The sequence below is a fragment of the Sciurus carolinensis genome, unplaced genomic scaffold (assembly GCF_902686445.1).
Source record: "Sciurus carolinensis unplaced genomic scaffold, mSciCar1.2, whole genome shotgun sequence".
NCBI lineage: Eukaryota > Metazoa > Chordata > Mammalia > Rodentia > Sciuridae > Sciurus > Sciurus carolinensis.
Genome location: NW_025920143.1, coordinates 999083 through 1071171, shown reverse-complemented (window position 1 = coordinate 1071171; position 72089 = coordinate 999083). Strand labels below are relative to the sequence as shown.

Here is a 72089-nt window from a genome sequence, read left to right as displayed (position 1 = left end):
ATCTGGTTGTTCTAGCATCTTTTGTTGAAGAGACAATTATTTTCCCATTCAGTGTTCTATTAAAAATGAATTGGCCATAAATGTACAGGTTTATTTCTGAACCTTTAACTGTATTACATTTTCTAGTCTTTATTTTTCCTTACATCATTACCACACTGATGTGATTACTGTGGTTTTTGCAGTAGGTTGTGAAATCCAGAACTATGAGTCCTCTAAGATTGTTATTCTTTCTAAACATTGTTAGGTCAATTATGGGACTCTGGCAATTCTTTGTTAGTCAGCATTCCATTGCTGTAAGAAAACATCTAAGGCAACCACCTTACAAGGAGGAAAGGTTCATTTTGACTCAAGTTTTGGAGGTTTCAGTCTGTAGCTGTTTGCTCAGCTGCTTTTGGACCTGTGAGGAGGTGGACCATCATGGCAGGGAGCAGTGCAGTAGAGCAAAGTAATTCATCCACAGTGGACAGGAAGCAGGGGGAAAAGATAAAGAGGAAGGGCCATGGTCCCAACGTTCCTGTCAGGAGCACATGCCCAGTGACCTAATTTCCTTTCCCTTTGCCCCATCTCTTAAAGGTTCCACCACCTCCCAGTAGTGCCACCAGCTGGGACTAAGCTTACAACACACAGGAGACATTTCTGATCCAGACTAGGGCAAATAGATAGGGGTTTATGTAAGGGTTTTCTCATGAATTTAAAGATTTCTTTTTACCTTCTACAAAAAGACTTGGAATTTTGTTAATGATTGTGTCAACTCTGTTGCTTTGGGTAGTATTTTCATCTTAACCATGTTGAGTTTTCCAATCTACAAACACAGAAAATCTTTCCATTGTATTTAGTGCCTCTTTAATTTCTTTAGTCCCAGGTGGCAGTGAGTTGCTTATTTGCTTTATGACATTTAAGAGAATGTCTTCTGAGTGTCATCTTCTGTCCTGAGACAGTTTCCTGTTAGACACCCTGAGGGCAAGCACCTTGGTCATGTTGCTGGAGTATCCCTAGACAAGTTGGAACACACACATATGCACAGACACACACACACACACACACACACACACACACACACACACACACACACAATTCTTTGAGAAGAAAATCTACTGTGCAAGCCCCAGAGCCAAGGGCCAGGGTCCCACCCTTGGAATACTACTGACCTATTCAAGGCCATAACAAAGCAGAGGAAGTTAATGAAGCAGGCAAGTGAAAAGTCACCATACTCTCTGACCACTTTGATGCTTCCAAAAAATCAGTGTTTGGTTACTCTGAACTTCTGAGTGTCCTCCAGAGTTCTGAAGAAGTTGATTCAAATTTTGCTCAATCTGTTGATGCTTCCCTGGAGAGATGGGTCCTGGGAACACATTCTTTTCAGGAAGGTTCCTCCCTACAACTTAATAGCTATTCTATGCTGAAGGACCCCTCCCCACCTCAGTTATTGTGTGGTGCTGACACAAACTCAGGGCCACAAAGCCTGCCTGCTTGTGGACCTGTAGACTTAGGATCTCTCTGTCATTGTCCTTTTTTCATTATTAACTGTCACCTTACAGGAAGGGTTTCCATGAGAAGCTCTCATGTTCTCCCCTGGGGGACCAGTTGCTCTGGTTTGCTGGAGACTGAAGGGTTTCCTAGGGTACAGGGATTGTATTGCTAAAGCAGACTCTGGTTGACCAGGATGGTGGGCACCTTATCTCCCACACCTCAACACACACACACACACACACACACACACACACACACACACAGACATGTTGCTTTTGATCTGAGCAGCTCATGAAGCTAATTGGGTTTGGGAAATGCATAATTCAATTAGGCTCTGAATGAAACTTGAGTGGAGACTTTCTGCACATGACTTCCCGACCATTCTGTGGACTGCATGAAAGGAGTTTAGCCAACTTCAGGATCAGTCGTGTTTCAGACAGTTGTGTGGGTGGGCCAAGGGGCTCTTTAACAGGATGCTAATGAGAAGGTTTTAATACTGCAAATAAACATTTACTTTGGTCTTCCATGGAGACAAAACAACTAGATTAATTCTGTGTGAATTCTTCTACCAGAGTCAGGTTTTGTTTTCTTTCCCAGAAGGAAATCATGTTTGTTCCTTCCAAATATCACTCTGTACTAACTGACTCTCCAACACTCAACCATAACCAGTTCTGACTCTGGAACAATGGTTCTCAATGGGAGGCAGGCAGAGGACATCTGGCCTTTTGGGCACTCACAGCTGGGGAAGGGTGCCATTTGCCCCAAGTGGGCATGGGTCAGGCCTGCTGCTTGACATCCTGCCACACATGGGACAGTCCCTTGGCAGAGATTTCCCCAGACCCCATGCTAACTTTGCCCAGAGCAAGCAACCTGCTTTAGAAAAGCCCATTATGATATGTCAATTTGGCCAGACAGAAAAATTATAAATATCTACAGCAACATTTTATCCTATTTTAAGCTAGTTCAATATGCAACTATTGATCTACTCAAATATTCTGTGGCCTCCAATAAAAAAAAAAAAACATATTTTTGGGCTTTGGAAACTCAAACCCCAGATGCAGTAGAACCTGAATCACTTGCTCATCTACCATCTCTTGTCAGAATCTCCTGGTGTGACTAAGGAGTAGCAGGCACACACTGTATTTTTTTTTATTAATTTTTGCTGAAATTATTGAAATAGTCCTTTTATTTAATGAGCCATTTTGTGTCCAAAAACCTTTTGAATCACATTTATAGCTTTAAAAAGCTCATTCCTTTCTGGACTTGGTGATGCAAGTCTGTAATCCCAGCATCTGGGGAGGCTGAGGGAGGAAGATCACATGTTCAAGGTCAGTCTCAGCAACTTAGCAAGACCCTGTCTCAAAATAAGAACACAAAGGGCTGGGAATGTGGCTTTTTGGTTAAAGATCCCTGGAATCAATTCCCTGTGACCTCTTCCCCAACTGAAATGAAAACAAAATAAGATAAAATAAAAAAGGAACAGAGAGTCACTTACTGTGTGACCTATGATAGGAACCTGACTTCTCTGAGTCTTAGTTTCATGTCAACATGGGCCATAAGGCCCACCTTCCCATTTTAGTTACTCTTTTGGCCTCTTGTGTTTATTGCATCTTTTAAAATACTTAATGCAGGGTGTTCACATCCACCATGATGACAGGTGCCCTCGGCCCTCAATGCTGGGACACTCCACACTTCAGCTCTTCTGTTTCTGAAACCACAATCCGTTTCACCTCTGTCCTGCTCAGTTGAGATACCCACATCTCCCATTTTCTTTAACGAAAATAAAGTAGTGTTTAGATTTATGGCATCTTGGACAGAAGAGAAAGAGTGACAAGAGTTCACATTCACTGAACCCGTGGTCTGCTCCGCCGGCAGCTATGGAGCAGGGTCACAAACCTCACACCTGTTTCCGGGGCTGTTTTCCTCCCTAGACTGAGCCTCTAGCTGTTTCTCTGACTCAGGGTCTGGGCAGAGGAGGACAGAATGGGAATCTGCACTTGACCTTCCCACATGCAGCTTGCTCTCTCATCAGCTGCTCCTCTCTGCCTCTCATAAACATGAACAGGAGAGGCTGCAGGTGGCCCTCTGCTCATTTCCAGGAGCAAAAACTTATGTCAGGAACTAGGAGGTGACTCCATCCTCAGGTCACTTCAAGGAAGAGTGATGGATTCCAGGACTCGGCATGGAAGAGGAAGCCATCCTGGGCAGGGAACACATGGACATTAATCTGCCATGGACTACTGGCTCTGAAGCTTGAGGGTGCCTTCTCCTCCCCAAGTTTTAAGGGGCCCAGGGGAACTGCCAGGAGAAACACTTCAACTCATAGAAAGTTGAAAAGGAAGTATTTTCCCAGGGAGACTCCAGCAGATGGTCTGTGACATTCATTCATTCAATAGGCAGTTATTCAAAGTCCCCTGAATGTCTGGTTGGTTCAGGACACTTGGTTAAGTCCTGGGTATGGGGGGGCCGGGGATAGGTAGACAGTCCATATGACTGGTTCTGCTGCTCAATAGCTGGGCAACCAGCCATGTGACATGTGGGTTCACCTCTTAGAGCTGCAGCTTTCTAGTCTATAAAATGAGGACAGTGAGAGAAAGCTACTCATGGGCTGGTCCTGTGGCACTTACAGGAAATCAGGTTAGATGCTTAGCATACCATTGGCAGATAATAAGTACTCAGTAGGTGGAAGCCAAAAGCATTTATTCATTCAACAAACATTCATGGAGCCCCTGAAGAATATGGGCATTGTTTTTAGCACTACACACTAATGCCAATTCCTTTTATTGGGTACCAGGATTGAACTCAGGGGCACTCGACCACTGACCACATCCTCAACCCTATTTTGTATTTTATTTAGAGATAAGGTCTCCCTGAGTTCCTTAGTGCCTCACTTTTGCTGAGACTGACTTTAAACGGTCCATCCTCCTGCCTCAGCAACCCGGCTCCTAATGTCCATTCTTATTCAGGTCTTGGTGACTGACCTGAAGGTCTCACCTCTTTGAACTTCACTGAGGTGGCTGAGAGCTGAGTTGGATCTCAGCATGGGAGGCATATTGAACCTCCTAGCTGGGAAGGCAGGTCCACCCTCGGCTTTCCTTGGGGTCATTTTTGACTGGGTTACAAGAAGTGGCAGTGGGGGGGATGAGACACACCTGAGGAGGGCATCCTTCTGTGCCACCTGACTCCCGCCCCTGCACGAGGTCGCACCTCATAAAGCATTTTCTCATCTTGACCTTGCACTAAAGCCTTCTGATGGGGGAGACGAAGACATTGAGGTTGTGGATGAGGATGTCGGTGGTGGTTCATGTGATGACCTCAGGAATAGAGGTCCACAAAGGGAATGCCCTTCAGTGCCAACCTCCAGACATGTCTCTTAACCCTGCAAACTAGGCCTGATTGTTTCATGTCAGAAACAAGAGTTTGAGGCTGAGAAAGAGCATATGACTGAGCCATGACCATGACACAAGCAAGACGCATACTGCAAACCTGAGCCTCCAGCTACAAGCTGCTCACTTTGCCACTGAGATTTGAAGACTGAGCACCCAGCACTTCCAAGCCTTCTTCCCAGAGTTTCCCCAAAGTTAGCTCATCTGCCCCCACCCTCTCTGGTGGGTGCTCCCATCAGTTCTAATTGACAGTTGCAGAAGGAGGCACAAGACATGGGCCTTGCCTATGGTCAGAGAGTTGGTCGGTGGTGGATGTTATTTTATTTAAAAGTTATTATTATGTTTTTATGTATATGAAAGTCTGATGTGTACCAATGTGAGCTGCGATGTATTTTTGTCACATTGACACAACCTCACAGAACAACTCTGCACTATTAACCCAGAGCCCCAGATATCCACACTGTCTTGAAACTCTTGAACGCCACTTACCACATCCAGATGGATCTTCCACACAAGTCCTTTCTAATAATAGTGATTGCCAACTCAAAGGACATCTACTGTATCCTAACCACCTCACATATGTTAATCCATATTAGGTCTGTAAGTTCATTACTATGTCTAGTTTCATTCCAATTTCCCAGATGTGAAACCTGAAGCATAGAGAAGTTAAGTGATTATTTGAGATCACAAAGCTGCCAAGTCACAGTACTGTGAACTAAATGTGGATGGTTTGACTTGGAGTCCTTCATGTGATTCATTTCCTAAAACACAAACCTAATCCCCATAAAGTGCTGTTTTCAATCCCACTTTATAGATGAGAAAACTGAGACTCAATAAAGTCAAATAATTTACCCAAATACCTTTACCAGTAAGCCACTAACAAAAATTCACTAAGACCACAACATCTGTGCTTCTCCATTTTGGTGACAGAAGTCTGAACATCTTTGTTTTGGATTGGAATTATTGATATCCCTTTCTGGGAATCCCAAGTTGATGAGGAGTGGGGGTCTAGTCTTCCTGGGTTTTTGTCACCTGTATTTCCTGGGACTGCACCCCACACTCTGGTGGAGACTCGTTGTAAAGACTAGGTTTCTTTTAGTTGTAAAATGTTAGGTCTGCAAACTAACTTGTTGATGTGCAAAAGTTAGTTTGTTTTCTTAATAAAAACTTGTGAAACCTAAGAATGTGGAACAAAAAGTAACTGTTATGTTAACCACCCTATTGTGTAACCACCCATTGAGTAGAAATCTCAGAGAATTTTCAGACCTGGGGTTCAGAGATTTTTGGTGTTAGCCTCTCTGGATTGCTGCAGCTTAAATAAACCTGCTTCCTGCAAATTCCTCAGGTGTACAGCCTCATGTGTCCTACATCAATGCCTGCTTGGAATGCTAGAATGTCCCCATTCTTGAAGGGCACACAGAGATAGTGCTCTGTCACAGTATGAATTCTAAAAAGAGTCATTAATCACAAAAAACTGAAGGGAGATTACACTCTAGTGACCTCAAAATCAAATTAGTGTTACTTGATAAAACTTATATTGTATACATATGTTGAATTCCTTTGACATGCTCCATAAAAATGTATAAGTGATACATCTGAATACATTCTTTTAAATCTAGTACAAAATATGTTTTTTGAGAAATCTGAACGCCATCTTTGCATTTTGTGTTGTTTGTAATATGCTGTAATAATATTAAATATAATTATATTTATTACATCTGAAAAAGACATCAGAATATTTTACTGTAATATTGTTAGTAAAGGGGATATTTTGGTGGTTAGAACTTAAGCTTTCCTGTTTTTAAAGGTGTCATGTTGAATTTTTTGCATCATAAATCAACTCTATCAGAGCTTCAGTCCAGTCAAGATACAATTAGAAGCCTTGACCCAGGGTGGAGGGACCTGCATTCCAGACCCTTATTTGCTAGTTTAGGGCAAACTTGACTGCTGTCTGTGCTTCAATTTCTCATTTGTGATGATTTTTACTCAATCTTTCCATGGGGCTATTGAAGATCAGTGAGGAACTTCATCAAGTTTACCAAAGTCTGGCTGGTCTCCAGTGTGAGGAGGGGCATCCTGCCAGAGTTGTCTCTGTAACTGACACCCGACCACTACCTTTTTTACTGTGTAGTCCCTGTGGAAGGCAGAGGGAATCCTGTTCATCTGCCATCCAGCCTGTCAGCTCCAAGGCAAAGGGACCCTCCTCTTCCCTGCACCTGACAAAATAAAGAGGGTCATTGTCAGTTCTTTCAGAGGGTGGGATATGGTAGGTAGCAGTGAGTAGTGAGCAGTGAAATGCAAACCAATAACAGGGCAAGGTCATGGGTTTCCTTTAAGTTACTTTTAATGCAAGTGGGTAATCAGATAGTGTAGAAAAACAACAGATGTACAAATAAACAGAACAAAGGGAGCCACTTATGAACTGTTTCAAGAAAGATTAATGAGACTATTACAAATTCTTGACAGTGTCATTGTAAAGCCAGAATTTATGGCCATGCATATCTTAATATATTTCAGAAGAAAACTTTTCTTAGTAGCACAGGCATACAAAGGTAAATTATGTCTGGTCAGTGACCCCAATACTCTCAGTAACATAGGATTGACTTGTAAATGAATTTTCCCCTTATAACAATGGCCACTATAACAGTTCTGGAAAAGACTAACTAGGTCAAAAACTCTACCACCCGCCATGGAGGAGTTGAACATATGATTGGCAAAGAGTGGTGAAGGTGGACCCCAGTTCTCAAGGTAACCACAAAACACCAATAAATTTGGAGACAGCATGGTTTCATTTGTCATTCTGTCCTGGGAGATGATCCACTCTCATGAGAGTGCTATTCATTTGACACTTACTTTACTTTTACTTAAAATAAAGTTCTCTTGCATGGCTTTTGATGTCTGATTTAAATTTTCTCTCTTTGGAGCACAAGAACTGAGGTTTGGAGCTTCAAATTTCCACTCTCCTATGACATCTAACCTGGTCCCTCCACTCAGCTCAACAGCCATCTATAGGACTAGTATTTTAACTTCACCTTGTTCCTCTCCCAACTTTGGTTGAGATGATGTCTAACAGCCTCTGATATCTTGCCTTTTACTTTGGGCTTCTCTGTGTACACTTCTCTGCAAAAACTCTTGTGTATGTCACACCTGTGCTCTGTTTGATGTCAGCTATGTCATCATTGTTCATCTTTTCTTCCAGTCAGTAACTGCAGTGACAACATTCATTTTTCCTGCTAACATGGAGATGTACACTCTCTCTTGCTTTTTGTAGCATTGTTTTGAGCAAGGTCACCAGAGAGGAAATGTGACTTCACTGTTCTGTTGCCTTATGGTGTCCTCCTGACTCTATTCAATAATGAGTATAATACAACCTTCATTTAGAGGTCATGCCCAGAATCTGGAGGGTAATGAGTTCACCATCTTTACCTCCTTACAAATCACCTCATGGGACACTTGTTAGTTTAAGACATTTCACAGCTGGTATCTTTACACCAAAATTGTAGTTTTTGTCCTTAATGTTTACTGACTCTGCATGAACACTCTGTCCCCTCATAGTTCTTATTCCAAGGGATAGTCAAGCAATATCATGATCTTTGCTCTTTACTGTCATTTATTCCTGTTGTTATTTTTGGGCTGGCTATTTTTCCAACAGAGTGACACAAAGACCACTTGCCCCCTCCATTCTCCAATATCAGTACCATTCTACTCTTCAAATTCTCTGCAAAAGGATGAAGGATCACTTACAAAAGTTATATCAGTTGGCTTTCATAAGGTGATTGAAGATAATTCTTCAATAAGATTACAGACTTGAGCAACAGTGAGTTCAGCAAATAAGGCATGAGTTGATGAACTTGAACACACATGCTGCAGCAAGTTCTAGAAAACCACAGAGGGATGCCTCTTGGTTCTGTGTTTACAATGGAATGTGTGAGAAGGATGGCTTTATACATTCATCTCTCTTGCATGTCAGAACTTCTGAAGGACTCCTGGGGTATTGACAGGTTCTGTCATTTATATATATATATATATATATATATATATATATATATTTACTTATTTTTGTATTTATTTAATGTGTGTGTGTGTGTGTGTGTGTGTGTGTGTGTGTGTTGTACCATGGTTAGAACCCAGGGGCACTTAACCACTGAGCCACATGCCCAACCCTTTTATTGTTTTACTTTGAGGCAGTTCTTTGTAAGTTGCTTATGGCCTCAAAATGTTGCCGAGGTTGGCCTTGAATTTGCAATCCTCCTGCCTCACCCTCCCTTGTTGCTGAGATTACAGGAGCGTGCCACCAAAACCAGTTGGCTTTATTTTACAGACAGGAAATCAACCATTGGTATAAGCCACCATTTCCTTGGGGCACATAGTGCAAAACTGGGACCATTTTTGCCTGGAAACCCTTAAGAAGAGATTAGTTTTCTTTTATAATGTTGATTGGCCTCAATATAAATTAGGGGATAAAGAGAAATGGCCCACTAATGCAAGTCTAAACTACAATACTTTGTCCCTATGAGATTCATGTGGCAGAAAGTAAGGAAAATGGCCAGATATCCCCTACCTACAGGCTTACTTTTTATTAAGGGATCAAAAATATTTATGCCAAGTGCAGCATTGATGCAATGCTCTCTAGCAATTTATCAGCTATAGAATGGAGTTGAAATGAGTTGTGAGCTATGTCCTGTTTCAAAGTCAGTTAATTAACTAATTTGTGATTTAAAAAATGAGTATTTTTCCATGTATCTTATACTGACTTTAGAATTTCTTCTGCATGTCAATACACATATCCTCTAAGGTATTTAAGTCATTTAAGCCAAAGCTTATGAAACATGTATGCTGTATTCAACATGGAATTCTTCAGATCAGGCTTAGCACTCTTAATGAAATTTGATGCATTTATCAAAGAAACTAATTATTGTTCTTTTCACAGAGAAAAAATACTGAGGTACTTATTAGTACATGGTAAATCTAGAATTTCAACCACAGTAGCTACTATATTCTCTAACCAGTTATAATGCAATATATGTAAATTCATAATCTTAAAGGATTTTACAAAATAATGAAAGTGACCTGTTGTGGCGAGCCGCCTCGCCACCATGATAAGATGGCGATGGTTTCCTGAAGTGCTTTCTAGGTAAACAAGCCCATATTTGGTTGAGCCAACTGTTGCAAGTGGGAACACCTATGAACATAAGCCAAGTGGCAGGAGTAGATTGGCTATTGCAAGAGTATAAAAGTGTGTGAATTCGGCTCAAAAGAAGGAAGAAGAAAAACCATGGTTTTATAACAATAAGGTCCTTATTAAATTGCTGAAGGAAGATTCCTGTGTCGTGCTTTCTTGCGGGCGAGGGACACGATAACCTGTCACAAAATCAACAGAGAAAATTGAGTAAATAGGTTCAAGAAACATGAAGGTAATCCTTCAACCACCTGACTGGATTATATACCTAACTGGTAGTGAAATGCTAAATGGAATGAATTGATTGAAGATGAATAGGATTTATCAGGGAAAACTTCACAGAAGAGTGAGATATAACCAATGCTTTCAAGAAGGGAAGCCAAAAATACACAGAGAGGTAGTGCAGGTCAAGAATTATATATGGACAGAAGATGGTAGTGAGGGAGTTGTTCTGATGAAAACTGGGTGTCTCAAAATAAATTTTTAAAGAGAATATAATTAATCTGTACTGAAGATATTTAGTCCTTGACCTTGAATGCATTCTAAGTACATTCAATTTTGTTGCAAAATCATCATTTCCCAACAAGAACTTCAAGAATACAAAGTAAATGAAATCAAAAGTCAAGTTACAAGGATTATGGATGAAATTTTAATCTATACAAGTTCTTGAAAAAATCATAAATATGTAAAATAAATGGCAACATTTATTTTCTGTTTTCTTTAAAGGGAAATACTTTTGTGAGAAATACAATTTATTAGAAGTAAACATTTAAATAAAACCACACAATTTAAAATACAACTCACTCAAGCATCATATGAGGTGGCAATAGGAGCAAACCAAATGCCTATTTGTCAAAGAGAAATGTTCAGTGGTTAAACATAGCTGAAAGAAATTCCATAAATGTAGGCTGCAGCAATAAGAGCAGGTGCCACTACAGAATCAGATGCAGGGGGCACATGCAGGGTGCCAGGGCAAGAATATGGGTGTAAGGGGCAGGTACAGGGGGCAGGAGTATGGGTGAAGTGGGAAGGTGTAGGGGCAGTTGAAGGGGCAGGGAACCTGGGTTCAGGTAGCAGGTGCAGGCATCAGGTGCTCTGTGAACTCTCTGGGGCAGAGAGAATAGAAGAGAGGGCTTGGGACCTGCCCACTTGCTAGTGTGCTGAGTCCTGGTAGAAGGAATTTAATGATGGCTTCTGGAGGACTTAGAACCCTGGGTTTCAATGTGGTTGGAGAAGCAACTGCAGACTGAACAGAGTGGAGTTGCACACTTGGGAAACATGCATGCTCTACTCTTGAGGAATGTCCTAGAATCTTTCACACAGGAGCTGGGGTGTCCAGAGGCCCCGCTGCCTTACCAGGCTCTGGTGGGGCCCGGGCATCTTCTCCCACTAGTCCTGAGTTTCCCTAGCACTAAGTGACTAGGGAAGCCCATGGCTTTCCACTCCCTCTGCAGTGGAGTTGCAGGCTCTGGGGCCTTGCGGCTAGAAGTGGATGTCTGGTGTATTTTTGTCCTTCTGAAGTGAGAAGGTGTCAATCAGAAAACCAGAGAAGGGCAGGCGGACTGAAGTGCAGTTCCTGCCTTAATGGCCGGTCACTATGGTTATTTTTAATGAAGAAATTTCTTGAATCTTGTCTTGAAGAGAGGCAGACAGGGGTTTTTGTCATCCCAGAGGATGGTGATTGAAGCCGTCTTAGCCAAGTGTCCTTCAGGTTCTGAGTTTTTCCTCTGAAGGCTGTGGTCACACTTCTGAGGACCTCTGGAGGTATACCTTTGAGTTTCTGGTCCTGGTGGTCCTGTGGGAATGGAGGGTGCTTGGGAGGGCCTGGGTGACCATGTCCTTCCTGTTCTTTCTGAGGGAACAGGGTGCAGATGGGCAGTACTTTCTTCAACAAGGCCTGTGAGCCCAGGTCTCAGTCCAAGGCTGAGGGGTCTGCTCACCCTGCACAGAGGCGTTGTAAACCCCAGCTCTTGATGGACAGAGCTTCTGGCTGACCCTGGGGATGAAGATGGATACATTGCAGGACCCAGGCTTGCCAAGGCAGACCTGCTGAGGCCCTGAATATGTGACCATGTTGCTCTTCCCAGGATATTTCTGTGTGTGCTTGGTCCTCCCCTCACTTGGACCTTCAGGTTGCTGATAACAAATGAGACAGGGAGTTTCTGAACTGACCTGTGTTCTGGCCAGGCTCCAGGTGTCACATGTGGTTTGTCTCATGGCTGGGTCACTGCTTGCCCCTCCTGTGCCCCTCAGAGCATGTGCTTCCTTATATGCTTCCTTCTGGGTAGACAGAGACCTCTTTTGGGGCCTATTTTGGTGCCCTGTTGTTCTTTGTCACTGAAGTCAAAAAAACTCATTTAGTCTTCTGGGACAAAGTGGATAAGTCTAGGGGAAGTGGGGTGCAGAGGTTTCTAGATGGTGCCGAGAGCCACATGTTAGGTATGCCAGAAGCAGAATAACCTGAGTGTCATGGTCAGGTGTGGGGCAGATCCAGATGAGGCCTCTGAGGTCTGTCTATGGTTCAGTGCTTGTTAGAATGGCTCTGCCCTCCTGTGCTCAGGGTTTCTCTGGTAAGACTGACAGATGCCAGGGCTCTATTGTGGGAATGGTCTGAGCACCACAGGGTGCTGAGCAGCATCCCTGACCCTCCTTCCCAGTGGTGACACTCAAGGCCCAACATGCCCTGGAGATTCCCAGGTGAGCCCTGACCTGTCACTGCCATGGTCAGCATGTGATCACACTCCTCATACTATCATCTGAACTCCCTCATCTGTCCATTTACTTATAATTTTTTAAATAGTTTTGGACTATTAAGCATCATCACTTTTATTGCCTCCTAAACTGAAGTATTCTAACCCAGAGGTAAGGAAGACAGAGCAGTTGGGTCACTTCTAAGGTGAGGGCTGTTTCTCTAGGATCTGTGGCTAATAAGAAGAGATGATTTATGGAACATTTTCTTCCCTGAATGTGGCCACTGTTGGGCGCACTAAGGCCCAGGGCATCCCTGCTGTTTACACATGCACACATACTCATGCCATGTATGGCTAAATGTCATTTTCTACCCACATTCAGAGAGAACAGATGGTAATATTCTTTTTATTTACAGTTTTTAAATTAGTGCATTAGAGTTACGCATAGAGGTGGAATTCCCTGTGGTATTTTCATATATGCACATGGCATAATGTGGTCAATTTCACTCCACAGTTTATCCCTTTTCCTGTCTTTCCTCCCTCCCACTTAAGCCCTTCCTCTCCTCCACTGAAATCCTTTCTATTTTCATGGGATCCCCCTACACACTTTATTCTGCTCTAGCTTCTTGCATGTGAGAGAAAACATTTGATCCTTGACTTTCTGAGTCTGGATTATTTCACTCAGCATGATATTCTCCATTTTCATCCATTTACCAGCAAATGCCATAATTTTATTCTTTTTTTTTTTAGTTGAGTAAAATCCCATTGTATACAGATTCTATTTTCTTTAGCCATTCATCTGTTGATGGGCAACTTGGCTGGTTCTTTAACATGGCTTTTGTAAACTTCCCTGTGGCTGTGCCCCTACAGTATACTCATTTTATTTGAATGAGCCTCCTCCAGCAATTTCCCTAGGGAGGTGCACATCAGTGTTATGTACTTGGGTTCCGCTATTCATGCTGGCCAGCAGTGTTCTGGCTTTTTGGTGTAACTTTTACAGACTAATAGGTATATGCTACTCATTTTCATGCCCAGGTCATAGTCCACTTTTATCAACCCGTCATAGCCATTGCAAGAAACACACCTGTTCAAGTACAAAGGATGAACTAAGAGACAAGGAACACTTGCTTTTTTTTTTTTAACAAGGGCTTGCAAGACAGGGTGACTGGGGAGCAGGCACATGGGAGGGAGAAGCTATCACCAGCATCCTATCCCAGAGTGCAAGGCCCCTCCCCATTGGCTCCTTGCTGATTGAAGACTGTAGGGTGCAGTTTTCCTGAGGTGACCTGGGTTTTACTGTCTCCCACTGGGCTGTCTAAAGAAATGGACCTTTAGTTATCCCTGTCTCCCTTTGTCTTGTTATGGTGGAGAGTTTCCTTTGGGCATTGTGCAATTAACCTCTGCTGCTCAGGTGGACCTTCATTTTCCCACCTGTCAAGGGTCTGTGGATCCACATTCTCTGTCACCTGCTTGTAACTTTCCATCCTGCCCCCTTGGCTGCCCTCCTTACACCCCAGTCATGTTACATGTAAAGCTAAGAATGGACCACTGGTCTTTCTATCCCTTACAAGTCAGCTCTGGCTTCTTGGTTTATTATTTCCAGACCAATAGCTGTAGACTCTGTACCCATTTTCATGCCTGCATTGTAGTCCTCAACTATTAGTCTTCTGTGACTGTGAAACTGGTTTTTCATGTTCTTGCTACTACACACAACATGTTAATGAACCTCCTGTGTTCTTGCTCATCTCTCTTTAGCATAATATTTTTCTTTTTGACACTGGGGACTGAACCCATGGATTTTCTACCATGGAGTCACATCCCTAGTCCTTTTCCTTATTTTTCATTCTGAGACAGGGTCTCCCTAATTTGCCCAGGATGATCTTGAACATGCAATCCTCCTGCCTTAGTCTCTCCAGTCACTGGGCATGCACCACCATGCTCAGTCCTATCTAGCATAATTTCTTAGGAAAAGAACTGTCTCATTAAATGCCTCCACTTTTTCTCATCTTTAACTTTGTTCTAGATGTTTATACCAGATTTCTGATTTGTATTTACTAGCAGAGGGTCACCAGAGATCTGCAGATTTATAGACTGAGTTGGAGCTGGCTTTGGGTTATTCAGAGCCAGCCTTCCCAGCCCCCATTTTCAGAGGAAGCACACTATTGCAGCACAGCACATATGCAGGAAGCACACAGTAGGCTGCAGTGTGACAACATTCACCAAGAGGACACAACCGGGGTCACCCCAGATCCATCAGCAGAGCTTGGCCAGCATCCATTTGCCTGTGTGGATCCTGCCTGTGGGTGAGCTTTGGCTGTTACAAGAGCAGTTCAGATGTTCCTGTGTCTCTTCTGGTGAACTTGTGTGTGCCTTTCTGTTTGATATCCACCCAGCAACGGAGTGGCTAGATCCTGGGTGTGCATATGTTTCTCAGTGACATATGATGATAAATTTTCCAAGATGGTACCCTCTTGGAGTACAAGCATCCCAGTTGCCAGGTTTTAAATTGCCTTCCTTTTCCAGAGTGGTCACTCTGGCAGCTACCATCACCTCTTTCTGGTGGACATTTTCTTTTTCTATGACATGGTGACCTTTCTTTGTGTGTATTGTACATGCTAATGCTCCTTAAAAAAATCATCTGTCCCACCCTGTTTTTCTAATGGACTGTCTGCTGGCTTTTTCTTATTGATTTTCAGGAGTTCTTTGTGCATTTTGGATATGAGTCATTTGTTAATTACATGTATTACAAATTTCTTCTGTGACCGGATCTTGCCTGGGACTATGGTATCTACTAATGAGCAGCAGTTTTAAATTTTATTTCAGCCCAATCTGTCAAGCTCTTCTCTTCTGTGTAGTGTCTTTTTATGTCCTGGTCAGGGAATCTCACCTATCCCAAGATCATAAGGAGCCTCTTATATCACCTGAAACGATCATTGTTCTCTTTCCTGCTCAGATCTATAGCCTGTCGTGTTGTGTCCTGGATGCTGTGGACGAGGGGTCAGGCTCTGTCTTCTCCCATATGTATACCAACTTGCCCAGTTCCCACAAGTCAAGACACCTTCCCTTTCCCTGCAGCACCACTGCCTTCATAAATCAAGTGCCCTCTTGGCCTGGTTGTTTCTGGCTGTGCTCTGCCACAGATGCAATTTGCACACTGCAAGACTGCTGCTCTGAAAGATGTGGCAGTCAGTGTTGCCCCTCGTGGGGCTTCTTAGCACCATTTCCTGCAGTCTCTGGGCCAAGCAATGCACCTGGTGGTGGTTTCTGTCTCAACTCCATCTACAACTGAGGGTGGATGGCTTCTTCTGGATTAATTAGCTATCTGTGTTTTTCTTTCATGTTATATACATCCCTTGATTTTCCCCATGGAGTGTTTGTTATTGACTCAAGCCCTCCCTGCACATTAGAGATGTCAACTTATTGCTGGATGCAATCCACTCCCTCATTTTTTATCTTGACTACTATTACCTTGTATGATTGAAAATTTTTATATTGTTACATGTATTGATGTTTCTCTAGAAAAAGTGCACTGGCTTCTTACAGCAGCAGTAACCAATCTAACACACTCAGTGCTCAAAACAGCATGTGTTTATTATCTTAGAGGCCAGATGCACAGAATCAGTCTTACTGGTCTAACATCCAGGTGACACATGGATGCATTCCCTTTGGAGGCTCAGAAGAGAATCTGTTTCCTTGCCTTCTGTCTTCTGAAGATATTTATCCTCTGCTCCTCTCCTCTAATGTCTTCAAATCAGTCCATCAAAAATCCACATACTGGGCTGGGGTTGAGGCTTAGAGGTGGAGCACTTGCCTAGCATGTGTGAGGCACTGGCTTTGATTCTCAGCATCACATATGAAATATGAATAAAATAATAAAGGTCTATCAACAACTAAAAATATTTTTTAAAAATCCACATACCCATTGATCTACCCATCTGTCTGTCCACCCACCCATCCTTCCACCCACACATCCATCCACCCACCCAACCATCCATCTACACTTTTACCCATCCACCCATCTACCCATCTCCATTCATCCCCATCCATCTACCTATCCACCCAACCACCATCCATCCATCCACCCAACCATCTGTACACCTGTCCACCCATCAGCATCTGTCTGTCTCTCCCGCCTCTCAGACCTCTGCTTTACTAACTTCCTCTGGTTCTTACCCTCCTGCCTTCTGTCTCAGGAAACTTAGTTTAATTGCACTGAAAGAGCCACCCATGTGTGTAAAGTAGCAATCATAGGTTCTGGGGAACAGGTGTGGACATCTTTGGCATAGGGCAGTCTACACATAATGTAAACAAGAAAAATAAAAAAGTCAAGTGTGTCTGCACCATCCTGTTCTGAAGCTACATGTGCAAGTCAGATGCACACTCCCAGTGCTTTGTCCCTCCCCTGGGGGACGACAAGGCCCAGTGAGGCCTTTCCTCCACTGCACATCAGGGCTGGGTGGGACAGGAACAGGAAAGAGGACAAGATGCTCTTGCTCAATGATTCATCCTCACCCTAGAACTGTACTGGTATGGGCAGGTTCTCCTGAAACACCTGTGTGAAGATCAAGGTGTGAGAACATAAATGGGGTGCTCAGGATGCAGCAGGTACCCAGCTGGCTGGGTGGCTCAGCCTGTCCCCAAGTTCAAAGGATGCTGGTTGTTGAAGGTTCATCTTTCACCACACTGACCCTGCTGACTCTGAAGTGTCAATGCAACCTGCCTCATCCCCAGGCCTCTGCCTAGCTGAGCACAGCCTTACCCCTCATCTGCTGTCCCAGAGTCTCCTTACTAGCCTCCAGCTCCTGCAGCTGCTGCACTCCCATCCTCTTTCCCACAGCAGATTGAGTGTCCTTTTAAAGAGGCAATCTGGTAATCTTCCCATGACCCCTCCCCAACTCCTTCACACTCACATGAACCCTGACCCTCCCTGTGGGCTGCAAGTCAGCATGGTTGACTCTTGTCCACTCCCTTTCTTTCTCACTGCCTGGCAACAGGGCCTTTGGGCCTGCCAGTCCCTCTGCCAGGATTTTCACACTCCCTCTGCCAGGATTTTCACACTCCCTCCTCATGTCTTCCATGTCGCATGAACCAGGAGGTGCTTCCAGTGCCAAGTATGCTCCTGTGCTCTTCATGTGGTCATTGGGGTGCACTTGTCTTTCACATCTCCAGCTGCATGTGTGGTGTGCAGTGCCCAGTGTGTGGTGTACAGTAGGGATTTTGACTGACAAGGAGACTGAGCTTGTGAAGCAGAATACCCTGCTCAGCTTCCCTGCTACAGAGCCAAGCCTGCAGGAGTGGACTGCAGCCTGCCAGAAGCCAGGGCTTTGGGCTAAGATGTAGGCCATGTGACTTCCCTGTGCTCTCTGTACAATAAATCCAGGCTGCCATCTGTATCTGCAAACTCATTCTGTAGGTTTTTGCTCTGGAAGGAAAGTATACCAAGGTGGGATTTGTCTCTTCTGTGTGGAGCTGAGGGTGTAGGGATCATGCCTGGCTCCAAGCAGCTTGTTTAGTTGCTTGCTTACTGGGAAAGAGAAGGGCTGCAGCAAGCAATTGCTTGAGTGGTGCAAGGTTCACATTGCTATTTAAATTGTGTGATGGTATTTTGTGAGGAAACCACCTTATAACAATGCTAATAAAAATCAGGGAAAAAGGAGAAAATTTACCCATTTTCCTTGTTTTATACCTTATGCACACACCAACATATGTATATTGGGCATTACAATGCAGGTGAAGTTTGTATTCTCCAGGTAATTAATTTTAATAGGTTTGCCAAAGGCAAGATGCTTTATTGGAGGTTTATTCACATGTAAAGCAACAGAGTCGAGTCAGTGCAGGTTGAACTCTGCTATCCTCCTTTAGCCACCTGCCTGGAAATAAGCCAAGGGTCTGGGATTCATGGAGACATGCCTGTGAGGCTGCAGCCTTGTGTTGTGGCCTCCCACTGATGACAGACTCCGGGATGCACAGGGTCTCCAGCATTCACCATCTACCATGGCACCACAGCTGCAGCTCTGGCTAACTCTATCCATGGTGCTTTAACCTTTTCTGCTGTGGTTTTAGTCTGAATATTAGAACCTATGTGGACAAGTCACTGAGCCCTTGTTGGCTCAAATGACCTGCAGTCTGAACACCATGTGAATTAGACCTCACAGCAACAGGCCACTGTTCTTTCTGCTCCCCAACTGGCACTGGATATGGGGCCGGCACTGAAACCTGGAGCAGATGTGGAATGCCCAAGGGTCAGACCCTGGAGTTGCCCAGTGGGCATGGACCCATGAACACTGCTCTGCCCTGTGATTTTCACACTCCTGGCTGGAGCAGAGGTAACTAGAGGGGCCACTTTCTTGTGACAAGAGCACAGTTAGGGGATAAAGGTGGCACATGGGTCTCAGAGTCATAAGAAAATGAGGTGACTGGGAGCCCACCTGCTGATGGGGCAGCCCTAGGGTCATGGTCATCTAGTCCTGATGATCTTTCCAGGGAAGTTGCCCCTATGTGTTATCTCCTGATATTTAAATATTTCAACATATACACAAAACCGTACAGTAGGGCTCAGGTCAACTCTGGTGAAGGGGGTGATCACCAGACTCATGTGGGGTATGAGCACATACTGTCCCTCCAAAAGAGGAGACCCAATAGCTTCTCAGATTCTGGGAAAGTTCAGAATATGCATGAATACAAGACACTCAGAAATGAGGTGGCCAGGGTCTCTTGCCCTGTGCACTCATGTCAGAACCTATCCCCCCATCGAGTCCTTGAGAAGGGGCAACAGGAGCTGAGGGCATCCAAGTGGTTTCAAGGGTGCCTACTGTTCTTGGTCTGGGAAAATGAGAGGCCAGACCAGTACTTATGGCAGGTGGGAACAGCCCTGTGGGAGCTCTTTCCAGAAGCTCCATCCCTGCCTCCAAATTTCCAGAATGCTCATGGGAAGCAGGGATTGCTTTGGCCTGCCCAGGGCAACAAAAGTAGGAGGAACTTAGCTCATGCCCAAAGCAGGATTTGAATAAAAATAGGTTCCTAGTCTTGGTTGATATGGGTCATTATCTGGCCACCTATAAAAATCCATCTGAGTTCATGTTAGCACATCACAGGTGGAAAAAGAAAATAGAAGAAACACAAGTGAGTCTTTTCCAAGCAAAGGCTGCATATGGACAGCTCAGAACATAAAAATTTACTATTGTTATGTCTTCTGATTTATGGTTCCCTTAAGCAGTATGAAATGTCCTTCTTTATCCCTTCGGACTAACTTTGACTTGAAGCCCACTTTATCTGATATAAGGATGGAAACCCCCACTTTTTTACTGAGTCCATGTGCATGGTAGGTTTTTTTCCCATCCTTTCACCTTTACTCTGTGGATGTCTTTTTCTATGAGATGAGTCTCTTGTAGGTAGCATATTGTTGGGTCTTTCTTTTTAATCCATTCTGCCAGTCTATGTCTTTTGATTGATGATTTTAGGCCATTAACATTCAGCGTTATTATTGAGATATGATTCATATTCCATCATTTTGGCTTATTTTTGGTTTTTAATTTGGCTTGGTTTCTCCTTTGAGTGGTTTTTCTCTAAGGTAGTTCCTCCCTTTGCTGACCTACATTGTTGTTTTTCATTTCCTCCTCATGGAATATTTTGTTGACAACATTCTGTAGCTTAGGCTTTCTATTTGTAAATTCTTTTAACTTTTGTTTATCATGGAAGGATTTTAATTCCTCTTCAAATATTAAGGTAAGTTTTGCTGGGTATAGGATTTTTGGTTGGCTACCATGTTCTTTCAGAGCTTGAAATACATTGTTCCAGGCCCTTCTAGCTTTTAGAGTCTCGGTTGAGAATTCGGCTGCTATCCGTATTGGTCTCCCCCTATATGTAATCGGATGCTTTTCTCTTGCGGCATACAAAAACCTATCTTTATTTTGAATGTTAGGCATATTCATTATAATGTGCCTTGGTGTGGATCTGTTGTGATTTTGTGCATTTGGTGTTCTGTAAACCTCTTGTATTGGATTTTCCATTTCATTCTTCAGGTTTGGGAAATTTTCTGATATTATTTCATTGAATACCTTGTTCATTCCTTTGGTTTGTTTCTCTGTGCCTTCCTCAATCCCAATAATTCTTAAATTTGTTCTTTTCATGATTTCCCATAGTTCTTGGAGTTTCTGTTCATGATTTCTTACCATCTTCTCTGTTTGGGCAAGTTTATTTTCAAGATTCAATATTTTGTCTTCATTGTCTGAGGTTCTGTCTTCCAAGTGGTCTAGTCTTTTGGTGATGATTTTCATTGAGTTTTTTATTTGGTTTATTGTTTCCTTCATTTCAAGGATTTCCATTTTTTTTTGAGAATATCTATCTCTTTGTTGAAATGATCTTATGTTTCCTGCACTTGCTCTTTCAGTTATTGTTATTATCATTCATTGCCTGCATTTGCTCTCTTATCTCATCCTTTGCTTCACGAATCATCTTAATCATGTATAATCTGAAGTCCTTTTCTGACATTTCTTCTAACATACTGTCATTGGATTCTATTAATATGGAATCTAGATTTGTTTGGATTATTTTCTTCCCTTGTTTTTTCATGTTGTTCATGTATCTTCCCCTCTAGCAGTACAGATCTGGGGTATTGCAGATTTCCGCATATAGGCTTATAATGGCCCTATAGGTTCCCCATACCTTTTCTTTAAGGGGAGATCAATATTATCAGTACCCAATTCAGACACTATGCAATCCTATACCAAATAGCCCCTATGGGGACAATAACAAAATTGTCATAATAAACAGAATGAGTTCAAATATTATCTTCAGTAAAACAAACAGATTTGCAATAAGGTCTGCAGTTTCAAATGGAGGACAAAGAGGATGTAGTATGTGGCTGCTAATGGGTTAAGAAAAGAATATACAGAAGCTCTAGATAATAGAAAGTGTGAGAGTGTAATCAAAAGAAATTGGATGTTAGCATGCAAAAAAGGGAGAAAGAGACTCTGAGGGAACAGAGGTTAAAAGGAAAAGAGAGCAAGAGAAGTAAAAAAATAAAAACAAATTTTTTCAATAAGAAGAAAAAGGAAAATCTACAGTATAACAGTCATATACTAATGAAACCTCCCAGAGTTCAGTAGCCTGATGCATGAGAGGTACCTGAAAATGAGCTTCAAGCCTTCAGCAAACATCTCAGGATGGGTTTTGCCCCACCTAAAGATTGGAGCTCCGGTTTCCAGGATTATCCAAGATGACCGCTCTAGCTTTGAAAGGTGTTGGCAAATGGGGAGCTGCAGCTCAGGGTGTGGCTGTGGTCCACAGGAGGTCCTGGAGGGAGTATGTGGTTTGTCAGGCAGGGGTCCTGGAGGTTAGGTGTGTTTGGTGTGGTTGTAGGATCCTGGAGGTTGGTTGTAATCAGTCAGTCTGGGGTCCTGGTGATAGGGCGCAGTCAGTTGGTCTGGGGGTCTTGGCAGCAGGGAGCAATCAGTCAATGTGAGGGCCCCAGAGGCAGGGAGTGATCAGTCAGGCTGAGGGATCCTGGAGATGGGGCTCAGTCAGTCTGGCCAGGGGTCCCACGGGGCCTGGCTCTTGTCTCAATATGGTGGCTGCCACGTGTAATCAAACCTGCAGGTACTGTAACAGTGAACTTTCAGGCAACAGCAGGCAGCTGGTGCTCCACTTGTGGTTGGTGATCAGTTTGCTGACTGTTGTCGGATGACCGGCAGGTGAACCTCGTGCGTTGGTGATGGACAGGTGTAAGGCAGGTGATGGACAGGTGAGAGGCAGGCAAATGGCGGATGATAGGTGCCTGACAGTGAGCAATCTGCACTCAAAAAAGGCATCAATATGCTGGCAGACTGCAGGTGATCACAGCAGATAAATTGGGTAAACAGCAGGAGATCGATAAGCAGCAAAAACTGCCTTACCAAGAAACAGATATCCTCTGCTTGAAACCAGAGATATGGAGCAACAAAATGCAGCCTCCCTCTAGTCTGCCATCTTGGATCTCACCAAGAGTAATTCTTGATTTTTTTTCCTTTCTCTGCCTTTATCTCTGTTTTCCATCACATCTTCTGATGCCTACACTACATCTTTCTGAGTATTAGTTACTCCATATTTACATGTCTTAAGAGACAATGGTCTCTCTGACCATGATGCAGTATATTCTGTATATAAATCAATAAAGCAAACAAGGATGTAGAAGAAGATTACACTGTGGAGTCCAGTTTGAAATAAACTCACTTATACAACAAATCTAAGTCACATTGACAAAAGAAAGTTGCATACTGTGAAGACACCACATGAAATTTAATAGCCATCCAAGCAGATGAACAAATCTTACCAAAGCAACACAAGCAATGCAGAAAAACAAGATAATGTGTCATCTTCTAAAATATATGGTTCCATACTATCATTCCAAAAATACCAATGTGGATAAAATGCCGAAGAATTCAAAGGATGATTAAAAAACTCAGTGAAATCTGAGAGAATACAAATAATTCAGAGAATTAAGGAAAAAGATACAGGATATAAATGAGAAACCAAATAGAAAACTTTGGGGAAAAAAAAAAACAAACACAAATCTAAGAAATGAAATACTCAATAATGTTTTCAGATAAAAACTCAGCTGAATACCAAAGTACTAGACTAGATCAAAAGGAAGAGAGAATATCTGAATTCAAAGATGATTTTGCCAACATATTATATTCAGACTGAAATAAATAAAAGAAACATCCAAGACACCCTTAAAATATCAAACATTCATATAATTGGCATACCAGAAGGTGAAAAGCTACATTGAATGCATAGAAAACATAAGTTGAAATAAGAGTCACAAATTTCTCAAATATTTGGAAAGACATGGACATCCATGTTTGAAGGATATTTAGAGCCCCAATATAGAAATAATCAGAGATTAACATCTTAATGACATGTTATAGGTAAACTGCCAAAAACACAGAAGAAAAGAATATTAAATTTGCAAAAGAAGGTGAGTTCTTCCACAATAAATGAAAACCCATTAGACAACAGATTTTACAGCCAAATCTCTAAAGGCCATAAGGGCATGAAATAATGTGCTTCAAGTTCTGAAAAAAAAAATAACTCAAAGAACATTAATGTAAGAGCAAGATTATAATTCAGAATTGAAGAATAATCAAAAACATGTCAGAATAAGCATAAGAAGAGGGAATTCATTATCACTAGGACAGCATTATTAGATGATATTTAAGAGAACTCTATACTCAGAAGAGAAATAAAGACAACTGCAATCATGAGAACATGTGAAAGAATAAATCACAGTCAAGGGGTAGACATGCTAAAGAGATAAAGGAAGGAATCAGATATTTATGGAGTAGACCATCAAACTTATGAGAGGAATAAAAGATGAATAAATGAACACAGAATATTCAAAACAACCAGAAGAAAACTCACTGAAATGGCAGGAACACATATATTTTAATAATTCTGAAATTAAGTAGCCTTAATTCTCTGATTAAATAACAGACTGACTAAATAAGACTTAACAATAATCTACATATAAAAAACTTATCCAAAATGCAAAGACAGACTGAAAGTGAAAGGATGGAAAAAGTATTAAAAGCAAATGGAAGTCTAAAACAAGGATAGCAATAATTATATTCAACAAAATAGACTTTTAAACAAGATCTGTGAAACAATTTCACTATATATTGATCAAGTGAACAATACATCAAGAAGCTATAACAAGCTGCGCATGGTGGTGGCACGCCTGTAATCTCAGTGGCTCAGGAGCTGAGACAGGAGGTTTGCAAGTTCAAAGCTAGCCTCAGCATGGTGCGGTGCTAAGCAACTCAGTGAGACCCTGTCTCTAAATAAAATACAAAATAGGACTGGGTATATGGCTCAGTGGTAAAGTGCCCCTAGTTTAATCCCCAGTACCAAAAAAAAAAAAAGAAGCTATAACAACTACACATGTAAATGTCCTGAAATTTGGAGGCCCCAATTTCATAAAACAAATAGTATCATACATAAAGGGTGATAAAGGCCTTGATATAAGAATTATGAATTACTTTAATACCACACTCTCACCAACAGAAAATCCAGACAAAAATCAATGAATAAATAGATAAATTATATTATACTATACTATATATATTATATTATATTATACATCAAGTGGATTTCTCAAATGTCCACAGAATATTCCATCTACCATATGCAGAATACACAATCTTTTCATCAACATGTGGATCTTTTCCCAAAATCTACCACATATTCCACAAGTACTTCTTTACAATGTTTTTTGAATTGAAAAATGGAATAAAACTAGAAATCAGTAGCAAGAAAAATGCAGACATTATACAAACACATGGAAATTTGGCAGCACACTATTGAATGAACATTGTCTTTGAAAAAAATCACAGGAGAAATTTAATGTTCCTTGAATTAAATGAAAATGGAAACAAAACACACTTCAATCTGTGAGACATACCAAAAGTAGCCTAAAAGAAAAATTTACAGAATGATTACATTAAAAAAGTAGAGTGATTTTACATAAATAACCTCATGATGCATCTAAACTTCTTACTAAAAGAACAACAAACCAAACACCCAAATTAATGGAAATAAATAGAAAGGCTCAGAGTATAAATGAATAGTGACTAAATGAACAATACAAGTGATTTGTAAAACTGAGAGTTGGTCCTTTGAAAATATGAACAAAATACCTTAGCTAAATAGCCAAAAGAAAAGGTGAAAACTCAAATTAAAGATGGAAAAGATGACATTATAAAAGACATGAATAAAATGTGAAAGGTCACTAAGAAATATTTTGAAAGACTATATGCCAATAAATTTTAAAATCTTAAAAAAATAGGCAAACCTTGGAGACATAAAACCACTAAAATTGAAATAAGAGGACTGAAAATCTAATATATCAGTAACAAGTTATAATATTGAAATAAGAATAGAAAGACTGAGCAAGAAAATCCAAGTTCAGTTAGATTCACTGCTGAATTGGAACAGATTTTTTGGGGAAAAAAGGCACTAATTCTCAAACTACTGTATAAAATTGAAAGGAAAGGATGACTTTCCAACTCATTTTATGAAGACAGTATATTATGTGGTACTAAAATATGACAAGGTCACAACAAAAAAGACTACAGGCCAGTATCCTTCATGAAAATGAATTAACTGAGGATGAGAAAAAACTTTACAATGAAAATTACAAAACACTGAAGAAATGACTAAAGAAAACACTTCAAGGTGGAAAGACCTCAAATGTTCATTGATTGGTATAATTAACATTTTTAAAATGGTTATAGTACCCAAAGTAATCTACAGATTCAGTTTACTCATTGAAATGCCAACACTATCTACAAATGTTTATAACAGTTTTATTTGTAATAGCAAAACTCAGAAAATCAGGTGTTTTTGAAAGATAAATTATAAGGCAAATAGTGATACCTTCATTTTATGAATAATAAAAAGATACACTCCATTAATACATACAGATTCATCAGAATTATTTTTTATAAGTTAAAACTCAAAAGTTTATATACTGTATAATTCCAATTATGTAACATTTTGAGATGAAACATTTTGGAAATAGACAACAGCTTATTGATAATTGGAGTTTCAGTGCAAAGAAAGCTGGGAGGGAGGTGATGGAGGTTATAAAATGACAGCAAAAGAGAAACTCTTGTGATGAAACCACTCAGTATGGTATCTGTGTTAGTAGCACAGCAAAGACTCGTGGGAAACAATGAGCTAAATGTACACCACAGACATGTTCACAAATGTGTGCTGTTAAAATTGAGGAAACTAAGACAAGTATATTGTGTCAGTCAGTATCTTAGTTGTGACATTATCCCATAATTCTGTGTAATGTACACTTTTTTAAGAATTTACCATTTATTTATTTATTTATTTTTAATTTGGTGCCGAGGCTCCAACCCAGTTTTTCACCTGTTCTACGTAAGCACTCTACCACTTAGCTACAATCCTCTGCTGCCAGGGGCTACTGCCACAAGCTGCACCTGGACCTCATCAAGGAGATGTGGCAGTTCTTCCTGATGGTGGACTAGGCCTGCTACTCCATTCCCACCTACCACTATTGCCAAATTGGCTTCATGCTATGCAGCAAAAACCAGAGCACCAATTTCCAGGAGCTCCAGCAGGGGCTGATACAGACACAGGTGGAGCACATGAAGCTGAAGTACAACAACATGGATGTGCACCTTGCAGCCTTTGTGCTGCCTGAATTCACCCACAAGGCCCTGAACAAAGTATACTGAGCCCAGGTGACACTGCAAAGCTGCCCAGGATCTCGGACTAGACTGGGAAGTCTCCAGGGTGCCCAGGACTCACCAGGCCTGGACCTGATCCCCTGTCAGCTCACATCCACCAACCAAGTGTTCCAGGTCCCAGAATGCTGCCCGGCCTGCCCTACTGGGTGGACTCTGTGTGTCTTTCTTTCTGGCATTGAGCCTCGAGCCTATACCAGCTCTGTACAGCACCATCTCTCTGTCCTCTCTTGCCCAGCAGCAAACATGTATTCATAAAAACAATAAAACATTTTGAGGTGAGTGAAGGTTGGGTTTTTTTTCCTCCTTTCAACATAATGTAAATATAAAAATGTATTCCACTCTCTTCATTCTTTTTGGTAAAAAGTTCCTTACAATCCCTAACCCTTTTTCTATATATGTAATCATATTTTTCTCTTACTTGTTTCAAACTTTTCTCCTTTCAGTGGTTTTATGAAGTTTTAATACATATACCTACAAATAGTTTTCTTGGTTGTCAGATTTATACTATATATTCTACTTGATGTTCTCTGAGCTTCCTGAACCTGATGTCTGTCAGTGATGTTGCAAAATTCCAAGCTGTTATTACCTGAAATATTCCTTTCACTGCCTTCCTTCTCTATCTCCCCTGCCTCTCTTCATCTTCCACCTCCTCTTATTTTCCACTGGAACATGTGCTCTTCTGTCATAATTCTCCCATAGTTCAGGAAGTCTCTGTTCATTTTTTCCCATCCTTATTTTCCTTTCCATTTCACTTTGAAAAATTTCTACTGGCATACTGTCAAGCTCATTTTTCCCCCATGTGTGTTCAGGCTACTGAGGATTTTCTTTGAGACATTCCTCATTTATGTTTCTTGTATTTAATTTCTGCACTCTCCTTTGGATAATCTCTTAGAGGTTACCTTCCTCAACTTACAGTATGACACTTATATTGTATGCTATTTCTTTAGAGGTCACAACAGCAATCATCATTGTTTCCAATTTCCCATCCAAAATTTCCCAAACCCATTCACTTGTGACTCTCAGTCTCACATTTTTTCTCTTTAACCTGTATTTTTCTGACCATAAAACTTTTATTAAAATAACTTTACAGTAAATGTTGAAATTGGAATGTTTTATTGCCCAAATTTTTCTTCAAAATAAAGAACAGCTGGAATAACTGCTGATAAACACCTACGTATGACTATTTCTTCACTAATAGACATAAAAATATGACAACTGTGAAAAAGACAGGATATATGTATGAGAATGTGTTTTACATGAGATGATACAATAGTAAATGTGAATGAACTTAGAAAAGTAAATATTAAATCCCTAGAATTAAATTCCTAATATTACTGGAACAATTCAAAGAAGCATATTTATAAACTTGAGAGGAAAATTAAAGGTAATTCTAATGAAAATTTTAAGTTTTGATAAGAAAAAAAGAGAAACAAAATGCAAGACTATTTAGTAGTATATGCTTAATAAGATGGTAGACCAAATATAAATATGTCAGCAATTTTATTAAAATTAAATGAATTCATGGCAAATATAATGGCAGAAGCTGAGAAGATGAGCTTAAAAAATTATTAAGTATATGCTGTCTACAGGTGAAATGTTTTAAATATAAAGAGAAAATGAATTCTAAGTAAGTTAATGGAAAAATGTGCAGGAATTCAGTAAATGTAAGCACACCCGAATGTTTGACAAAATAGATCAAGACAATAGGTATTTGCAAAGTTATGGAGGAAAATATCATCATAATAATGTGTTAATTCATGAGGGCACAATAGTAGTCATACCCACTTTACAGATTTAAATATAGTTTCCAAATGAAGTGAAAAAATTTTACAGAATTAAAGCAAAAATTAGAATATTCCATAATTATAGTTGGAAATATTAATATTCAAAAGACTGTACCAATAAACTAAAAGATATGAAGAAAATTGCCAACCAACTTAAATTATTTTTGCAAAACACCATATCTAACAATAGCAGAGATTTTTCCTTTTTTTTTTTAGTTTTTCAAATGTTTGTCACACTTACTGAAATGACCATATACTGGCTATGAAGTAATAAACTTAAAACCATTGAGATTATATCAGTTATATACTCTGGTCACAATAGAATTATTATATTCAATAGCAATAATAAAATGATATAGCACACCACAAAATATAAAAAAAATTAACACCTTCTGAGTAACTGATTGGTCAAAGAAGAAATGACAGGGCTATTATCAAACAGCTTCAAGTGAATGACGCCCAATATGCAGACCTAAGCCCATACTGGGTCTGGAAAGCCCAAGTTTAGCCTGTGCAGAGGCTAGTAACAAACCTCAGCAAACATTCACCTCTCATTGCTCTGTGACCCTCAGGGAATAGGTGAGATAGATCAGTCAAAGTGGATATTTAAACTTTTTTCGTACACACCAAGTTTAAACCTAGTATCACAATGAAAATAGCAGTAGAGAGCTCCTAAAATATGAGATAGTTCAACATTTTCAATATTTCACAGACCAACTCTCTGTCAGCCTGAGTTACAAGCCAATACTGTAGTGCTTTAGTCTCAGACATTGGTAAATTCATCCTATCACACTAACCCATTTTGATTTGGGAAAAAAATTCCAGACCTTAAGATGCTTAAATTAACAAATGATATACTTTACCTTGTGGGGGGAAATCCATAAAAATCCTGATAAAACTGGAGTTAAAACTTTTGGAATAAATTTTAATTATATGATTAAAATTGTGTGTACATTTATGTGTATAAGCACACAAGCACATATAAATCAAGAATTAACACATTATTTCATTTAGGGTTTTTGTGTGTGTGTGTGTTTCCCCTGCACATTATTTCTTGTTCTTCCTGAAATTGGTATCTAACAACTTCAGATTTCCTTACATCAGAATCTGAAAGCCTACATTTCAGATATCTCACCCATAAACAAACAGGGTTTTGAGAAAAAAGGAATTTTCTTTTTTTTTTTTTTTTTTTGAGAAAAAAAAGTTTCACAAGACAAAACACCTTTTTCATTTTCCCATAACAAGGGGAAAACGAAAGTAAAAAGTCAGTATAGGAACCTTCAGCACATACTAACCTCTGGAAGGTCAGAAAGAAATTCTGTGAAACTGGACACACCCCACTCTCTGGATGTGCAGCAATGCAGGGCACTCAAGCAACTCACCCTCTTTTTATTCCAAAGGTCTTCTCTCTTGAATTCGAAGAACATGATCCACCAGTGAAGATGAGGCATAGAACACTAGAGGTCCACGATGCAGCCCCCAGTAAGTATTCTTCCTCCAAATTTGTTCCGCAAGTGCTGCCAAGGGGTCTATATAGCACTTAGTTCACTGTGATTGGCCCACAGTTATGCTAATTAGGGTTTGCAAATGTACCAATGCTATTGGTCCAAAACGGGCAAACGCTATTGGTCAATTCTTGAGTCCAGCATTCATTCAGCTCTGCCACTTCCATTTTCTGAAATCAGGTAGAGAAGTGGAGGTTGAGGTCAGGAGGGGCCCACAGTGCTGTGTGGGGCAGGCTACTGCTACAGGCCTCCCTACTCTTTCTGGGTCTGATAGCTGCAGGGTGACAGGTCAGCGAGCCTTCATTCCCCTTGGTGCTGGCTCGCTGTGCTTGTGTGGTAGCATTCATGCTGCAGCAGGGCTTCCAGTGCTCAGGCCCACCCAGGCCTGACTCTACCACTCCATGTTTCAACTGTCGCTCTCAGCTGGAGCCAGTCACAGGCTGTGAGGCCCAGAGCCATATCAGTAGTGCAGTATCCATTGCAGAAAATGTGCAAAAACTGATATTTCCATCTCCTGGGCATCTTCAAATTTTATGTATTTATACTTTATATTGTTCTTCACAGAGAGATAAGACTAGCTTTCAAGGTGAGCATCCCAGAGAGCATAGACAGAATACTTTTCATTCAGAAGGCAAGTTAGCCACTTGTTTTTTATAAAAGAGTATATGAGGAGAGCAATCAATTGTCAAACATAATCCTTCCTATGTGGAGGAGAATGACTCAGTTTGTAAATAAGAACAGAGCAATTCTATTAAGGCAGTCAATCTAGTGGAACTCTTTATTTCTAAAACACATTCACAGTGTTCACTCACTGAGGTGAATTTATAGTAATGATTATATAAAATTTCTTTGATGTAATGTGAACAGTGTGATGTAGGCTAGGTTAATAATAAAACTGTAGCTACTGAGGTGAGCTCATCTAGCTAATACAGGAGCTTTAATGTAAACAGCTTACCATGAAAGAAACACAGACATGCAAGTATTTGCCAGGAAATTTATTATGTTCTGTATTGGAAAACACATTAGAACCATATACTCCTAGACTTTCTGATACTGCAGGGCAAGAAGATTATGACAGACTACAACCACTAAGTTATAAACAGATGTATCTCTAGTCTGTTTTTTAGTGGTCTCTCCATCGTCATTTGAAAATGTGAAAGAAAAGTGGGTGGCTGAGATAACTCAGAAGTCCAAAGACTTCTTTCTTGCTTGTGGGGACCCAAACTGATCTCAGAGAGGACCCATCTACTATTGAGAAACTTGCCAAGGACAAACAGAAGCCTATCACTCCAGAGGCTGCTGAAAAGGTGACCCATGATCTGAAGGCTGTCCAGTATGTGAAGTGTTCTGCATTCATACAGAAAGACCTTAAGAATGTGATTGATGAATGTTGGCTGCCCTGGAACCGCCAGAACTGAAGAAGAGCCACAGGTGTGTGCTACTATGAACATCTCTTCAGAGTCCTTTCTGCACAGCTGTTGGTTAGTATCATACTGAAAGCAATGTTTAAATCAAACTAAAGTTTAAAAATTAATATTCACTTCTTCTGCAATTATGACAAATGCCCTTCACCTACCCACATGCACTCGTGTGAGACAAGACCCATTGGTATGCCCCTCGACATACTAGTTAATTTTGAGTAATTTTGCATTGTCAGAAAGTGATCAGTACTTGTTTTTGTTTTGTTGTTTCAAAAAACACTTTTTTGTATTGTTGTTTAAAAGTAAGGCATGCTTGTGATGATTTTGTAACAGACTAATTTGTTGAAGCTGTTCCCTGGTTCCAACCTGGAGAGTAATCCAGAACACCTTTGTTTCCCCCCCTTTTTTATGGGTGGGGAAGTGTGTGGGGGGTTATATTTTAGTGTATTTTTCAAATTCATTAACTGATGGACAGCCTTTAGAGGATTAGGAGAAATTGATTCCACATTCCACTTCCTAGATCTTGTTTAGAAAACATGTTCCCCACCTGGTGCTCTTAGGAAGGCATATAATAAATGCTTCATTTAATAATATACTCCTTTTTGAAAGTAGCCTTTTCTCTCCACCCTTGAGTAGATCAAGTGTTTGATGAAAATGGGTGGCAGCTGTCTTACCCCTCCTCTTTTGCTAGGATGCAATCTATATGTGACTGTTACTTTCAAGGAAATGTGTTTGCCATTTGCTGGTTTTTTTTTTTTTTTTTTTTTTTGGCGGAGGCAGGGTTCATTTCTAACTTCTTTCACTGATAATTGAATAAAAGTATTGCACCTTTTGAAATACACCAAATGAAGTTGGTTTGCAATTAAAAAACAATTTTTCCTGCCAAGCATTGTCTTATATACTAGCATAGATTTGCAACATGTGGTGTTCCTAGAGCCCAGCTAAGACCTAGCACATAGAAGAACTATGAGGGGTGGTGCTAGAAGACAGATGACTGCAGGATGATTGACATCCTTTCAGATTTGAGGATGTAGGCCTGCTTCATTAAGAAGCTGGGGGTGGAAGGATTGGGAGAATATTTATCAACCAGGGGTCTGACCAGGTGGGACTCCCCTTATTGCCATTTTGCATATGAGGCCTCTCAAGCCTCCCATATTCTCCAATGAAAATCATGGCAAGAGTCTGGGAGACTCTTCATTAGTGTTAATAGGGATTTTCTTCTGCTTATTTGGTTGCAGTTTCCAGTTTTTAAAAATGTTTAGGTAATATTTCCACCTTACCCAAATCCTAAATCTTATAGATTCATTAGTGTTGAACCAATGCTTTTCCTGTCTCAATTCTTTGTATAGGCATTTTTTATGATGTATTAAACAAACAAAAACCCTTCACAAAAAAAAGATAATGTGGAAACTAAGCCTTAGAGAAAGTAATTTGTTGGTTATTGGACAATCAGGTCAATAATGCATTGTATTTTCAAAGTTCTATGAAGTTTCTGCTCTTAGGAAAGTTTGCTATATATGTTGCAATATTTGTGTCATATAATAATTGTTTCCCTATAAAGCTTGTGTATTGGCAGAGTTGAGAACAGAAATATGTATATTTGGAGGGTCCAAAGAAAATCTGACTTTTAACGAAAGTCACATACCACTCTTTTAAGGAGCAAGAGAAAACTGTTAATGTAATACCAAAAAAAAATGCAACTTGAATTTTGTCTTCATAACTAACCTAATTACTGTTTCTTCACATTTGTCCTTTATTTTTTAAATAATTACCACTAAAAATGTAATTAGCAATTATTATAGGAAAAATTTTACTAATTTTGTAATCACTGGTTCACAAAATAGTGCTTCCAAAGGTTTAGACTGATGTCATATAAGATAAAACTGAGAATACCAAGGCAAGAAAAAGTATACAAAAAAATCTCAGGTAGAAACAAAAAAGTTAGATCATTCTAAGTGGAACTTTTATAACTTCATGAACAAATAAAGGTAGTTGTGACTTAATTCAGGATTTAAAAAGTAACATAAAATCACAAAAATATTAAAAGATAACAGCAATTGAGTTACAGGAGAATCAGTAAAACGAGGGACTCATTTTAGACCAAGAATGATAGTTTGGTTTAAAAATGTGAACTTTCATGCTAGTGAAAACCTTTGGAGAAGTACAGAAAGAGCACTGTATTAAAACAATAAATTTTTCTAAAACAATATTAACAAAGTAAGAACATGGGAACAGAGAAGGCCTGAGAGGGAAATCTTGTTAAAATTCAAAGTTACTTAATGACTGATGTAGGTTTTTTTTTTTCTTTTTTTTTTATTGTAAACAAATGGGATACATGTTGTTTCTCTGTTTGTACATGGCGTAAAGGCATACCATTTGTGTAATCATAAATTTATATAGGGTAATGTTGTTTGATTCATTCTGCCATTTTTCCCTTCCCCCACCCCTCCCACCCCTTATTTCGCTCGATACAGTCCTTCCTTCCTCCATTCTAGCCCCCCTCCCTAACCCTAACTCTAACCCTAACACTAAACCCTCCCACCCCCCATTATGTGTCATCCTCCACTTATTAGCGATATCATTCATCCTTTGGTTTTTTGAGATTGGTTTATCTCACTTAGCATGATACTCTCCAGTTTCTTCCATTTGCCTGCAAATGCCATAAATTTGTCATTCTTTATGGCTGAGTAATATTCCATTGTGTATATATACCACAGTTTCTTTATCCATTCATCAATTGAAGGACATCTAGGTTGGTTCCACAATCTGGCTATTGTGAACTGAGCAGCTATGAACATTGATGTGGCTGTATCTCTGTAGTATGCTGATTTTAAGTCCTTTGGGTATAGGCCAAGGAGTGGGATAGCTGGGTCAAATGGTGGTTCCATTCCAAGTTTTCTAAGGAGTCTCCACACTGCTTTCAGAGTGGCTGCACTAATTTGCAGCCCCACCAGCAATGTATGAGTGTACCTTTCTCCCCACATCCTCGCCAACACCTGTTGTTGCTTGTATTCTTGATAATCGCCATTCAAATTGGGGTGAGATGAAATCTTAGGGTGGTTTTGATTTGCGTTTCTCTTAATACTAGAGATGTTGAACATTTTTCCATATGTTTGTTGATGGCTTGTAGATCTTCTTCTGTGAAGTGTCTATTCATTTCCTTAGCGCATTTGTCGATTGGATTATTTGCATTCTTGGTGTAGAGTTTTTTGAGTTCTTTATAGATTCTGGAGATTAGCGCTCTATCTGAAGTATGATTGGCAAAGATTTTCTCCCACTCTGTAGACTCTTTCTTCGCATTGCTGATAGTTTCCTTTGCTGAGAGAAAGCTTTTTAGTTTGAATCTATCCCAGTTATTTATTCTTGCTTTTATTTCTTGTGCTATGGGAGTCCTGTTGAGGAAGTCTGGTGCTAAGCTGACATGTTGAAGCTCTGGACCTACTTTTTCTTCTATAAGACGCAAGGTCTCTGGTCTGATTCTGAGGTCCTTAATGCATTTTGAGTTTAGTTTCATGCATGGTGAGAGATATGGGTATAGTTTCATCCTGTTGCATATGGATTTACAATTCTCCCAGCACCATTTGTTGAAGAGGCTATCTTTTCTCCATTGCATGTTTTTGGCCCCTTTGTCTAGTATGAGAAAATTGTATTTATTTGGTTTTGTGTCCGTGTCCTCTATTCTGTACCATTGATCCACCTTTCTATTTTGGTACCAATATCATGCCGTTTTTTTTATTATTGCTTTGTAATAGAGTTGAAGATCTGGTATTGCGATACCCCCTGCTTCACACATTCTGCCAAGGATTGCTTTAGCTATTCTGGGTTTTTCATTCTTCCAGATGAATTTCATAATTGCTTGCTCTATTTCTGTAAGGTACATCATTGGGATTTTAATTGGAATTGCATTGAATCTATATAGCACTTTTGGTAGTATAGCCATTTTGACAATATTAATTCTTCCTATCCAAGAACATGGGAGATCTTTCAATCTTCTAAGGTTTTCTTTAATTTCTTTCTTTAGTGTTCTGTAGTTCTCATTGTAGAGGTCTTTCACCTGTCTTGTGAGATTGATTCCCAAGTATTTTATTTTTTTCGATGCTATTGTGAATGGGGTACTTTTCCTAATTTCTCTTTCTGAAGATTCATCACTTATGTATAAAAATGCATTAGATTTATGTGCATTGATCTTATATCCTGCTACTTTACTGAATTCACTTATGAGTTGTAAAAGTTTTCTGGTGGAATTTCCTGGTTCCTCTAAGTATATAATCATACCATCAGCAAATAGGGATAGTTTGAATTCTTATTTTCCTATTCGTATCCCTTTAATTTCTTTGGTTTGTCTAATTGCTCTGGCTAGAGTTTCAAGGACGATATTGAATAGAAGTGGTGAAAGAGGGCCTCCCTGCCTTGTTCCAGTTTTTATGGGGAATGCTTTCAGTTTTTCACGATTTAGAATGATATTAGCCATGGGCTTAGCATAGATGGCCTTTACAATGTTAAGGAATATTCCCACTATCCCTATTTTTTTCTAGTGTTTTGAGCATAAAGGGGTGCTGTATTTTATCAAATGCTTTCTCTGCATCTATTGAAATAATCATGTGATTCTTGACTTTAAGTCTATTGATATGGTGAATGACATTTATTGATTTTCTGATGTTGAACCAACCTTGCATCCCTGGGATGAAACCCACTTGATCATGGTGCACTATCTTTTTAATATGTTTTTGTATGTGATTTGCTAAAATTTTGTTGAGAATTTTTGCGTCGATGTTCATTAAGAACATTGGTCTGAAATTTTCTTTCCTCGATGTGTCTCTGTCTGGTTTAGGTATCAGGGTAATATTGGCTTCATAGAATGAGTTTGGGAGGGTTCCCTCCTCTTCTGTCTTATGGAATACTTTGAGAAGTATTGGAATGAGCTCTTCTTTAAAGTTTTGTAGAACTCGGCTGAGAATCCATCTGGTCCTGGACTTTTCTTTGTTGGTAGGCTTTTGATGACTTCTTCTACTTCATTACTTGAAATTGGTCTATTTAAATTGTGTATGTTCTCCTCGTTCAGTTTAGGCAATTCATATGTCTCTAGAAACCTGTTGATGTCTTCGAAATTTTCTATTTTGTTGGAGTATAGATTTTCAAAATAGCTTCTAATTATGTTTTGTATTTCAGTCGTGTCTGTTGTGATATTTCCTTGTTCATTCCGAATTTTAGTAATTTGGGTTTTCTCTCGTCTTCTCTTTGTTAGTGTGGTTAAAGGTTTATCAATTTTGTTTATTTTTTTGAAGAACCAACTATTTATTTTGTCAATTTTTTGTATTGTTTCTTTTGTTTCAATTTCATTGATTTCAGCTCTGAGTTTAACTATTTCCTGTCTTCTACTACTTTTGGAGTTGGTCTGTTCTTTTTCTAGGGCTTTGAGCTGTAGTGTTAGGTCGTTTATTTGTTGAGTTTTACTTCTTTTATTAAATATGCTCCAGGAAATAAATTTTCCTCTAAGTACTGTTTCATAGTATCCCAGTGATGTTGATATGATGTTTCTTTTTTCTCATTTACCTCTAAGAATTTTAAAATTTCCTTCCTAATATCTTCTGTTATCCATTCATCATATAATAGCATATTGTTCAATCTCCAGGTGTTGGAGTAGATTCTGTTTTTTACTCTTTCATTTATTTCTAACTTCAATCCATTATGATCTGATTGAATACAAGGTAGTGTCTCTATCTTCTTGTATTTGCTAACATTAGCTTTGTCGCATAATATACAGTCTATTTTAGAGAAGGATCCATGTGCTGCTGAGAAGAAAGTGTATTCGCTCTTGGTTGGATGGTATATTCTATAAATGTCTGTTAAGTCTAAATTATTGATTGTGTTATTGAGATCTATGGTTTCTTTGTTCAATTTTTGTTTGGAAGATCTGTGCAGTGGTGAAAGAGTCGTGTTAAAATCACCTAGTATTATTGTGTTATGGTCTATTTGGTTTCTAAAATTGAGAAGGATTTGTTTGACATACATGGATACACCACTGTTTGGGGCATAGATGTGTATGATTGTTATATCTTGCTGATTTATGCTTCCCTTAAGCAGTATGAAATGTCCTTCTTTATCCCTTCTGACTAACTTTGGCTTGAAGTCCACATTATCTGAAATGAGGATGGATACTCCAGCTTTTTTGCTGAGTCCATGTGCATGGAATGTTTTTCCCCATCCTTTCACCTTTAGTCTATGGGTATCTATTTCTATGAGGTAAGTCTTTGCAGGCAACTTATTGTTGGATCTTTCTTTTTAATCCAATCTGCCAGTCTATGTCTTTTGATTGATGAATTCAGGTCATTAAAATTCAGGGTTATTATTGAGATATGATTTGTATTCCCTGTCATTTGGTTCATTTTTTCAATTTTATTTATTTATTTATTTTTTGACACACCTTGGTTCCTCCTTTATTTGACAGTTCCTTTAGGATAATTCCTCCCTTTGCTGATTTGCTTCTTTGTTTTTTATCTCTTCCTCATGGAATATTTTGCTGAGAATGTTCTGTAATGATGGCTTTCTTTTTGTAAATTCTTTTAGCTTTTGTTTATCATGGAATGATTTTATTTTATCTTCAAATTTGAAGGTAAGTTTTGCTGGGCATAAGATTCTTGGTTGGCATCCATTTTCTTTCAGAGCTTGAAAAATGTTGTTGCAGACCCTTCGAACTTTTAGGTTCTGGATTGAAAAATGTGCTGATATCCGTATTGGTTTCCCCCTGAATGTAATTTGGTTCTTTTCTCTCACAGTCTTTAAAATTCTGCCTTTATTTTGTATGTTAGGTATTTTCATTATAATGTGCCTTGGTGTGGGTCTGTTGTAATTTTGTGTATTTGGATTCCTATAAGCCTCTTGAATTTGATTTTCCATTTCATTCTTCAGATTTGGGAAATTTTCTGATATTATTTCATTGAATACATTGTTCATTCCTTTGGTTTTTTTTTCCTCTAAGCTTTCCTCAATCACAATAATTCTTAAATTTGGCCTTTTCATGATATCCCATAGTTCTTGGAGATTCTGTTCATGATTTCTTACCATCTTCTCTGTTTGTTCAAATTTGTTTTCAAGGTTAAATATTTTGTCTTCAATATCTGATGTTCTGTCTTCCAGGTATTCTATCCTATTGATTATTCTTTCTATTGACTTCTTAATTTGGTTTATTGTTTCCTTCATTTCAAGGATTTCTGTTTGTTTTTTTTTCTCAATATCTCTAACTCTTTATTGAAATGATCTTTTGCTTCCTGTATTTGCTCTTTTAATTGTTGATTGGTGCGATCATTCAATGCCTGCATTTGTTCTTTCATCTCATCATTCAATGCCTGCATTTGCTCTTTCATCTCATCATTTGCTTCTCTGATCATTTTAATTATGTACATTCTGAACTCCCTTTCTGTCATTTCTTGTGCCATGCTGTCGTTGGATTTTATTGATATAACATCTAGATTTGTTTGGGGCATTTTCTTCCCTTGTTTTCTCATATTGTTCAGGAATCAGTGGATCAGTAAGATATTGCAGATTTCCTCTATTGACTTATAATGTCCCTGAAGATTGCTAGTATATCCCCTCTTATCCTTCAGTAGCCTGAAGTCTTGGAGGAAGTTGATACTGTGGTGCTCCACAAGGAAGCTGCCTCTCTAGGGGTGGTGATCCTCAGGTGGGGTATATTCCCTGCTAGTGGGCAGAGGTGCCTCCACTTGTTGACCAATGATCATCCAAAGGGGAACTAGGCTGCGGGCTGAGGCAAGGTGTGTTTGTGCCTGTGTCTCTGGTTTTACTGTCCTTGTGGGAAAACCTTACCCAACGGGGAAGACTCACTGGGTGGGGAGGTCTCACTGGTCAGTTTCCCTCCTAGAGGTTCCCCTCAATCTACAACTACCACCTGGCCTGGGCTGCCTTCCTCTGCAACATTCCCAGGGGCCCAGACCTACCTCGGCCTGGGAGCCTCACCCTTCGCAGGCGAGTCTCCTTAGGCTGCCTCTCCTCAGAGAATCTGCCCGCAGTCCTGGAAACTTCGCTCTGCCCCTAGGCGTGTCTCTGTGTGGCCCTTCAACCAAGAAGTCGCCTACGTCCTGGGACCCTGCTCTGCACCTAATCGCCTGGCTATGTGGCCCCTCCTCTGAGCCGCCACCTGGAGCCCCATACAATAGCTCCGAGTCCCAGAGACCTGCCACACACCTCTTCCTCCGGACAGCTGCTCAGTGTTCCAATGCAGTCACTAGGAGTCCAAGCAATTCATTTTGCATGTCCTCCTCCTGCCAACCACCCGTAGCCCTAGGCAGTCACTCTGAGTCCAAGTGACCTGCCCTGTTCCTCCTCCTCCTCAGGGTAGCCCCCCTTGTGTTCAGAAGTGGTCGCTCCAAGACCAAGTGACCCACCACGCTCCTCCTTCGGGCAGGCCCTCGGTGTTCAGGAGTGGTCGCTTTGAGTCCAAACAACTCACCACTCGCCTCCTCCTCTGAGCAGCCACCCGGAGCTCTGATGCAGTCACTCCTAGACCAAGCGACCCGCCACGTTCCTCCTTTTCCTCTGGGCAGTCCCCCAGTGTTCAGAAGCGGTCGTTCTGAGTCTAAACAGCTCACCACGCAGCTCCTCCTCTGTCAACTGCCTGTAGCTCTGGTATAGTCCCTCTGAGTCCAAGCGACCCGCCGCACTCCTCCTCATCCTCCGGGCAGCCCCCCCGGTGTTCAGTAGTGGTCGCTCTAAGTCCAAACAGCTCGCCATGCAACTCCTCCTCTGGCAACCACCTGTAGCTCTGATGCGGTCACTCCTAGACCAAGCAACATGCCATGCTCCTCCTCTTCCTCCGGTCAGCCCCCTGGTGTTCAGAAGCGATCGCTCTGAGTCCAAACAGCTCACCATGCAGCTCCTCCTCAGGCAGCCGTCTGGAGCCCAAGTGGTTGCTCCGAGTTCAAGCACTGTGCTGAGCAGCCACCTCTGTGATGTTCCCAGTTGTCCAAGTTCACTGCTCCAGTGGGCAGAGGGGCGTCTCACCATGCAACTCTACTTCACAAAGTTCCCTGCGTTCCGGGACTACCGCCCCATCTGGGATGTCTCCCCAGTGGGAGAGACTCACCCGGTGGCTTTGAGTTGGTCCCAAATCTCTCACTATCTCCTCTTTTGAATCCTGTATCCTAGAGCAACATGAAATGCAGCCACCCTCTAGTCTGCCATCTTGAAACCCTCTGATGTAGGTTTGTTTCCTTGACTTAATGGACCTATATATGTTGACTGTGAGATTTGAGGATAAGGTCTGAGAAAAGAAAAGTGTGCAAAGAAATATTGAACTGGAAAGATGCATTGATAAGTTGGAAAATGTAAATTGAATTAAATAAGGACTGGCATGAATTTAAATTTAAAAATCTAAAAACTATAATCATTTTCCTTGCTTCTTGACCAAAGATTATGAATTGGAAGATGAATAAAAAATATATAAGATGTGAATGATATTTTATACGTTATGCTTTTGGCAATTTAAAAAATCAATTAATTTTTCATTAAGTTAGTTTCTTCTTTCTGTCAAGTTTCCATTCTTAATAATACACCAGCACCAGCACTAATAACAGCTACCTAAGACCTACCCCTAAAAACATTGATATCAAGTTTGTGTGAAGTTTTACATGTTCTAAAAGGAATTTCTCAACATAAAATCAGTCCAACTACCATTGGTGACATGTTGGGCATGATTTTGATTTTTAATTAACATTGAATTTTCTAATCTTCAATTTTTTCTTGCAGGACTGCTGTCTTATATGTGTTTATCCTTATGTCCATGTCAGTGTGCATCATATTACCTTATAATCATGAATTTTAACATATTTCACTTCTGCCTCAGATCTATTTTTAAATCATCATCTCTAATTTCATTTACTATTCTTGAGATAAAAATTTTTAAGGAATCATACCTTCATAATTGAATAAGTGTACACTAAGTGAAATACAGAAATACATAATATTTATGCATTCAAATGCATCACGTGTATGCATGGGTATGTGTGCTCTTAAAAAGGAAAGTGAGATGGTACTGAAAGCAACACCTAATAACTGTGAAGAAGTCACTGATAGCTGAGCATGCATTTAATATTTTAGTTTAGCTAAATATTTATAAGAAAGTACCTTTAATTTTTCATTATAACCCTAGTTACTTTCCCATTGTCTTTCTAGATTTTTTTAACTAATGTAGGTGTCTGAACTAAATCAGCTCCAAAGCATATTTGGCAAAAATTAAAACCCAATATTAATAAGCTGTGATTTATAAAATAGTGTGCATGGATATGTTATTTTAAAATCATTGCCTTTGTTACTACTTCATAAGTTTCAATTACTTATTATACAGCAAGCATCATTCACCCAGATTGAATATTCATCCAAAACAATTTAAAACATTTGTACAAGAAATTTGTACTCTCAACTAGAGTATTGGAACTTTTGTTCAAAATGTTTTCATTCCCCATTAATTTCTATTATCTGAAAACCTATTGATTAGGTAGTTTAAGTTTATACTATATATAAAAAGTCACTATTTATATCCACATGAATATATGAAATTAATCTCATGAGAAGGTATATATGACTACCAAGAGGCACACAGAGCCATTTTCTTAGTCACTTCAGACTCAGTAGACCCTGAGTCTCCTAGATGCCTGCTGTAGGCTGGGCTGTGGCTCAGTGGTAGAGTGCCTGCCTAGCACATGTGAGGCACTGGGTTCAATCCTTAGCACCACATAAAATAAATGAAAATAAAATAGAGATAATGTGTCCATGTATGACTCAAGAAAATTTTTAAAAAGAAATAAAGAAAAGCCTGCTGAAACACATCATAAATCCTAATTTTACTAAAGAAAATCTAACATTACCTAACAGAAATTGATGTTTAAACCTGTTAACCAGGACAATTGTCATAGGAACTGAAATATTCACTTGATCTGGACAAAGGTATCCTATCCAGATAAAAGAAAAGATCATATTCTTACCAAAAAATCATTAGGTTACTACATAATCTATAAAAGAAAGTTAATTGTATGGTTATAGTGTAGGTTTAAGACTTGATATTAACCTGATATATGGTATAAAATTACTTAGGGTAACACTACAGAAGTCAGTTAAATTCAGTGCCTTCCTTCACTAGAGACCCAACAATTATGTCAGTGACTATATTCCAATATTCACTTCCCTCATTCTCCTACCCCTTTTTAATTAATGATATAATTTAATTCTTCTTGACCAAGCTTTTTCTTATGACTTTTTGATACTTTTAAAAGAGAATCTGATGTAAAATAAAATGGATGTTATTGTTTTTATATTTCTATGATCAACTTACCATGTTCCTCAAGTTCAAAACAATGTGACATCTTCAGAGATAACTCCTGGAATTTCAGTAATAGTTTACAACTGGGAGCAATGTAAGATTACCTCATCGGTATAAAAAATAAATCTCAACATAATTTACTCTCACTCATGAATGTAGTGAAATATTTCACTTTATATTTCTTTCCATAAATATATCATGGATTTCAAAATTTCACAGTTAAATGTATATGTGATGTTTGTAATTAATTTTAATTTGAAATATACCACCTTATATTAGTCACCTTTTATTTTCTTTTGGTCATAATATTGCATACTGACTACAGTTTTTCCATGTATCTTTAAGGTACTATGTTTTGCAGTATGCCAGCTGATGTATTTTTCAAATGTTACTTACATTTAATTTTCTGCCTCATAATTTTGTTTACATTTGCTGTGGAGATTTTAGAAATCATCAAGATTGTTTGGTATAGGAAGGAAAACAATCCTGGACTGGTTAATTACTTGCAATCTTCCTGTTTTTCCTTGGATGCATTTCATCCTTACATACATTGTAGATTTTTTTAACCCTTTCTAATACAGCTCAGCTAAACTTCCCACAATAGTTTGCTTTATATTGTCATACTATTTTATGCTGAAAGTAAATCATGATGCTCAGGAAGAAAAACATTAAACTCAATATTGTAAAATAAGCTACAGCTTGAAATTTTTGCATGCAGTTTTAACAAAAAGAATTGAAAGAGTAAGGTTTACATGAAAAAATAGCTTTTATTCTGATGAATTGCTTACACGTCTCAGTCTCTTTGTGCTTTAAAATTGGCATGGGCATTTAGCTACAAAGACTGCTGTTTTATTGACATCCAAAAATGAAATAGAAAAGAGAAGGAAAACAGAATAGAATACAAAACGTTATGAATCTGGAGGCGGCTCGCATTGCAGCTCCTCTGTGGGACCTCCAAGAGGCTGCTCTGCTCACCTGGCCCAGAGAACAGCATGGGTGCCCACCGCCAGCATGGAGGCTCACCACAAAAGGACCTCAGAGTATAGAACCTAAAGAAATTCAGAAACTTGAATTTCCATGGAATCCTTGTCATTCTTTGATGACAGTTGTTGCAGCTTTGCTTCTGATGGTTTTTCAAAGGAGAGACTGTGGGAAAACACCAAGGCTGTAGGCTCTACAGCCAGTACAGACCCTCTGGGCTTCTCAGGGCAGCCATGAAGTTCCCAGTGCAAAATATCAGGGGGGCAACCAACAAAACACACCACCCCCAAGCCCTCTGAGAATTTTGCCACTGATTCCAATTCTGATTCAGAAGATGAAAGCAGCACGGACTTTCTTGAGAAAATGGCTTTAAATATAAAGCAAAACAAAGCAATGCTCACAAAAATTATGTCAGAATTAGAAAACTTCCCTCATTCCTTCCCTGGAAGATATTCCCTCCCAGGCCCAAAATCAGTAAGTGGATCACAGACACCACAAAGTTGTAGATTCCCAGGTGTGGCTTCCAGGAGGAACTCTGACTGGAGATCTTGTCCTTTGACTAGATCAAGGTCCTGGATCTTGGGGTTCTTAGTGCTCTTCCCACAGAAGAGGAGAAGGAAAAAGAGGAAGAGAATAAGTTTATGCTGATGAGGAAGTGGAAGACTTTGGACAGTTACATGGAGGATGATGATATGCCCAGAAGTCAGAGACCAGGTTCCATGACTCTTCTGCATATAATTCATCCAGTGGAAGGAATCATGGAGGAAGCATTGGAAAAAACCTGTAGCAACTCTTGAGAGAAGATGTATATCCATTCACCGGGACTGTAGAACCCCAACTGCTGGGGCATTTGAGGCCAGTTCTGTAGGCCCTGCCTTCGAAACTGTTATGAAGAGGTCAAGGATGCTTTGCTCAATCCAAACTGGCAACTGCAGTTTCTGCCGCCAGGGAGATGGATGGTGTGCAACTGGGGTCCTTATGTATTCAGCCAAGTATCATGGCTTTGGGAATGTGTGTGTTATTTGAAAAGCTTGAAACAGGAATTTGAAATGCAAGCATAATACCCACAGATGCTGGCTATCTGCTTCTCGCACTGCCCTTAAAGTTCTCAGATTTGTCATTGATTGGAAACTGAGTTAAGCATCTTGACAATCAGTCTGTTTTATGGGAAACTCAAATCAAGTTCATATCATTAGATTGGCATGTGTTTCTGGACTATCATGGGGGAGGGAGGGAGGCATTTGCTAGTTACATTTCACCCTCCTATAGTTTCTCCTCTGCTTTCCCTGCCCACATCCCATAGCCTCCCTCTCTTTTTCCAGTGGTCCTCTCAGTGGTCACTTATTTTCAGAATTTTTTAAAGTGGCAATTTTAAAAGCATATTCGATTTAATTGGTGTTGAAATTGCCCTGAAATTTACCCATAAAACCTGACACATAGAAACAGGATACCAAAGTGTTAACTCTTCTATCAAACTCCAGAGAACAGCCCTCTAACTTGTTTATACAGAAACAATCCTTATGATTTTAATGTTCACACTAGTTATTTTTAGCAGAATTAAGGCATGAAAATCTTAGAACTATCTGGAAACATTATATAATTGTTGTAAAATGAAATACATTACTTTTTATGGCTCTCATGAGACTACCCCATGTATTGTAGTTTCTGTAAAACTCCTCACATTTGAGATTTTGTTGCCACGGGTTTCTGTTTACAGTCATCCATAGGTCCGTGGGCAACATTGCACTGCACTACTTAAAACTACTGCCTTAGGAGACATTCTGGGAAGTTAGGATGGAGAAACCTCAGAGTAGTCTTATTCATATTCTTGCTATAAAACTTTTAGAAACTTGATAATAATTAGTTTATCATTCTTTGCAATTTCTTATATTATCCCTGGGAGTTGCTATGCCCAGGGATTTTAATCTGATTTTAAGAATTTTATCATAATAAGTACCTTTTCAGAGATAAGTAGCTTCCAATTTTTTTTTTGCTTAATATCTCTGCCTTTTTTTAAAAGTTTAATAGTATTTTTAATAGTAAATAAAAACAAAGTTCAACTTCCCAACAATAGTTTTGTTTAACATTTGGTATACATATGAATAAAGATAAAAGGTTGCTGAGTAAACACTGGAATTAAATAAATGCATGTACATATAATTAACTATAATTTATTTTATGAATAAATAAGAAAAAGTCACTGACTAAAAAGGATTTGGTTTCTAATATTATTTAATTTGGAGTCCTCCACTCCCCAGCAAATTTCCCATTAGGCCAAACTGACAATTCCCCCTACCAGGCATCACAACAAACCATACCACTGGCCCCACAGATTTGGAGGAAAATGTTTGGTCTGTGGTTCTACAATCTTTACTCTAACCTGGTACCAACTTGAGGAGCAAACCCTTGATTTTGGTCACCCCTGGGGATTGAATCCAGGGGTTCTTAACCACTGAGTCACATCCCTAGTCCTTTTCAAATTTTGAGGCAGGGTCTCACTAAGTTGCTGAGACTGGTCTCAAACTTGCAATTCTTCTGCCTCAGCCTGCTGGATCACTAGGATTACAGGCTTGAGTCACTGTGATCAGGTTGTTTTTCAATTTAAAAGAGAAAGGGAGGGAGAAAAGAAACTTACCAAAATTAAGACCACCCAGTAGGAATGGAAGAACATTCCTTCCATTCCAGTAGGAATGTTCTTTAACCTCTTTATTCAGCTTTTGGCTGATGTATGCAACCACAGAATAAATATAACCTTCCCACAAAATGGCAGGCTAAACCAGCAGCTTCTGGCAAGACCGTGTTGCCTAAAGTGTAGGGCTTGTGATGTGGCTCCAGTGGCCTCTGCAAATGAGACCTTGACAACAACCAGTGGATAGACACATAGTATCCAGTACCTTCCTTGGGTCCTTCTCCTGATTTTCACAGGCAGGACCTGTGTGAGGGGAGTAGCCCATATTGCTGTTGGAGAATGGGTGTAGTGCTTTCCAGGGCACAGTGTGGATGAATGATGCCAAACCTTCCAGACACAGATAAGTCAACCACAGTAGAATGGAGGTGACCCTCAGGGTTCTGGCCATCCCCAATTGTCCCCCATCAATGACTAGTAACAAATGAGGCCAGAGATCTTGGAACTCCTCAACATTCAGAGAACTGACCTGGGAGCTGAGGTTGGCACTGGTGAGAGCAAGAGGTCCCTCAAACATCTGGGCCAAGTCCTGCATGAAGGCTTGGTCAGGAATCTGGATAACTACAAGAGGGGTAAAAAGGTTCAGGTCTTTGTTGGGCTCTTCAGAGCGTTCCATCACCTCAGAGCGTTCCATCACCTCAGAGCGTTCCATCACCGGGGTCACTGGACCTGGCAACAGGTCTTTGAGGAGCTCCTCTGGTACTCTCACTTGGCAATACCTGTAGACCTCCGCACCATGGCCCAGGCATACGGCCAGCGACTTGGCCTTGCTGCAGCCCTTGAGGTGTACACAGCATCCAGTGCTGACGAACAGCTTGCAGAGCAAGCCAGGCCATACAGCGGGTCTGTGGGGACTGCCACCACTGCAGCCCACAGCCCCTCGGTCCAGCCAGCACACTCGGGGCTCACGGCATGCACGGCTCCGTTACCCGGGAGCCGCAATAGCTGGGCACCGGACGCTGGTAGAGCAGGGCTCGGCGGGCGGAGGAGGCATCCATTGCGAGTGGAGCCCATCGACCCCTTGCCCAACACTATTCTGGCAGCCACTCTCTGCCATTTTGTTTCTGGGGAGGTTTCTTGTGTCACCCTTTCGCTTTCATTTTGCGTAAATCATTATTTGGCAGAACTAGAATTTTAGGTGTCTGTGTGTCCAGTTTATGTGCATGTATAGCTTGTTGCTTTACCCATTCATAGTACAGCTTTTGATCTGAAATGCTTTTATACAAAATTTTAATTTTAATAATAAAACACTTTGTTATAAACTAATATGAATTTAGAGAACACTTGTCTTGGCAGACATGGAGAAACACAGAATGGAAGGAGATCATTGGGCATTGAGATAACAAATAGCTAATTATTAATTAAGACCAAAACCTCAATGTTTATTTCCATTTTTCTTTTTATATGTTCAAGACTTGATTTATGAGAGCAAGGATTTTTTTATGTTTTTATTTTTTAGGGCCTAGCAGTATAGGGAATGATTACAGCAATGCTTGTTAATGTGAACTGGACATTTAGCAGACTAAAAAAATTGGCAAATGGAGTAACATAATTTAATATACAATTTAGAATAAGCTGCATAGTAAACTCATATAATTGTTTTTACATTTCCTTTAAAATGTTCTCTTTCTCTGAATTAAAACATAGTATAAACATAAACAAAGCATGTAATTACATGAGTTATTTGTGTTTTCTAGCTAGGCAAAACTTTGGATATATGCCACTTAAAGACATTTTCTTCCTTTCCCTATATCACCAATCTTACTTATTTATAAATTTTGTTGCTTAACTTTCACTTTATTCATTCAGTCTTCCTTTTCTTATCTAAGAGATTCCATATGAATAACTTTAAGGGAAACTTGAAGTAATGTTCTATCTTACAAATATGATTTTCCAGTTCTTCCATAGTATTCCAGTTAAACACTCACATGCCACAAATCTTCCCTGTGTTTCACCACTCAGACTTCTCCAATTGATCATTGATACACCTAAAGAGTCTGCTTTTTAATACACAATATCAGGCTGAAACTTTAGAGATTTGATAGGCATTAGATTTATTTCTTTTTAATTTTCAGAAGAAAAATCAGAAAGTCTCATAACTATCAAAATGAGGCTCAGTGGAAAATACATTTAAGACTTTGACTAAGGGGAGAAAAGAATCTCTTGTGTCTAAGTACTCCAATGACAAATTTCACAGGGCAAGAGGTTTTAGTTGAGTGAGTTACTTTCCTGACTTTAAACAGATAACGTACGATGTCAGACACTTTGTTATTCTATGTATAATTGGTAGGTTAATAATGGACTTTAAAGAAAATTGGCTCATTTATATTTGGGATGACATGAGTTGCTAAAATTACCTAAGTAAAATAGATTTTACTCGATTTTACTTGAATATTTCAAGTATATCTTTGGGGATTCCATTTTATAAGAAAATTGTTTCCCTGAGTATTAATGGTCTAGAAAACTGGCAATAGATATTGCTCATTATTGTGAAATGATGCCTTGGCTTTTGACTGAAACATTTACAAGGTTACTATGTCCCTCATGATGAAGGTATGATCAGCAAGTCCCTCAGGAGAACATTTAGGCAGTTTTATTCTTTGCAAAATCCAGTCATTTTATTTGCTTGTAAAGAAAAAAATTATAAGACTTCTATTGTTATATACAAAATTGTACTGAAAGCACTTAGTGACTTTTCCTATTTGGTTCATTGTTATGAATTCCTTTATTATAGGCTCATCCCCTACCTTTTCCGTTAACATTCAATGCTATTAATTCACTCCTTCATCTATAAGTATATATTGAATCAGACCAATTGATACAGATTTGAAAATGAATTAAATATTCTTGTTGTCAACTATAACTAGGAGGAAAGTTATAAAAATATTTGAAGTGCTCTAATTGTTATAATGGCTATGACTGCTAAGTAATAAATTGGCATGAATTGGTCTTGAAGAACAAACTCCAGAAGAGAGTAAAGGATGATTTCACAGAAGTAGAGACATGCTGGATTTTGAAGCTTGAGAAGGATTTTTAGAGAATCAAGGGAAGTTTGGCAGTAATATACAAAGTCTAAGAAAATTGTGGCCACATGGTGTAACTCATGTATTTGTATAATTCATGAATTAAGGCTTTAAAATTAGACAGAAGTGCCAAATATAAAAATTTATGTCTGGATATGTCTGACCAGTGTTTGAATGAGTTTTGGAATTGGCAGTTGGGGGAGTTGTATTGTCTCCCACAGATAGACCAAAAATTTTGGTAGGTGGAGGTTTGTGAAAGTTTTTACTCTTTTATGCATAATGTATAGATATATGCAAAATAAACACAGAGAAAGGTTATATATTAGTGATATTGAAATTTCATTGAGGACAATGTTCGAAATACAGTGTATTTATGAAGAACAATAGGATGGGAGGAATTTATAATAACAAAGTTGGGAAATCCTGGTCTGATAAAGGGTGCTGTGTTCCATTATTTCGTGATGATATTTCAGTGTTGTTCATGATTTGTGAAGTCTTGAATGTCAGCTCTCATACCAAGTGTCATTTAGTGACTACAAAATCACAAGGACAGGCCATCTCCCATTCTTGCACTCCTACTCCAGTCTCTTAGTGTGACATTCTTTATATATTCAGCAACTCTGTCATCGTGTGTTTAATTCCTCTCTGCTGAGTTCCTGTCCCTGAGGGACAATAAGCTTTGATTTTTGAGCAAACTATGAACTTGGTGCCAAATAATTAGTGTAGCATATTAAAAGATCATTAATGGAATTATCATCAGATATTGCTTCAATTGTGAAAGTTTTCTTTCGCCTATGATGTTCCATTTTATGTTTGTTCTTGTACATAAGATGACTGACCAAATTGGTTGCTTTTATTTAAGCATTTTAAGTGCTTTTTTTTGAAATTTATGAATTCTTAACCTGTCAACGGATCTTATATAAAAAGTATTTTAATTATATGTTTGATTTGTAGCATATAAAATATTCTGCATTAATAACCCAAGAAGCAACTTGTAATCATACCACTTCTTTTCTTCCTGTACTAACACATAAATAATAAGTTCTAAATATCCTTAAATAAAATTTCTCGGAATATATTGTGTGAAGTAAGCAGGTGGCCTCTCTGCTTAATGTGTACATAAGACAAATATATGAGATTTGTAATCTAATTCCTCCATGCAGAAAGGCAGTTAGGAGGCGGCCAAGATGACGAAGGACAACACCAGCAGGATAACCACTCGGGCGGCGAACATCTGGCGCTCAATGGCATTTCTGCCGCTGAAGGCCAGCTTGAGCAGTGCGGGCAGCTCGCAGATGAAGTGGCCCAGCTGCAGGAGCGCGCAGAGCGGCCGCGCGGCCAGGAGTGCATTTTGCGCGGCGCGGAGTTGGTGAGGCCACCAAGCGAGGAGGTGCCCGCCAGCGCGCGGCAGAGGCGGGGCGAGGCAAGTCCAGTGTAATGCAGCGGGTGGCACACCTCGGTTGCTGGGTCCAGCGCCATCACCGCCAGAAGAACGCACTCGGCGGAGCCCAGGGCCAGTAACGCGCACAGCTGGGCCATGCAGCCACCTCGGGGCAGCCAGAGCGCCAGGCCACGCAGGTTGGTCAGCAGCGGGGGACACCAGCTGGTGATGAAACCGGCGTCCACCAGGGCCAGGTGGCAGAGGAAGTAGTACAAAGGTGTGTGCAGACGCGGGTCGCGCATGGTCAGCAGCAGCAGCAGCGCCCGAGTTGCCGGTTAAAGTCAGGAGGTAGCAGAGGAGGACAAGGGCAAACAGGGAACAGGACCGGTTGCACCGAGGGTCAGTCTGTGAATCCCAACAGGAGGAAGCGCTCCTCTGTGCTGTGATTGGCCCAAAGGAGGAAAACTCCAAGAATATTTGGAAGGACAATATAAATGGTGACACTACTCTTACAAGTAAAAGGATAACCCAGGAATGTGGGACTGCGGAAGAGCTGAAAGCACACAATAGAATAGATAATAATTTACTTATTGAAGTCTCATTTAACAGATCTGAACCCTTATTTTAGTTGCTACATGCCAGTATTCTTTGTTTTTATATATTTACAGGGTCCTATGGGGGAGATAAAATGTCTCTTTTATAGGTGAACAAATAGAGTCTCAGAAATGCTAATTAAGTTGTCCTAGGGTCTTAGCTAGTCAGTGGCCTTCTGTGACTGTACTCAGGTCTGTCTGTTTCCAGATCAGTGTTATTTTCAGCTGCCTCCCTGGCTCTGGTTGTACTCCAAGGGGCCAAAGAAGGAATCTAATCTCCCTCCCACATCACAGCCTTTCAGATTTGTGAAGACAGATTTCACTCTGAGCCTCCTTTCCCCAATTTCCTGGAAAGTTTGTAGTACCTAAAAATTAGGACAATATCCCATGCTTGCCCCAACCAACAATTTATAGATCAGAATTATCACCTTCCTTGTTTTAGGTGCTTCACTTTTGTGGAACTGGGGGTCAGAAGAATTTCTGAGCAGACAAAGCCTGTTAAACCTCATAAACTGCCTTAACCTTGTTTGATTTGTGAGCACAAGTGAGACTTCATCAGAGTTATTTCTTGTAAATACCTAAAGAAAAACAAAACTCAAATCCAATCAATTAGAAGCAGACAGCATATTTGTATATCTAGGCTCTTTCTAATAGGACAGACCAAATAGTGCAAATATATAATTATAAGCAATCAAATATTTTCTTTGATTTACCTCTCTGTTTGTTCTATTAAACTCTACCTCTTGTATTGCTGCTTTGACTTTACTGAACTACTTCTGAACTGGAGCTGCCTGATTCATGAAGAGCTGTTTGTTGAAATAAACTTTAAAATTAAAAAAAAAGGCAGTTAGGATGACTTAGGGCAGCCTAAATCCTAGCTGAGGATGATGGAAATGAGTTTGCACATTTAATTCCTAAAATCTAGCAAAAATTAAAATTTAAAATTAGGAGTTTAAAACTGAGATATCTTAAAATGATATTCTGACTTTAAATTGTACTTTTGCTGAATTATTTTATAAAAAGAGAATTTGAAAATTAAAAAGTAATTTATAAGCTGACACTCTCACCAAAATATCCCAAAGGACTGTAGTACAATATAAACCCTTGCATGAAAAGTTCTCTCTTTTTTACCTTTTAGTTTCTTCTAAAATTTAACTAGATATCTACAGTTCAAAAAATGATAGGAAAATTTATTAACGTGTGTTCTTTTTTTAATTTTCCCCTTTAGGAGATATTTCATTGAAAGAGTTCTTTGCCTGCACACATGAGCACTTCGTCTGGTGCTTTTCCATCTCACTTCTTCCCCTTATGTTTGGAGGAACTGGTGTTATTCTTCGGTGGGCAGGGAAAAGAGAAAAGTGGCCTCTGTCACACATTCCCATGCCTGGCCTTTGGCTAGGCTTATGCTTAGCACAGTGAGAGCCAGTTTTATGTGCTCAGCACAGGAAGAGCCAGGCTGCCTCATCTTTGCTCTCTTTGTACCCAAATAACTCCTGCACCTCATCTTTCTGGCCATTGTTAATGTATTTTCATCTAAAGAATCCATCAGGTCTTACATAACAATTCCATTTATGCAATTTTAAGTAAGTTTCCTTTTATTAATAATAAAACATTTTCATGTTGCACGCATTATGACAAATTTCACATTATTAGGGATAAAACAACTGAAACGTATCTGTGATGCTAATATTTTTCTTAAGTATAATACAATTAACTACTCAGTGATACTATGGAATTTATTAAGAAAATAAAACAGAAAACAGTGTATGCTAGCGGAACATTATCTTTTGTGTATTCATATATGGATGGAATGAAGTGAACATTCTTAAAAAGACAAAAAATGATAGCAATCTTTGGGGATAAACAAGGTATGAACTTTGCTATAAGTGATAACAAATTTACATCATCATAATACAATAACTTCATCTTTTATAAGCTAGAGAATTTGAACACTGTGCAATGTTGCTTTTTAATAATGAGTAAATATTCTGAATGCAGAGAGTTCATCTTGAGAGTGAATAGTAGCTAAGTCCAAGTAAATTAACTGAAGGAAATGACAAAAATATATGAATTGACAGCATATTTTCCATTAAGGAGAGGAGCAAAAATATTCACAGAAAAGTAATCACTATGAAACTTGCTGATGTATGCAGAAAAAATTGAAAGGAATGTTAATGAGTTAAATAGAAAAGAGAAAAAAGACATTAAGAAAAATATGTTGTTAAAATGTTAAACTTACAAAAAAATTCATATCCATACAGAGAATATGTGGATCATCTGTTTCTTGAATTCATTCTAATGCACATCTTATTATTTCCGCTAGATAGCAAATTACTTGAGAACAGAATCTGTGTTGTGTTCATTTTAAAATTACAGGCATCTCCTGTTAGAATGACAAAGCTGTAGTTAGAATTTCAGAAACATATTTGATGGACAAGAGAAATTTCATTGCATAACCAGTGTCTGTCTGGACTTGCAGAGCTCATGAAAGGCAGGGTCTAGGAATGTTTCCTGAATTGAGCCTCAGTTGTCACAAAGTCTTATATACTTCAGAACATAGCTGAAGAAACTCTGGATAACTTCTGTTCCTCTATGTTCAAATCTCTTACTCTGAAAGCCCAATTATCTCATTCATATAGGAATATACATTCAAAACCTTAGCAAAAAGTTTTATTTCTTAGCCATCCTGTATAAGAACCTCCCAGATATTGGTGATATTTAAGGAAGTAAATCTATTTGCTTAATATGCATTTTAATGACTTATGACATTCTTCCACTGGGAATATAAATGTTTTGCTAATTTGGGTTAATTTCTTAAAGTCTTGCCTAATATTGTGCCATAAGTTGTCATTTCACGAGATCAAGGTGGCTTGTACATTTGACTAATGTTAAAACATGTTTCTTCTTGATTTTGACCCTCCATTTTCTTAGTTCTATTATAATAACCTCAATTTTCTTATTAGTATTAAACTAAAAAAAATGTCTTTCTGAAGATACCTTGGCAGATTAGAACCTAGGCATGTCATCCTGAAGAGCTGGAAGGGTCTCTTTGACATATAAACATGTATGATATATCACCCCAGTGCTTTAAGTTCTATGGGTGGGCATGAGTTTAACTTCAATTGTTACCAATTGGCAAACACACATTGTCTAATCTCTGAGAAAATTATTAACAAAATTGGAATGTACCCAACATTGTTTTCCAGGGCTCATCCTGGAGAATCTTTCAACGACGTTACCTCAATACATCAAAACCCTCTCAGATTCAGTTGTGGCCTCTATCACCTACTGCAATAGTATTGAGTAAAGTCTTCCTTGCCTGTTTAACTTTGTGTAGTGCAAATTTTGCTTTTAATTTGCTGTGCAATTACTACAAAATATACTATCTTTGGGTTTTTTATTTAATTATATTTAATTTAGAATTCCCAATATTAGTCTTTACATATAATAATATTTTTATAAGATGATGATAAAATTTATTGTGTATTTTTTAGAGGCAAAACTTCATATTTTGTTGTTATTGCTATAGTTAAGTGGACTTCATTTAAAACAATGGCTACAAGTATAAATTGCTAATATTTTGTAGAAAGCAACTTATTAATAGGTAGTAAGGATTTTAGCATATGCATACATTTTGATCAAATAATTTAGTTTACACCAAAAAAAATCAAAGATTTATACAATTATTTTGTAAAGTGGTCCTAAATGCAAAACAATTAAATAACAGTTTAAATTATGTTGCACTTCAAAGACAAATATAAAACATCAAATAGCATTAGAGAAGAGTAATAGTGCATAGTACTGGTGCAGTCATATGTTGACAGTGTCAAAGAAATTACCTAAGGGAAAAATGATTGCAAATCCTTAAGAAGAATGAAATCTATATTTGTGACCCAGACACAGAGGAATAAATAGCTTTGTGCATTAGGTGGCTATTTTCATAAGATGTCCCAAAGACCCATTAAGTCTCAGGGAAAATTTTTGGAAATGTATTCCTCCTGCCAAACTAATATGGAGATATTGATGTACTTTCCTGGTTTAGAAGTTGGTAGATTCAATCAAGTTCCTTTTGGAAAGATCAATTTCAAAAATCTGAAAACAAATATAATTGAGTTAATGGAAAAGCTCCTCTTATATTGGATCAGGGTGATTTTTTCAATTATTCTAACCAGGATGTATAAGTAGTACTCTTTTAAAATTTTTATATTATTTATTCTACTCAGTTGTATATGACAATAAAATGAATTTATACATTTTGATAGCTCATACATAAATAGAGTGTAATTTTTCTGATTATACATATTGCAGGATCACATTGGTCATGTAGTCATATGTGTACATTAATAAATAATGTCTGGGCTGGGGAGATAGCTCAGTTGGTAAAGTGCTTGCCTTGCAAGCACAAGGCCGTGGGTTCGATTCCCAGCACCACCACCAAAAAAAAAAAAAAAAAAAAAAAAAAAAGAAATAATGTCTGTTTTAATCTACTATCATTCCTTTCCCTGTACCACTTCTCCTCCCTTCACTCCCCTCTACCTAATATAAAGTAACTCTATTCTTCCCTATCCCCCACACCCTTTATTGTGAATTAGCATTGTCATATTAGAGAAAACATTTGGAATTTTGTTTTTTGGGTTTGGCTTATTTCACTTAGCATTATATTCTCTAAATCCATCCATTTAACAGTAAATGCCAGAATTTTATTCTTCTTTAAATCTGAGTAATATTCCATTATATATATCACATTTTCTTTATTGATTCATCTGTTGAAGGGTATCTAGGATGGTTACATATTTTAACTACTGTGAACTGAGATGCTATAAACAATGATGTGGCTGTGTCACTGTAGTATGTTGATTTAAAGTCCTTTGGGTATAAACAAAGGAGTGAGATAACTAGGTCAAATGGTGGATCCATTCCAAGTTTTCTGAGGAATCTCCATACTGCTTTCCATAATGGTTGCACCAACATGCATTCCCACCAGCAATGTGTAAGTGTACCTTTTACCTCACATCCTCACCAACATTTATTGTTGCTTGTATTCTTGATAATGGCATTCTGACAAGAATGAAATGAAATCTGAGAGTAGTTTCGATTTTCATTTATCTCATTGCTACAGAAGTTGAACATTATTTTCATATATTTGTTGATCAATTATATATCTTCTTCTGTGACGTGTCTGTTCAATTCCTCAGGCCATTTATTGATTGGGTTGTATTTTTTTGTTCTTTGGTGTTAAGCTTTTTAAATTCTTTATATATCTTAGAGGTTAAAGTGTTTTCTGAGGTACTTGTGGTAAAGGTTTTCTCCCAATAGGCTCTCTCTTTATATTACTGATTGTTTCTGTTGCTGAGAAGGTTTTTAGTTTGAGTCCATTCCATTTATTGATTCTTGATTTAACTGCTTGGGCTCTAGGGGTCTTGTTAAGGAGATCAGGTCCTAGACCAACATAGTAAAGATTTGGGCATACTTTATCTTCCAGTAGTCACAGGGTCTCTGTTCTAGTGCCTACGTCTTTAATCCACAGTGAGTTTCATGCAGAGTTAGAGATAAGGGTTTAATTTCATTTTATTACATGTGGTTTTCCATTTTTCCCATTTGTTGAGTAGGCTATCTTTTCTCCAGTGAATATTTTTGGCAACTTTCTGTAGTATGAGGTAACTGTACTTATGTTGGTTTGTCTCTGTGTCTTCTATTCTGTACCATTGGTATATGTGTCTGTTTTGCTGCCAATACCATGCTCTTTTTATTACTATTGCTCTGTAGTATAGTTTGAGGTCTGGTATTGCTATGCTTCTTGCTTCACTCTTCTTGCTAAGGATTTCTTTGACTATTATCGGTCTCTTATTTTTCCAAATGAATTTCATGTTTGCTTTTTCTAGTTCTATGAAGAATGTCATTGGAATTTTAATAAGAATTACATTAAATTTGTATAACAATTTTGGTACTATGGCTATTTTGACAAAATTAATTCTCCCTATCCAGGAGCATGGGAGGTCTTTCCATCTTCTAAGGTCTTCTTCTATTTCTTTCTTTGGTGTTCTGTAGTCTTCATTGTAGAGGTTCTTTAACCTCTTTTGTTAGATTGATTCCAAAATATTTTACTTTTTTTGAGGTGATTGTGAATGGGGTACTGTTCTTTATTTCTCTTTCTGTGGCTTAATTTCTGATGTATAAAAATGTGTTTGATTTTTGGGTATTGATTTTATATTCTGCTACTTTGCTGAATTCATTCATTAGTTCTAGAAGATTTTTTTGGTGCAATATTATGAATCTTCCAAATATGGAATCATATGCTTTACAAATAATTATAGTTTGTTTTTCTTTACCTAATTGTATAACTTTAATTTCTTCTAATTGCCTGGCTAGAGTTTCAAGAACAATGTTGAATAAAAGTGATGAAACAGGGCATCTTTCTCTTGGTCCAGTTTTTAGAGGGAATGTTTTAAATTTTCTCTGTTTAGAATTATGTTGGCCTTAGATTTAATAGTATGGCTTTTATGATGTTGAGATGTTTCTAATATCCTTAGTTTTTCTAGTGTTTAGAACATGAAGGGTGCTGTATTTTGTCAAATGCTTTTTCTGCATCTACTGAAATGATCATATGATTTTTGTTTTAAAATCTACTGATAAGATGAATTGCATTAGTGGATTTTCATATGTTGAAACAACCCTGCATCCCTGAAATGAACCCCATTTGATCATGATGCACTAACTACTTAATATGTTTTTGTATGTGAATTGCCAGAACTTTTTGAGAATGTTTGCGTCCATGTTCATCAGGGATACTGGCCTGATGTTTTCTTTCTTTGGTATGTATTTGTCTGGTTTTGTATCAGGGTGATACTAGTCTCATAGAATGGGTTTGGAAGGGTTCCCTCCTTTTATATTTGATGGAATCATTTGAAGAATATTGGTGTTAATTCTTTTTTGAAGGTCTTATGTAATTTAGGTGAGACTCAGTTAGTCCTTCACTTTTCTTAATTGGTGGGCTTTTAATGCTGTTATCTATTTAATTGCTTGCAATTGTTCTGTTTATGTACTTTTGTTTCAATTTCATTAACTTCAGCTCTGATTTTAATTATTACCAGTCTCCTATTGTTTTTGGTGTTGATTTTTTCTTCTTTTTTAGGGCTTTGAGATGTAATGTTAGGTCATTTATTTGTTGACTTTTTTTCTTTTAATGAATGAGCTCAATACAATAAGCTTTCCTATTAGTACTGCCTTCATAGTGTCCAGAGATTTGGGTATGTTTTATCAGTAATCTCATCCTTGATTTCTTCTAGTAGGCCTTTGTCATTCAGTGGTATATTATTTAGTAACCATGTTTTAGAGTAGCTTCTATTTTTAAATTTATCATTGATTTCTAATTACAGTCCATTGTGATCTGATGGAATTCAGGGTATTGACCCCATTTTTTGTATTTACTAGAAGTTGCTTTGTGACATAAGATATGGTCTATTTTAGAGAAAGATCTATGTGCTGCCAAGAAAAAAGTGTATTCAGTAGTCAATTGATGAAATACTTAATATATGTCTGTTAAGTCTAAATTCCTGATTGTATTATTTAGTTCTATAGTTTATTAGATTTTGTTGATAAGATCTGTCTAGTAGTGAGAGAGGTGTGTTAAAATCACCAGTATTACTGTGCTGTGGTCTATGTGATTCTTGTAATTGAGAAGGGTTTGTTTGATGTACATAGATGCTCCATAGTTTGGGACATAAGTATTTACAATCGTCATGCATTGCTGCTGTATAATTAATTCCCTTCAGTAGAATGAAGTGACTTTCTTTGTCCCTTCTGATTAACTTTGGTTTGAAGTTCACTTTATTTGATGTGAGGAAGGGAATCCCTGCTTGTTTGTGCAACCCAGAAGAGTGATGATTTTTCACATTCTTTCACCTTCAATCTGTGGATGTCTTTGCCTATAAGGTGAGTCTCTTAAAGACAGCATATTTGTGGGTCTTCTTTTTAATCTGATCTATAATTATATGTCCTTTGATTAATCTGCTTAGGCCATTAATATTCAAGTTTATTACTGAGATATGACTTGTATTCCCAGTCATTTTGGTTTATTTCTGGCTTTTAATTTGATTTAGATTCTTTCTTCACTATTCCTTTAGGGTAATTCCTCCATTTGCTGGTTTCCAATTTTTTTTCACTTCATCCTCTTGGAATATTTTATTGAGATTGTTCTGTAGTACAGGTTTTCTGATTGTAAATTTTTTTAACTTGCAATTATCATGGAAGGCTTTTATTTTATCTTCAAATCTGAAACTTAATTTTACTGGATATAAAATCCTTGGTTGGCATCCATTTTCCTTCAGAGCCTGAAATATGTTGTTCCATGACCTCCTCACTCTGAGGATCTAGGTTGTGTAATCAGATGATATCCGAATTGGTTTTCCCCTATACAAAATTTGCTGTTTTTCTCTCACAGCCTTTAAGATTTTATACTTATGCTGTATTTTAGTCACTTTTATTATAATGTGTCTTGGTGTGGGTCTGATGTAGTTTTGTATATTTGGTGTCCTGGAAGCCTCCTGTATTTGATTTTCCATTTCATTGTTTAAGTCTGGGAAATTTTCTGATATTTTGCTTTGAAAAGAGCATATCCTTTGGTTTGTACCTCTGCTCCTTCCTCTATCCCAAAAACTCTTAAATTTGTTCTTTTCATGTTATCCCATAAATTTTGGAAGTTTATTTCATGGATTCTTACCAACTTCTTTCCATGGTCAATTATAATTTCAGTATCATATATTTTGACCTCATTGTCTGATGTTCTGTCTTCCAAATAGTCTAATCTGTTGGTGATGCTTTCCACTAAATTTATAATTTGATTTTTTAATTTCTTTATTTCTAGAATCCCTGCTTGACTTTTTTCAAAATCTCTAACTCTTTATCATTCACTTCATTTTCTCTTTGATTTCACTCTTTATAGCATCCTTTACATCAGATTAACTATGTACATTCTACACTTTTTCTGGATCATTTAGTCTATTGTGTCAACAGTGGCTTCTATTATTGGGGCATCTTGGTTTGTTTGTGGTATTTTGTTGTCTTGTTTTTTCATGTTTCTTCTGCATTTTCCCATCAAGTGGTATGGATCTGAGGAAATATAGATTCTACCCAGTAGAGGTATATTGTCACTGAAGATTTTCAGTATCCCATCATTAAGAGTGAGACCAATATCAACAACACCCAGTGCAAATAATGTTGAACCTCATATCTAGTAACTCCCAACAAGGTCTCCACTGCCCTCTTGTTATAAAGAGCAATGATGAGTTCAATCACTTTCCACAATAAAAACAGAAAATTTGCCAAACAGGTTTATGATCTCAAATAGTGAACAACAAAAGAACAGAAACAGTGCAGGACATGGACTGAGAGAGAGAGAGAGAGAGAGAGAGAGAGAGAGAGAGAAGCCAGAAGCAGAAATCTGCAGGAAAAATGGAAGAGGAACCAACACAGATTGGTTGTTAGGTGAAGAAAAGATAGAAAGGGAATCTAGGAAGACAGACAAGTGAGAGGAAGAATACATATGAAGAAAAGAAAATAAGAATATAGAGCAGAACTGCAAAACACCATGCATATGTCATCATTTTCAACAAACTGATGCAAAAGAAACACATGGTGACATCTGCAGCAGTGGCTTATGAATTTCTTTTAAACATTTATCTTTGCACTTAAAATTTCCTGCTAAATGCAGGCATATTGCCTAAAAATATCATCAGTTAAAAATGTAAATGAAAATGAGAAAAAATCATTTATAGAAGAGGTGTTCAACATTACACCAGCCAATGATGTTTGTCTCACTAAAATTTACTCAATATGCACACTATTTCTAAGAATTACATATATTAATGGAATCAAAAGTTATCTCTCATTCATCTGGTGCAAATAAGATTTCAAAATATACTCATTTGCTGTGTTCTATTGGGAGCTGTTTCATCTGTAATAGCATTTTATTTTTCATGGTAATACAGATTTCCAAAAGCAAACTGTGTATTCTATTTTGTTCCCTTAAATTGAATTTTTGTAGAAAATATTGAATTCTCTTCTTTTCTACGCTGTAAATTTATTCATTGAATTAGTAGTGCAATAAACTGTTCATCAAATCATTAATATTGATGATTAAAGCTAAAATTGTATTGCAGGAAATATTAATCACCATATCTTCATCATTTTAAAGGTATTAAAAACTGTTCCTTAATCAAATCTTTATTTAGGACATGTGTATCAAACAGTGAGGGTAATTAATAGCATTATATAATTCAGGTCCCATAAACTTTAGTTAGTGAAGAAGAATCTGCAAATGTAAGGCCAATAGAAAAATCTCCACAATTTGAATGGAATCCAAGAAGGTCAACAATGGTAGAATGTGCATTCATAATTTAAACTCTGAAATACAAATGAATAAAATTATAAGTTCTAAAACAAAAATAGTCACAAGTGTGCTTCATATTTTAGTATCATGATGCTAAATATGAGCTACATTATATTTTTACAAAAAGCAATCATTTGTTCAACTTCATATTCCTTTCCTTTTATTGTTTCTCTTTCCCTGATCTCATGTATTACAGTTTCTTGAGTTCTCTGTATCTCACAGATATATATGTAAATGTTTCAAGGTTGACTCCAACTCTACCTTAGACAAGAGTATGCTCCTGTTTCAATTCTTATAGGTGGCCTCCCTTCAGACTATTCTGTTTTCTGTGAAACACAAGAGAAAACATCAAATTAGGGGAAAGAGTTGCTCAGGGCCCCAGGTAAGTAACTGAATTAAATAAAATGACTAGTGGATAATTTATGTACAGCAGTGGCTCTGTGGATGAAGAAATATAACTGCTAGCCAGACCAGTGATGATTCCCACTGTGTAACTGAAATGATCATGAGTAAATATAATCACTTGACATATTTAATAAATATTGTCTGGGGTTCTAAAGCAGCACTTGTGTCTACAAATTACATAATGATGAATATGGCAGCACATACTCAGTGGTACCTTAAAGGTAGAAATTATTCTAGAACACATAGAACATCCTGAAATGCAGCAGAAAAGATTATAGGTAAGGAAAATTGACAAATTGCTGCAAAAACTGAGTACAAATCCATTTGTTCTTACTTATCCTCTCATGCATTGCTTTGACAATGCAATTTTGTTAAAAGTATTTTTTCTAAATCTCCAAAAGCTTAGATGCTCAAGCTATTAGCCTGAATTGCAAATGTCTTTTATTCCTTGTAAGAAATTAGTATTTTTTAAAACTTTAAGTGAAGTGTCCTAAATAAGTCTATAATTAGAAAATAAAACACTGAACTTGGACTATGGTGATTGGCAGTAATTGATTTGTAGGATTTAATACACATGGAATTATCAGAGAAAAGTAGTAAGAGGAAGATTTTAAGCTGCACTTTTCATCATAACTTTAATTTGAATACTCTTAAGCATCATGAAATAAGAATTTTAGAAGAGAATATGAAGATAAATATTCACTGTCTCATCTTATCTTTGAACAACTATGCTAACCCATTGAGTCATGATGGATAATTAAAATGCAATACTATTTACTTTTATCAAAAGTGTTTAAGTCAAACTCAAAAAAAAACAAAGGCTGAATGTTTTCTCTGATATGAGGAAGCAAATTCACAATAAGGGGGAGATAGGGAAGAATAGAGTTACTTTATATTAGGTAGAAGGAAGTGAAGGGAGGGAAACGGGTATGGGAAAGAAATGATAGTACAGTGAAACAGACATTATTACCTCATGTACTTGTATGACTGCATGACTGATGTGATCCTGTGATTATTTTATGTATAATCATAAAAATGAGAGATTACACTGTACTTATGTATGATCTATTGTTGCGCTCCCCGCCCGCAGAGAGACACGACACCTGGTTCTTTTCAGTCCTTTTATTGTGCACACCCCCTTCCTCTCAGTTCTTTCTTTGTTCTCCTCTTTGAGGAACTTACACTCCAATATCTACAGTACTGTAACCAATCAGCATTTGAGCACGAGGGGAGAGCATGAACAGATACAGGCAGTAAATGCAGACATGCAGTGATCATGCACTGTCCACGAGGGAACTTAACCAATCCCTGGAACTTCCTCAAAATGATGTCAGTTGTTTGTGCAAAAGCCAACCATACTGGCAGCCTGCCAAGTGCCATCTTGGATACGCATCTAAGTAAGCCAAGCCAGCTATGCCACACCCAGGCAGCCAAGCCACACCCAGGGCCAGGGGTCCGCGGTGCCCCGACAATTCCCCCTTTTTTCTTTTACAAGAAAAAGGCTCGGGACCATGTCTGTCTTAGGCGGAGTGGTCAACCACCGTCCTTACCCGTCATTGGATAACTGCAGAGCATGCTACAGCTCCTGTCTTAGGTCGGTACAGTGTCACCTCCTTCCTTACCCGTCTTTGACTACCGGTCCAGCATCAAGAGCCATACTTGTGGGGAACTGCCGGCCTCTAGGGCAGTCATGGCCTGATGAAAAATAATCTGGTCCATTTGTTGGGTGGCTCGTAGTTGTACAACCAGGCGGGTGAGGAAAAAGATACCAAAGAGGAGTAAAAACCCCAAAGTGCCAAGGCTTGCGCACTGTTTACAAAATTGAAAGCAGAAGAAAACCATTTAGCCAGCTCAGACATAGAAGCAATTTGTACCCTAGTAGAATTAACTTTGACAATTTTAGCCCTAAGTTGTGAGGTAAGATTATCAAATTGAGACGACCAAGTAGAAGTAAGGTAAAGTGACAAATTACTAGATAACTCAGCTGCAGTGCTGAAATTATTATATACAATGGGGGTAGCACAAACAGCTCTTAAAGAGTAAACACATCCCAGTCCCAAAAGTTCTTGTAATATGTCCACTTGTTCTTGTAATAGGTCCACTCTTTGATTTATAAGGAGTATGCCTGCTGTTAGATGTTGGTTTAGGGTCTCTTTAGTCTGTAAGGCTGCAGCTGTATTTTCAGCCAAGTGATTGACTGCTGTTGCTGTAGGTATGGCAGTTGCTAGTGCTGCTATTGCAGAAACCACTATTGCAGTGACCATAGCCGCTGTGATGCCAAATTCTCTCCTGTTTTTTGATAGTAACACTGGCAATTCTGCATCTGTAACAGAGACTGGGACTGGTAGGAAGGTAGGAACACACATTAAGTCTGCCAGCAGGAACCTAGAAGCATTTTAACATTGAGAGATAGCACAAATCTGAAGTACAATTGAGAGAAGCAGTTGTTTTGTTACATAGTTGAACTGTTCCTCCTAAGAGACTAAAAAGAGGTTGTAAGTTAGTCTATTCCGTGGAAACACACAAACTGAGCCGCAGCTCCAGTAAAGCACCAGGTTACCCTTATTACCCAGAGTTAAAAAAAAAAAAACCCCAAACAAAGAGACAAAGAGAAAGTTTATCTTTAGGGGACCTGAAGGTCTCCTCTATTCCCCCTTTTTGTTTATAAAGAGCATTTTTGAGGGTGAGATGTGTATGTTCAACAATACTTTGTTTTTGTGGGTTATAAGGTACATCTGTGGTTAGAGTTATTTTAATTTTAGTGAGGAATTGGTTCTTACCAATTTTAGTTTTTAAAGAAAAATTTAGACTTTATAACGTAGTACAATCTTTAACAGTTGCTTAACCATAATTGTATAAATCCCTATTTTTAAGACAATTGTTCTAAAGAATAAAACTTAATAGACACAAAGTTAAGAGTAAATTAGTGTTTCTAAGAAATCCTTGTCATTTTACCATGTCATTTTACCATATAGATTAAACTTTGGCTTATATCAGAACATTAGTATTTCACCTTAGGAAAAACCTTAAATAGCTTTAGCTGTCTCACATACACACAACCAACTTAATTACACACAGACTTGTTGAAACTTGCCCTTTATTACACACGGACTTTCTTATACAGAAACATTTTCTTTTTTCTTTTTTTTATTAAATATATTTTTAAACCCAGAACCTTTTATTTATTTTTTTTATTTGTTGACCCCTTTTTGTTCACATTCTGAAACAACTCTTATGAAATTTCTGAATTTAGATAAATTACTCTATCTTAATAAGATTAAATATTTTGTTATTTATAGTACTCTTAATTGAAACACAGTTGAAACTTTTGGGACCCTTTATATATAGAATTTCACTTGTTAGGACATAACTTTTAGTAACCTTGTTTTTAGTTTAGTGAGGACACAAAGTAATCGTAAACCCTTTTTATTTACCAACCTATGAAAACACCAATAATGTTTAAGTATGATACCCCATGTAATTTAAGGAGTTAAAAGTACTTGATGTTATTTAACAATTAGCATTTTAACTTTGTAAATTAACCAGACGTCTCTACAAACACATTTGAGTAATCCCATACATGTTAACTCCAATTTATTTATTTTATAAAAACCAAGATATCAGACAAGTGTCCTGAACAGGATCTGTTGCCTCTTTCCTGTTGAAGAAAAGTCCTAGAAGCAATTGATATTAGACATATTATTAACATCAATATTTTATTAGCTTAACCACCTAGAGAGTTGTGAGTTATTTCTAAAGACATTTTACTTTCATTAGTTTACCCAATTTAAATTGAACCCTTTTAAATCACGTGAATAAAAGTATTTGGATCCATTTTAAATTTTAATTTTAAGAGCACTCAGTATTGACGCAGACAAAACATGACATTAGACAGCACAACATAACACATAACACAAAATCAAAGGCCTTGAAACTTTATAGGTAAATGTTCATTGCAATGAAACAGATGTTCAAAAACTTCAGTTGAATAAAAAATAGAACTGATTAAAAATAAAATCATTAACCTAGGTATGTAGGATCAAAATTATGAGCTCAAAAATACAGCATTAAAGAAAAAACAAAACAAAACAAGAATCCTGAAGAATAAGTTAGTTTTGTGTAGTGGCCCAGGAGTTTAAAACGGACACCTTTTTTTTTTTTTTTTTTCTTTTCTTTTTTTCTTATCTTCAGGCTACCCCCCTTTTCTCCTTGAGACGCTGTAGTTACATTCCAATGTGGCTTCAGCAAGGCCAGGCAGGGGGAGGGAGGATCACCCAGGACTTTTTAACCCTTTTTTACCTGGTTGAGAAATCAGGTTAGGTTTGAATGCAGAAAATCACAAAACATTATTTTTTATTACTTTTAAGGAATGGAGCTGCTGAGCTCTCTGCCTAGGGGGACCCTCCCCTAAACTGATTTCCCTCTTTCTAACAAGTTGTTCCTTACACCCACTTTTATTTTTATTTTTGTTTGTCCCTGATCTTATTGACGCCCTTTTTGATGTTTTAGACCTTCCTTTTTTTTTTTATATATTTTCTCCAAAACCTGACTGCCCTCAGTCAGAGGCTCCACAAAAGAGTGTTTTTTAACTATTGCCCACAGGTCTCGAGTCTTCACCGGTGTCAATGTCATCATTAATAGGGCGCTTAGACTGCATTGTTAGCTTCCCAAATGTCCTTTCTAGCTCCCCCCCTGAAAATTCCTCTTTTGAATCTTCCCCTTCTGAGTTATTATTTCTTTCTGAGTTCTGAGAACAGAACCGTTTCTCTTTAATCTCTTCTAAAACCTGACTTCCCTCTTCCAGGGGTCCCTTTAGATTTTGTTTATCTTTATGTTGTAAGCAGGATTTAATCAGGAACCAAATGGCTAAGGTTCCAACAGGTAACAGCTTTTGCTTTTTTGTTATGTGTAGATCCTCTCCCAGGTGCTTCCACTGAGGAATATATTAACAACCCTTTATCTAAAAACCACGGAGAGACCTTTTTTATGGTATCAAGGAATGCTCAAGCTGTTCTGCCTTCAGCGGCGTTCCGTGATTCCCCAACAACTCCCTAAGAGGCTGCTGCATTCCAGTCTTAGACAGTTCTGTTCCTATGATTAAATCTTACAGCACTAAGAGCTCCAAGCACACAAACAAGTCACACAATTGATGTAACAAAGACACTTACTACACAGAAAATCTACCATCACTTTATACACACAGATAACACAAAACCCCTTGGCTAGTCACTGTTCCGTGAACCTTTATAGCTAGTCGCTGCACCGTGAACCTTTATAACTAGTCGCTGTTCCGCGAACCTTTATAACTAGTCGCTGCACCGCGAACCTTTATAACTAGTCGCTGCTCCGCGAACCTTTATAATTAGTCGCTGTTCCGCGAACTTTCAAGGCCTTTTTACTGTTTAATTTACTTTATCAAATACTTATCTTATACTTACTCTAGAGTTATTTTTAGGGCTCCCGGGTTTCGGCACCATCTGTTGCGCTCCCCGCCCGCAGAGAGACATGACACCTGGTTCTTTTCAGTCCTTTTATTGTGCGCACCCCCTTCCTCTCAGTTCTTTCTTTGTTCTCCTCTTTGAGGAACTTACACTCCAATATCTACAGTACTGTAACCAATCAGCATTTGAGCATGAGGGGAGAGCATGAACAGATACAGGCAGTAAATGCAGACATGCAGTGATCATGCACTGTCCACGAGGGAACTTAACCAATCCCTGGAACTTCCTCAAAATGATGTCAGTTGTTTGTGCAAAAGCCAACCATACTGGCAGCCTGCCAAGTGCCATCTTGGATACGCATCTAAGTAAGCCAAGCCAGCTATGCCACACCCAGGCAGCCAAGCCACACCCAGGGCCAGGGGTCCGCGGTGCCCCGACAATCTATCAAATTGTATAAGTGCATTCTACTGTCATGTACAATTAATTAGAACAAATGAAAAAATGAAAAATCAATCATAAAAATGTGTTTATTCTGCAAAAATGCCAGATAATTAGAACCTATGTGGAATATCAGACTTTTGTTACAATAGTAATAAATGTTAGTCTTCTACTTGAAACCAGTAAGATGTAAGAAAAGAAATATTCAATAATTTGAGGATCTTTTAATATTTTATCAAAATGAGGTAAAACATGGTACTAGTTCCCAAAGACCAAGTATGACAGACAGGGTGACTACCTACTAGCAAACTCATTTGCTCACTGTTCAGCACATTAGAAATAGAAAATCAAACTTTCTGCCTGTGGCTAGCACTTATACATGACCCTGATGAGCTATAGCAATTTTTGGCATGTGCCTAACTCTGAATTCCTCCATTTTGTAGAGCATCACTTTGCCATGAGTAACTGTTTTGAATACGAATAACAAGGTAGAATGACTGTACATCTTGCTTGTACAATTAAACAACCATATTCTGCACAGCAGAACTATAAGTAATAAACTGAAAAATCGATTGTGTTACTAAAATTAACCACCTTAAAGTTATTGAATTAAACCAGAAATATAGATGCATGGACTTATCAATACTATAACAGAAAAAGCAGGCCTGTTAGCTTATCAAATATGCCAGAGCACCAAGGGAATCAGTCCCCTCAGCTGAGACCCACAGAAGTGGGAGCAGCTCAGAACTTGACATGGCTGCACACTGATCCCATTTTCTGGTCACTCATCAACAATCATGCTCAGAAAATTTGCCATAGCAACAAATCTCTGATTCTCTGTCCCTGGAAGTCAACTTAGAATGGTTTCTCCTGCACAGGACAATAAAACATGGCTCCTCCGATTGACTCTTTAAGTTGATACTGTGAAACTGCTCACCATCAGGACTCTTGCCTTGACAATCCTGAGGAACTTATTCCTTAAAACCCTTATCTAATAATCAGCTACAGTGACTTTGAATTTTTATATTCTTTATGCCTTTGCTGTTATCACAAAATTCTGTGTACACACACACACACACACACATATATCTTTATGTGTGATGTGTTACAGATATTAGAAATTTAAAAAGAAATGGAATAAAATAACTGGGACTGCCTTAGTCATGACACCAAAAGAATCACTAGCATTTTTGGTGAATTGTAATCAATGAGAATGATATAGCTTTGAGTTTATGGTTATTCAATAGATCCCAACAATGTGGAAAGAAACAATCAGGTTTGGTGAATGTTAGTAGGATAGCTCATTTATGACATGACTGTAGACCTTTCCAAATGCTCTAGGGATAAATCAATCCTTGCCTCGTCTACTTTCTGGTGTTTGCTCTCAGTCCTTGGAATTCTCAGAATTGGTATTCTCTTTATGTCTTTACATGGTCTTTCCTTTGTGTGTGTGTTTATGTCCAAATTTCCCTCTTCCTTTTGGACACTGGTAATGGTTTGTGGCTTCCCTGTTTCACAATGACTATATCTTTACTTGCTTATGAGCAAACACTCTATTTCTAAATAAAACCAAATTCACAAGTTCCAGGTAGGCATGAATCTTTGGGAACACCATCCCATCATGTACAAACAGGAAAGGTTAAATATTCTGTTCAGTTCCCTAGTTTTGTGAATGTCTTTCAATAAGCAAAATTCCCCACTGAAATATTCACCTACATCTAAGATAGAACATTTCTACTGCAGTAATGGAGGAATAAGAATGCTGTTTCTGTGACCAGTGATACATACTTTAAGATTCCCATACAGGAGAAAGTCCACAACTACTCACCTCTGATGTAACACAAAAGAATTCAAAACTATAGATAGGGGGCGATCCAAGATGGCAGCCTAGAGGGAGACTGCACCTCCAGTCGCTCCACAACCCAGGAGTTAAGAAGGGGAGGCATTGAGAGACTCGGACTGAAGTGGAGCCACGGGTGAGTCTGCCCACTGGGTAAAGCTCGGCCCGGGTGGCAGGCCCAGATAGAGGTGGCTTATCGGAGCCGGGCAGGGCAGCTAGAGTCATCCACAGGCAGTCCTGCGCACTCCGGCGGTGGGCCCCGCCCACACAGCCAGCTTCTCCAGGTTCTCGGAGTGGAACTGGCCCGCTAGTGAGAGCCTGTCTGAACAGAGCAGGCTCCGAGTCCCGGAGCCGCTGCAGTGCAGTGTACTCCTGCAAAGAACCAGCGGAGAGCCTCGATCTGCAATCAGCCTCAGGGATAAGGGCAGGGCAGCCGGAGACCTCTTCAGGCGGCTCTGCCCACTCCAGCTGCGGGATCTCTTCACGGGGCGATCCAAGATGGCGGCCTAGAGGGAGACTGCACCCCCGGTCGCTCCACAACCCAGGAGTTAAGAAGGGGAGGCATTGAGAGACTCGGACTGAAGTGGAGCCACGGGTGAGTCTGCCCACTGGGTAAAACTCAGCCCGGGTGGCAGGCCCAGATAGAGGTGGCTTAGCAGAACCGGGCAGGGCAGCTTGAGTCTTCCCAAGGTAGTCTTCCACACTCCGGCAGTGGGCTCTTCCCACACGGCCAGCTGCACGGTGCAGGCCCACAGTGAGAGCATTTCCGCACAGAGCCAGTTCCAAATCGTGGAACCAGTAGGGGGCTAGGGGCAGTATTCTTCGAATGAGCTGCTTTATCAGATTCCTCCAAGACAGCAGGCTACTGAAGGCTGGGAGGTGATACACTGGAAATCTACTGGGACACTATAAGCCAATAGTGGAAAACTGCAATATCTCAGGGTCCCACTGACAACTGACCATTATGAGAAAACAAGGGAAGAAAATGTCCCAAACAAACCTAGATACTACATCAATAAAACCCAATGACAGCACAGCAGAAGAAATGTCAGAAAGGGAGTTCAGAATGTACGTAATTAAAACGATCAGGGAAGCTAATGAGGAGATGAAAGAGCAAATGCAGGCATTGAAGGAGGAGATGAAAGAGCAAATGCAGGCATTAAATGATCGCACCAATCAACAGTTAAAAGACCAAATACGGGAAGCAAGAGATCATTTCAATAAAGAGTTAGAGATACTGAAAAAAAACCAAACTGAAATCCTTGAAATGAAGGAAACAATAAACCAAGTTAAAAACTCCATAGAAAGCATAACCAATAGGATAGAACACCTGGAAGACAGAACCTCAGACATTGAAGACAAAATATTTAACCTTGAAAACAAAGTTGAACAAACAGAGAAGATGGTAAGAAATCATGAACAGAATCTCCAAGAACTATGGGATATCATGAAAAGGCCAAATTTGAGAATTATTGGGATTGAGGAAGGCTTAGAGAAACAAACCAAAGGAATGAACAATCTATTCAATGAAATAATAACAGAAAATTTCCCAAATCTGAAGAACGAAATGGAAAACCAAGTACAAGAGGCTTATAGAACTCCAAACATACAAAATTACAAAAGACCCACACCAAGGCACATTATTATGAAAATACCTAACATACAAAATAAAGACAGAATTTTAAAGGCCGCGAGAGAAAAGAATCAAATTACATTCAGAGGGAAACCAATAAGAATATCAGCAGATTTTTCAATCCAGACCCTAAAAGCTAGAAGGGCCTGGAACAACATATACCAAGCCCTGAAAGAAAATGGATGCCAACCAAGAATCTTATACCCAGCAAAACTTACCTTCAAATTTGACGATGAAATAAGATCCTTCCATGATAAAC

General features: G+C 38.7%; 1 protein-coding gene and 2 pseudogenes across 1 annotated transcript; 1 reads left to right on the top strand and 2 right to left on the bottom strand.

The window, feature by feature from the left end:
• Positions 1–26803: 26803 nt before the first annotated feature.
• LOC124974324 (cell division cycle-associated protein 7-like) lies at positions 26804–45064 on the top strand (annotated as a pseudogene).
• Positions 45065–46922: 1858 nt separating this feature from the next.
• Positions 46923–47703, bottom strand: LOC124974323 (yrdC domain-containing protein, mitochondrial-like). Its single transcript, XM_047537673.1, is given in 4 exon segments — positions 46923–47089; positions 47092–47308; positions 47345–47475; positions 47478–47703. Coding segments are annotated over 4 exon segments (741 nt in total).
• Positions 47704–50883: 3180 nt separating this feature from the next.
• On the bottom strand, positions 50884–54833 carry LOC124974322 (putative olfactory receptor 2I1; annotated as a pseudogene).
• Between the last annotated feature and the right edge of the window lie 17256 nt (positions 54834–72089).